Here is a 60,164-nt window from a genome sequence, read left to right on the forward strand (position 1 = left end):
AAAACTTCCTTCTTCAATCCATCTAAGGAAACCGTGTTCCTCTCAAACGCTTCATCTTCACCAAATCGAAACCTCATCACACCCTTTGATACTCCATAAAAACCTCCAAACCTTCATAAATCATGGCAAAAACTTCAAGAAACTCACCTTTTCCAACACCAAAAACAACCGACACTTCAAAAATGGAAATTTCTTCATCTCCAACTAAAACCCTTGAAACCGACATAATTCAAGAAAACCCCATAGAGGAACAGCAATTAGAATCTCCTAGAAGGAGCATGAGAAGAAGAAAATTGATTGGGGAAGAGATGAAGAAGAAACCCCGGAACAATCTCAGGGGGAAGAAGAAGAAACTGCACCTGTTCCTTCCAAAGGAACTGTTTCTTCGTCTTCCAAGAAAAGGGTCGAACGAAGTGAATCTAGGTATGTCTTGGGCTTTTGCGTCGATTTAGAATGGGCAATAAAATTGAATTTCTAGAATTAACCTCCATTCTAAAGGAACAAGGCATGGAATTCTTGTTTGAATTCGCCTTTAATAATGCTCTTGTTCCTCTAGCTATGGATGAGTTTTGTGCAAATTTTGTTAATACTAATGGAACTTGCACAACTGAAGTTAGAGGCGAAAATAAGGTTTAATCAAGCAACTTTAAGCAAAGTATGGGAAGTTCCTTGCAAAGGAACTGATTTGTATTTTAAAAGGAAAGGAACTGTTTCCTTTCCGAATTTTCCTCAAGACAAAATCTTAGAATATTTTGGAGGAACAGCTGGCCAAAACAAACTTAACCATAACTACTCTCTCCCCTTCACAAAGTATTGTTTAACTTGGTTTGGAGAGCACTCATTCCTCGAACTGAAAAGAGGAATGAAGTGGGTCTCTTGGATATGTGTTACATGTTTTGCTTGGACCAACACATACAAATAATTTCCCTTCCCTCTTCATTCAACACTTAACCCATTGATTGAAAACATTGTGTTATTGGTACGGGCCTTGATAACTTCCTTACTTCATCATTTGAAGTAAGACTTACTGGTTGGACCACCATAGGGTCAAACAAGGGAACATTTGAATGAGAAGACCCTAAATGGACTTGGATTGTCTGTCCAAGAAGGTGTTCTCATTCAAGGAAGAATGGTTCCAGTTCCTCAGGAAAAAGAAAATGCCCAAACTGGACTTAGAAGAAATGATGATGTAATCTTGGATAACCCTGTTCCTAAGCCGGAGGAACCAAACCTAAGAGGCGCAAACACATTGCCCTAAGCCTAAACCCTCTGTTCCTTTAGAGTGAGAAAGAGCACTCGTCGAAAAATTGCTCCTGTTCCTGTTCCTTCCAACGAGGACTCTCCTTTAGTCCTTTCGGATAATGAGGAACAGGTACCCTCTACTCTCAAGGAACCATACCTCCACCATCTCCCAAACTCTCTGTTCCTTTCACAAAAATACCCTCCATTTCACCTTCGTCCTTCTCTGTTCCTTCAAGTTTTGAGCAGTTGAAGGATGAAATAAAAGGCCAAATCCTTTTGCTTCCACCTCCACAACTCTTCCACCCACACCACCATTTCTTCCTCCCATTTATCACCCTTCACCTTCTGTTTCCATTCCTGGAACAGATGAGCCTTCCACTCAAACCTCCCCAGTTCCTTCACAACATCCCCATCTGCCTCTAGTTCCAAGGGTAAGGAACAGGAAAATCCGGATGACAAACTGGGTTAATGAAGTCTGCCTTCCTGCACAACATATGATAAAATTTTACAATCATCTTCATTGGACTTTGGATGCCAAAACTGATACTATGTAAGTCTTATGAAGAAATTGAGTGATACCGTGGTTGCGCAGCAAAGAAGATGGAACTATGGCTCGTACCTTGGAGGAGCTGAAGGAACAGGTTGAACGAAGTCATGGGGTGGTGATGGAAAAATTGGAGGATGTGGTTGAAGAAGAAGTTGTAGAGGAACACCATTCCCCTTCCCTTTCTTAGTTTCTTTATTGTTGTTTTGTTGTTCCTGTTTCTTTCATCAAGGAACACAACTTTTGTTTCTTCCTTTTTCTTTTCTTTCTTTGTTTTGTTATGGAACAAGTGCTATATAATCAATGACTTTTGCTATATTGTCTATGTTTCTAAATGCTTTGCATAATTTCTTCCTTGGAATGGCTAGTATTATGTGATTGATGTTTGAGCAAGTTTACTCTTTGATTTTCTAACTTAACCACTAATGGTGCTTGCCTATTGGTCTTAAGGTGTTAAATCAATTCATCAATTCATGCAGAGTCTATTCTTTTTGAGGATGACAAAGGGGGAAAAGGATTTAAGGAACAAACTGTACATAAACTTAAAAATAAAAAAATGAAAATGAAAAAATTAAAAATTGGATAAGGTAAATGAAAAATCAAAAATAGGTTAAGGTAAATGAAAAAATCAAAACTTCAGTTACTCATATATTGTGTTTTATTTTTCATTTTCTTCTTTATGTTTTTATTTTCATTCACTTATATTATTTGTTATTTTCCTTAGTTTGTACCTTTGTTGTCATCATCAAAAAGGGGGAAATTGTTGAACCCTAGTTTTGATAATGACAAAGAAACAAAGGAACAAACTAAGTAGTGAACTAATGAATTATTTAAGTGTATGGTGTCTAAGGTATCAATGCAAGGAACTGGGAGAATACGAAGTCAATGAAGAAGTCAAGAGAGGATTTCAAAGGCTAAGTAAAGAAGTTTCTATGTTGATACTGGAGCAAGCATTGGATCAAGAATAATAGAAGCTAGGCGTTTTATTTTCTAGTTCCAATGTAAAGGAACAAAGAAAGAATGGTAAGGAACTGTGGCAGAATATTTGAGAATGAAGCTTTGTTCCTCTGTAAGGAACAAACTCAGTGGCACTTAGCAAATATGTTAAAGGAACTGAACTAATATAAGGAACTAGACTTAGGCGTGTACTTAGTATAACGATTAAAAGATAATGGAGTAAGTCATGCCTAGATTATAGGAAATTAGTTATTTCTAATTTCAAATGATAAAATCAGTTTTAAAAAGAAAATCTGTTTTGGAAAAGATTTTATTTTTCGGAAAATAAGAAAATAAATATCCGGTTGTTAGAAAGATTTTATTTCAAAGATATTATTTTCTTAAAGATTAAAAATTCAGATTTAAAGATAAAAAGAGTTTATAAAAACTGATTTTCGGATAATGCTCAAGGAACTCCTATTATTTAGGAGTAATGGCTGCATTTTATCCACGTTCATTTATAGTTCATGGGATCATGGGACATGATGTAAAACGTGTTCCTTAGGGGAAGGAACATCATGGTGTAAATGGATTAAAACGTGTACTCTAACATTAATCCCACGTTCTTCATGATTAACACTATAAATATAGAAGTCTAGATAAGTTCCAAATTGTGTCTGACTAAGTAATTAAGTGAGTTTAACTTATTAAGTGTCAGTGCCTTCATTCTCTCATAATAGCCATTTGTTCTTTGCCTTCTTACTCTAATTCCACTAAGCTTATTTCGATCAATTGTATTTTGGTTTTTGGGGTAAGGGAACTTTGAGTGAAGTTCTGTAAGAGAAAGGCTTTGAGTGAAGCTTGTATGTGTGAGAAAACTTCGAGTGAAGTTGAGAGGAACTGCTGTTAAGGGAACAGTGGTTCAGGAACTTGAGTTTAGGAACTCAAGGTGTGGCTCGAGTTAGAATTAGGTTGTAACAGAGTTGTTTGGCCTAATTAGTGAAAGTGTTGAGTTTAAAATCCCTAGTGGTCGAGGTTGTTTCTTCTTGTTGGGCCCAAGAAGTTTTTCCTCGTAAAAATCCCTTGTGTTCCTTTAGCTTGTTTATTCGTTTAAGTTTTAATTTCCGCAAAAAGTTACGTTTATTTCTACACCTACAATTCACCCCCCCTCTTGTAGTGTTCCTAGGGAAATAACAGATGGTCACTTGTTTCCATAGATGAGTAAGATAAGGGGCATTGGTTGAGGGGGATGATATGTCTAGAGTGAAGGGTTTCCTTCAAAGGAAGGCTGCTATGTCATAGTTGCCAAAGAAAAATAAGAATTTTAGGAGGCAGGTTAAGAGTCCAAATCCACTTGAAAGGCCAAGGCGGGGTCGTAAGGAGATTATGGGCTAACCACGTAGCAGACTTAACCGAGAAATCTCCACTAGAAGTGGGGCCCCAGATAGGCATTTTTAACATGTCCGAGGCAGGTAGCGGGATCCCTTTGATTTGGTTAACAATGCTTTGGGGAAGCAACATCAACAACTTAGCTACATTCCAAGTAGCATTGGGCAAGATAAAGGCATTTACTTTGAGATTTGGATCACAAAGACTTTCGGGTAGGTTGACAGTTTGAGCCAGGGGTTCGTTTGTTACCCAATTATCTAGCCAAAAAGAATGTTAGCGTCATTACCCACTTTCCAACGAATACCTTTTCTTAGGATTTCTCTTTGAGTTATAATTTTCTGCCAGATGTAGGAATCTTTAACTTTTGGGGTGCAATGGAAAAAAGTTGTTTAGAGAGATACTTAGCTTTAATGAGTTTGACCCAGAAATTGTCAGATTCCGAGAGGATTTTCCAACCCAGCTTGGCAAGAAAAGCTTGGTTGAGGGGGTAGGCTCTACGTAGACCAAGTCCATCAAGGGCTTTGGGCATACAAATTTTAGACCATGCAATTAGAGGAGTCCCATTTTTATCTTTATGTTGCTTCTAGAAAAATTTTCTGTGGAAAGTGTTAATAGAATGACATACCGTTTTAGGGATGAGGGAGGAAGAGCATGAATAAGCCGGGAGGGCTTCAAGATTTGACTGTATAAGGGTATGCCTCCCAGCTTTGGACAAGAAGCCAGACTCCCATAACTTAATGCGATCTTGAGTTTTGTTGAGGATATTCTGGTAGTCGCTTTTTATCGGGTAATGAGTACTGAAATGGACTCCTAGATAGCGGCCTAAGCATGACTTTAGAGTCATGTTAAAGAAGCTAGCTAGGGCCGCTTTGCGACTATGTGGAATTATTTTTGAAAAAATAATGGACGATTTGTGGAAGTTAATTAGCTGCCCTGAAACATGGCAAAAAGAGTCGAGAATAGATTTTAAAAATTACGGCAAGCTGAAGCCGTAGCTTTGCAGAAAACAAGACTGTCATCTGCAAACATTAGGCATGAAATTTTTCGTGAACCAGGACATAGCTTGAAACCGATTCCTGACTTGGGAACATTGCTTTGGGTGTATAGTTTTTTGATGAGAACGTCCATGCACAAAATGAAAAGATAGGGAGATAGAGGGTCCCCTTGCCTAAGTCCCCTCGAAAGTCGAAACCAAGGTGAAATTGAACCATTAATTTTTATGAATAAGACACTTTGGTTACACATTCCATGACCCAGCCTATCCATTGAGCAGGGAAACCTAGGCTTTGGAGGGTTTGGTGAAGAAAATCCCACTCTATGCGATACGCTTTCTCTATATCTAGCTTGAGTGCGCACCACCCTGTTTTATTTTTGGACTTGTGAAAAGAATTGAGCACTTCTTGAATTATGAGAATATTATCATGAATTGACCTATCGGGCGTGAAAGTGTTTTGGAGTGGACTAATGTGTGTTTGTAAGAGAGGGCTTAAGCGTTGAACCAGGATTTCTGAAATAGCTTTGTAGACGGAATTCACTAGGCTAATGGGTCGAAGGTGGTTCGGAGATTCAATTAGATCTTGCTTTGGAATTAAGGTTATAATGGTGTGATTCAAAGATGGAGGAAGTTTTCCATGAGAAAAGAAACTTTTGATGACTAAAGATAAATCATGTCCCACAATGTGCCAATAAGTTTGAAAGAACTTTGTGCTGAAACCATCAGATCCCTGAGCTTTGTGTGGGTTCATAGAGAAAAAAGCGTCTTTAATTTCGTCATTCGTAACTGGTTGAAGAAGAGAGGAGGACTCGTCAGTACTTATAACGGGGGTAATGCAACTTAAATCCAGTGATCTTGAGTTGTTAAAAGAGGAAGTGAACCGGTCTTTGAAAGAACGTACTATTGTCGATGCAATGTCGGCTTGGTTAGTGATCCAAGCTTGAGTAGGAGATTTTAGCCTGTAAATGGTGGAGGTGGAGTGTCGTTGTTTCATTTTGTTGTAAAAGAATCGGTTTTTCCTGTCGCCTTGGGTTAGCCAAACTTTTCAATAATGGGAGGCCCAATATTGTTGGCCAAATAATAATAGTTTTTCCCGTTGTCGGATCAACCTGTTTATATGACTGACGAGAATTGGATTAGAAGGTTAGGACCAAAGACGTTGTTGTAGGTCGGAGAGCTTTTGTTCATTTAAAACCAGCTTGTTTTTATTGTTACTGAATTTAGAAGCAGCCCGGACTTTAAAACGAGATTTGATGAGAGCTAAGCGTTTTTGGATGCAAAAAAACCTGGACCCATGAATTTGCTAATTCCAGTTAGTAGCAACAAGGTTGAAAGATTCTGGATCCAAGGCCCAAGCCTTTTGGGACCTAAATGGTCGAGGCGACGAGGTGGTAATGTGAAGGAGATCTAGAATTAATGGGGCATGATCTGAAACCGAAAAAGGTCCATAAAAAAGTCTTGCATTTAGGAAGAGGGAGAGCAGTTGGGATGGCCGAGAGCTCGATCAAGACATTCATAGATGGTGTAACTATGCATAGTTTTTTGCCACGAAAAAGCTGGGTGAGCGCATGGAAAATCACGAGCTTGATAACGAGTTAGAAGGGTAGGAAGCCTACTAGAAGGTGTGATGATGGGGGGGGGGGCGACCCCCCAGTTTGTCTTTGAATCCAATAATTCATTAAAATCGCCTACTAGGATCCAGGGCAAACTTACATTGTCCAAAAAATGATGTAAATATGCCCAGAATTCTGGTTTATATCGCTCTTGGGTAGAAGCATATAAACCGGAGATCAATAAATTGGCGTTTGACGCTTTGTGAGTGATGTTCAGATGGACACATCTATTTGTTTTTTTTCGTACTGTGCAAAAAACTATTGTTATTATTCCAGAGGACCCATAACCCTCCACAATGGTTGGTTGGATCAATCACAATTTTGTTGTCAAAATGAAGCGCGCGTATGATTGAGGAGCTATTTCATGAATTCGTCAAAGTTTCCAAAACAAACATGATGTCTGGCTTGAATTTATTTTTGAGGTTAATTAGTTCAGCTAATGCTTTTCGCTTTTTACCCCCTTGAATATTCAAGCTAATAACTTTCATTGATAAACAAACTTAAAAAGGTTAACATGACCCAATGAGGCCCAATTAGCGAGATTAGTCATAAGCGGATGGTTGGACAACCGGGTCAAAACGGGATCCAGTGGATCCATTCCACATGAAAAATACAGTTGGGTGGAAAAGAGAAAGCGTGTAAAGTGCAGCGGAATTAGCAGAGAGTACAAAAAGATCAGGTACGCAGGCCCACCTTGTAAGGCAAATTGGTCGTCCCAAGAGGAAAGAGCCCAGGTAAAAACGTCCCTGTTTAGAATGCACAAAAATGAGCCAGCATTAGAAAGAAAAATAAAGAAAGTTTGGGATAAGGGGAAAGTGCAAGTGAGCTGTTTCAGTAAGTAAGCAAAAAGGGAACAAACTAAAAGGCAGCTTAACAAAGTACACAGTAGAGGGTAGAAAAGAGAACAAAAATTATCATTAATAGAAGACTCCTATAAAAGATAAGAATACAATTTTGGGGAGTGGGGTGACAAAAGAGACTTCCAACATCGGGGGAAAGCAAAGACATAGACAGTAATAGACAAAAGTTACCCCCAGGTCTGGACATTGAAAACTACAAAATGATGAAGAAGTCCAGAGCTTATAACATAGAAAGAACAAAATAAAGGAAATTTCATTAGATTGTAGACGTAGAAGAAGGAGATTGAGCTTCAAAGTCATCTCTCTTCCTGCATTTGAGACCATCTGGTGCAGTACTATCACCAGGCGCAACTACCAAGTTAGCAGCCAAAGACCCAACCTCAGTCATATCAGCATCGAGAAGCAGGTTCGGGTTGTGATGAACAACCCCAAGAGAAGCAAGGAATTCATCATCCAAATCATCCTCATCCAAGGGAGGTGTGGCCTCAGTTTCAGGAGGAGGGTGAGAGGGGAGAGGAGGGTGAAGTTGCACATTATCCTCAGCATTAATTTGGAATTCCCGAGGCAAAATGTTGGGGAGGGGCTGAGGAGCTAGGGAGACGGGGAAAATTTTGTTCATCACTAGCAACGGCAGGAGAGGAGGTAATGCGTGGATTAAAACACCTGGCAGGGAAGGGCCTCCGAAATCTAGGATTTTCCCGAGCAGGGGGCTTAGGCTTTCCTCTTCTTTGGGGTTTAACAAAAATCCAATTAGAGTCCGAGGAGAGAGAAGGATTAAGGTGACTTGCTTCCAACTTAGCAACGAGTAACTCAAGACACGTATTAGGTTTCTTTGGACATTGAGAGAGGAAGTGCCCTTTGTGACCACAAAGCGGGCAAACCTCATGAACCCCCTCGTAAGAGAGGAAATATTCAGAAGATTCGTTGACAGAGAAAATGGTAATGGATCTAGGAACAGGCTTGGAGATGTTAAGGTGAATACAAACCCTTGCAAACTGGGCTTTATCATCATTAGAGAGAATGAAGCGATCAAGTTTAATAATGTGCCCAATTTTGTTAGTTAACTGGGCAAGATAGGGCCAGGACCAATATTCAGTGGGAAGGAAAGGAATTTTAATCCATTTGTCCACATGAGTAATGGAGGTGAAGAAAGGTTTAAAATTAGGCAACCAAGGAATGAGAACAAAGTTTAGGCCCTGGCCAAACCAAGGACTTTTATTCCATACGTCATCTTTGTCGAGAGGGTTAGAAAAGCGGATAATGAACCATCCATTAGCAAGGAAACGAATAGAGAACTCACCATGGATAAACGCCCAATCACGGAGAAGTATCGTGATAATAACAGAGGAAGGGATTGGCTCCCCCCCAAATTTTACCAAACAGACAGGAGTTACGAAGTGAAGTGAGAACTTCCGCATCAAGTTCAGGAGCTTGGACGGTTACGGAAGGGGGAGTTGTATCTGGAATGTTTGAGAGAGGAGAACTTGAGTCCCCTGATTGAAAGGAAGAGGAAGATGGACTGTCACTGTGATTAGCCATATGTTGGATAGGATAGGGGTTGGAGGAATGGGTCGAACCAGTACAGTGATCCAAAGGGCAAGTTGAAATGGGATGGGTCCTATCAGAGTTAGAGGAAATGGGATCAGTAGGGCAAGAGGATTTAAGGACAGAGGCAGAGTCCTTTTGGGTAGGGATATCCGGCATTAAAAAAGGAGGGAAATAGAGAGTAAGGAAAATAAAGGCTAAAATGCAAGAGGGAGGAGTGAGCCACACAAATTCGCAAGGGGGGGTATTTATAGACCCCCGGAACCTTTCCTCAAGAAAAGGGCATAAAGAAAGGGGAAGAAGGGGGAAGATCAAAAGGCATAGAGACAACAAGAGGTATTACTGCGCATAGAACCAAAGAAAGAAGAGACTTAAACACATTAAGAGAGGAGGGGGGAAATATTATTAACCACCAATCCACCAATAAGAAATGCACAATTAACATATAAAATGTAATTACTTTTCAATTTAAAAAGGAAAGAAGGAACTTCCCTGGATTAGATTCATGGATTCCGGTGCACAGAGGGGAGATAATACACCAAAAGTAGCATTGAACTGAATAGTCCTGTTTAATATACCCAAACACGCCATCAAACGGGTAATTACATAAGTAATTAGGTTCGTTACCACGGATCTTCAACCAGGATTGGGCAAAATATGTGGTAAAAATTGTAAAACCATCATTGCTTTTTTGATAATCGTAACCTCAATAAGATATAATCTTCTCACATAAGGATTTAAAGCCCAGATCTGGAAGTAATTGTAGGAATCGAGGAAAACCATCATTTAAAGCTAGAAAGTTCGTAGGTCTAATTATGCAACAAAAATGAAAAAGCAAAAATCTTTTGAGGATGTGGATTTCACGAAATGGGGATTTTTGGAGTGGACAGAGTGGAAATAGCATAGAGGGATGAACTGGATTAGCGACGAAGGAAGGCAAAGCGGCGCCATTAGGTTTCCATTTTTTCTTCTTTTTTCGCTTAGGGTTTCTATTTTTCTCTCTAGAAGACGTTGAGCATCTTTTGGTTCATATTCAATCACTCAAAAGATTTAATATTGAAATTTTTGCTTTCACCAAGATTTGAACCTTGGTATCCTATGTGGGAGATAGGAAGGCACACCATTAGACTCAAGGGTCCTAGTGAAATTATATTCTCTAACACTTATCATAGACACGAACTGATTTACACGACTTAACCACTCATATTTCACGGTACTCAATTCACACAACAAAAGTACACGCTCACCAAAAAAATCACAACTCCACCGCCTAAGGTTATGTTCAGTTCACCTTATTTTTGCTTATTTCAAATCTAATCAGATCAGATCAGATCAGATCAGAAAAAATAAGTTCAGATCAGATCAGATTAAAAAAAATAAGTTCAGATCAGATCATGCTTATATTTAAAAATCATTATACTATTAAATATCTTTCATTACATATTAGTAAAAATTATAATAATTGAATATTGATAAAGTACTCATTGAAACGAATCAAACAAGACCCCACATGACTATATTTTTTCTTATATATTGAGAAAAATATAAAAGATAAGATCTTGTAATCAGATTAGATCATATCAGATTAGAAAAAATAAGTTTAGATCAGATCAGATAAGTTCAGATCAGAAAATTTCAGGTGAACTGAAGATAGCCTAAATAAAAAGATCTACAACATCATCACCTACTAATCCCCACGCCTAATAATTCTCTCACGCCATCTCAAATCACCTGATCATCACCCTCACCAATCTACAAGCCCCTACACACCAATCATAATCACACTTCTATTACTAATAATCTTACCTACACCTGCAAACCGCCTCATACACTTGGTACAAAGAATCTTGCTCGTGATACAAACAACAAATACTTTTTTTTCAAGACTAATCCAACTTCAATCCAAAATCGTACAAATAAACAATCCCGGACGGTAGTATAATTTCTAAGAGTCAACTAAATTAATCATTTTTAATATTTTATTTATTTATTTTTATTCTTTTCTTAAAGTTATTAAGTGTAGCACCCCGATAATTCTCTCTTTTCAGAAATACCTTTATAATATAAAACTTAGAGGATTACCAAAGCATTATCGTCCGTGTGATAACGTATTGGCTTATTCAGAATTTTACAGCGGAAAACATATAACTAAACTTTAAACTTTATTATAAATAAATAAATAAACAAGTACTTAATGATCAATAATCTAAGTATGTCTTATTCAAACCAACTAAATAATGTGTATTTCTAATAATGTAGGAAAATAAAATAAACTAGTTACACATTCTCTCCATTCCAGATTCCTAATGATGCACAACTGCGAACCTGTAATGTCAATACTTTACTGAATTTGCTCACCAAAATGGGTCATGACAGGATCAATAAGGCAAAGCCATGATCACACACACAAACAAAGCACGCAATTAGCAAAGCTGAGTACTACATTTTAAAACATAAGCATTCCTAACATGATACTAATAAATAACATGTAGGGATAAATAATAATATAGTCATATAATAATCTGCAGATAACTTTAACTGAACTAAACTCTAACATCTTTTTATTATTCAAATGGAATAGTTATTGGACTGAGTTGTACCACCAACAATGCCTTCATTAAGAAGATGAAATACGGGCGCGACTTCGTATTCCAGAATGACTTGCGATATCGATGAACTTTTGAAATAAAAGAGGGATGGTGATCAATCCATCTCCTAGAAAAACTCATGGGCTACCACCATGTAATCCAACTCCCAATGTCCAACTCTAGACGTGCACTAGTCTAAAGTCTACAATTATTCTCGTTACACTTTACGTTGATACCAATTATTACTTGTTATGACATACATACAAGCAACATAGAAATAATTATCAAATAGTCACAACTGAACTTCTTTTATTTTAGGTTTTAATAAGTGATCACAACTTACATCCCAAAATTATTTTCCTTTAATTCAATCCATCATATTTGTTGAACCTAGCCAACAATCCAACTTACCTTCACAAAGGCATAATCTATCAACTTACCAAATAAGGCCCACAGTCCTCATAAGATAGTGAAAATAACAATATAAGGGAACATATGAATAACATGATTCAATCCCTATAACAAATATCAATTCCTCATGCGAATTAATAAATAAAACTCCTTTCCACATGCTTGCATCAACTATTCCATACAAACATGAAATCTTTACTCATAATAAATCTCAAATTGCACACATGCATGAAACATGAAACAATCAATAATACCAGAAATCGCATATGAACTTAACAAGTTCCTATACATGATACTAAAATTCTTTCTCCTTAAATCAGGATACTAATCACATAGCACACAGGTATGTACGTACCTTGTGTAAACTAGTCAACATGCCACTTTTAACTCCTTAAAAGTCTCCTACAGAATAATCTACGCCTAGAAAACAATATAAACTAAAATCAATACCCTTACATAAAAATACAACTCTAAAAATCATAAAACCTTCTTTAAACATATATAAACATGTTTAAAATCATAATCTAAATCAATCTCATAGTATCTAATATGCTACTATGGTTTTCTAGTAATTAAAACCCTAAAAATCCATGCTTTAATAATTAAAACTTCAATCTAACCATAATAAACAAATTTGAATTTTTATTCTTATAATATATAATAAACATGAATCAAGATTACTTATTAAAACAGTAAATAAAAACCAATAATCATGATTAACATTAAAATAAAGCATAAAAACATAGTCTTTAATGGAATCTTGAGGAAGAAGAAAAGAAAATAACCAACAAGAAGAAGAACAAGAACACGCTAGAAAATAAGGACCCACGGCAGCAGGCCAGCAGCACAGACGCACCAATTCCGACGGTTATGGAGAGCTTTGTGAAGCTTCTTGTTGAAGAAGAAACGTTACTTGAAGAAGAAGAAAGGAAGAAAGAACTTGAAAGAGACAGAGAGAGAAAGCCATTGAAGAGAGAGAGAGAGAGCCGTGAGAATTGAAAGTGAGCAGAGAGAAAATAATTCTTCTGTGGGGTAAAATAATTGGGTATTAGGATATTTATAAAGGGCTTCCTTTTTGGGTTTAGGAAAAGGAGATAAGGCTTAATGAAAATTGATGATGAATAGGATAAAAAAATTAGAATTTTTATCATCAATATGACTCCTTTTCCTTATTGGGTTCCTCAAGTCCATTAGACTTCTTTTCCAATAGAAATTAGTATTTAAAACTTTTATCAAAGCATGATTAATTAAAAATATTTTCACCTTTCTTAAATCCTTAAAATAAATACATTTGAGTTTTAAAATAGTCAACCTTTTTAAATAATCAAATCATTTTAAAACTAGTTATGTTTAAATATAAATATATAAATACTAAAATATATTTATAAAATCCCTTAAAATTATGGGGGATTACAGTCTATCCCCCTTAAAAGAAGTTTCTTCCCGAAACTTAACACGAAAACTCACATACTTTCAAAAGTTTGAACTCATCTTTTTCAAAAGTTTAAACGAATCGTGCCACTTGTGCACACTTTTACTAGCTTAAAACACTTGTGTTACTTATGAACACATTTTCTTATGCGTAGAATCTACTTCTTTAGCACTAACACGTGCAAATTGCCCAATATAGGCATATATATGGATGAAAATCTCATAAAAATAGACAAAAAGCGCGAAATTTATCGCATTCTACCCCCTTAAAGAAAACGAGTTACGCCCTCGTAAATCACCTCAAGGAATAAGAATGGATACTTCTTTCTCATATCATCTTCGGCTTCCCACGTTGCCTCTTCAGACTCGTGGTTAGACCAAAGGACTTTCACGATGTGAACATCCTCATTGCGTGTACTACGTACTTTCCTGTCAAGAATCTTGACAGGTCTTTCCTCATATGTGAGGCTACTATCAATCTGAACTCGTGCATGCTCTAGGACATGACGCTCATCAGGGATGTAGCGCTTAAGTTGGGAAATATGGAACACATCATGCATCTTTTGAAATTCCATTGGCAATGCCAATCTATAGGCTACTTTTCCAATGCGCTTTAAAATCTCATATGGGCCTACATACTTAGCACTTAGCTTGCCCTTTTTCCCAAATCTCATGACGCCCTTAGTGGGTGATACTTTCAGAAACACCTTATCACCTATAGCAAACTCATCCTCACGTCGCTTCAAGTCAGCATACCTTTTCTGCCTATCTTGCGCAGCTTGAATTCGAGCCTGAATTAATCTGACATTTTTTACGGTCTCTTTAATGAATTATGTCCCCAAGACTATATTTCCACTAAAGTCATTCCAACAAATGGGACCTCTACATTTTCGTCTATATAACGCCTCAAAAGGTACCATCTTTATGCTCGCATGATCACTATTGTTACAAGAAAACTCAATCAAATCTAATTGGTCTTCCCAACTACCTTGAAATTCACATGCACTCAACATGTCCTCCATAGTTTGATTAGTCCTCTCAGTCTGACCATCAGTCGCAGGGTGAAAATTGATGATAAATAGGATAAACAAATTACAACTTTTATCATCAATATGACTCCTTTTCCTTATTGGGTTCCTCAAGTCCATTAGAATTCTTTTCCAATAGAAATTAGTATTTAAAACTTTTATCAAAGCATGCTTAATTAAAATATTTTCACCTTTCCTAAATCCTTAAAATAATTTCATTTGACTTTTAAAATAGTCAACCTTTTTAAATAGTCAAATCATTTTAAACTAGATTATGTTTAAATATAAATATATAAATACAAAAATATATTTATAAAATCCCTTAAAATTATGGGGGATTACATTAAGAGTTTATTCGCGATATAGATTGTTAACGTATTCCTGCAATTGTAAGTATGGTATATATCATCTAACTATGAGTGAATTTATTTTCTTTTTTTTTTCTTTTTATTAACATTTTTTTATGCCTGATTGCAATATTTATCACTTTGTATTTGTTGCTAAACAAAAACTAAAGAACTGTTCTAACTGATTCAGATAATTTGTACAACTTGCATTGCTAAGAATCTTGTAATATTGATTGCATAATAACTTGTCATTAAAAATTAGTCTTTTATGTGTTTCCTGAACCAACTTAGATTAATTATTTTAGGGTGCTTAAAACATTGTTTGATTATTCTTTTGCATAAAATCTGTAACGAATCGATATTTCGTAAAGGCCAACAATGGGATATATAGTTCCTGACTATATTATACCCTCACCGCGTACTCAATCGCTGGTTCACTTTGACCATCTATGGAGTCATGACGGGAAAATCTACATTGGATAAGTCCCTAAGATATCCCTTGCGTTTCAATATCCAATTAGGTTTATGATTCTTCCTTTAAAGAATTGTGGCGACTTCAAAACGAATTTTTGATAAAACCATAACAATGGGTGGTCAAATAAACGTGCTCACACCGCATGTAGGAATTAAAGGAATTGAAAAATCCAAGCCTATAGAAAGGAGATCATTATTGTTTTTGTTTAGTCATATATAAAGGAAATATAAGGATAGGAGTTAGCTCAAGTGGATAGAGCGCTCCCCCTGCTTAGCCCTTGAGGTCAGGGGTTCGATCCTTACCCCCAGCATGATGCTGGAGTATTTTCTTAGCATGCAATGCATGCCTTACCAGCCAATGTATTGGTGTTTCCTACAGGCTAGTAGCCTTGTATATATATATATATATATATATATATATATATATATATATATATATATATATATATATAATGTATTGGTGTTTCCTACAGGCTAGTAGCCTTGTATATATATATATATATATATATATATATATATATATATATATATATATATATATATATATATATATATATATATATATATATATATATATATATATATATAAAGGAAATATCTCTGTAAGAAATATCTATGTTCTTTAAGTTTTGGCTTCATGTTAAATGTTTAAGTAAAACACTGCCTTCACACTAACGTTTGTATATGATTGTAATACTGTCTTAGTTTTGATTAACTTAATCCTCTCAATTGCATGATATGAAATCCCGATAATGTTTGGGGACTATAGTTATTCCTCATTAGACACGGGAGATATATATGTAAATGTTTCTAATTTCTATATGTATGTGTGCTTGACTTTATAAAGGTGACAAAATGAATAGTTGGACCAATCACTTATAATCTAGCAATGAGTATGGGAAACTTGTAAGCTCTTACAAATGTTTTTTTTTTCAGGATTATCTAGAGGATCAAGATGATATATTATTGGAATAGTCTGTCACGATCACCAAATAACATTCATACAAATATGATGAAATAATTGACGATAAAAAATAAGAGACATAAGGTTTTACTATTGATAATTATATATATATATATATATATATATATATATATATATATATATATTAGAATTTATTTTGGAAATGTTTCAATTGACATTGCTTTAGTCCAAATTCTTATAGAAATAAATGGCTTATGACAGAATTTATATTAGTATTGCTCATTACTTTTTGTCCTCAAAAATATGCTTTTGTGAATGCGTACATTAACTATATAAGTACTTTTTTATATTATATTATTATTTATCAATTTCATTTTCTGCAACAGGTTCATTATATCTTATTATTGTTGTTATTTTGTTATTGTTATTTCTATAATAATAATAATAATAATAATAATAATAATTATTATTATTATTATTATTATTATTATTATTATTATATTATTATTATTATTATTATTATTATTATTATTATTATTATTATTATTATTATTATTATTATTATTATTATCATTATATTATCGATGATATTATGCTAGCTATAAAAAAGTGATATATAATATATAACTGAGTGTTACATAAGGTAGTTGACAATAATACTTAAGCTATAATAATAAACTGTTACTTAGTAGCAAAAGAGTTGATTTAAAAGTGTTACTAATGAAAGAAAAGTGCTACATTAGAAGATTATAAGTAACACTGCGTAAATGTTACAATGAGTGTCAAAAGTGTTACTTAAGCGCACTTAAAGTATCACTTGGAAAAGTGTTATGGGTTTACAAAAGTGTTACCTTAGAGCATAGGCGACACGAGAAGATGTATCACCCAGAAAAGTCTTACCCATTTCATATAATAACACTTTAAACCTTTTATGCAGCACGTGTTGGGTGTTACCTAAGCCAATTATGCACTAATGATCTATATCATAATCCTTAATCAGCTTTAACCACCTCTGTTGCCTCATGTTCATCTCTTTCTAGGTAAAAATATACTTTAAGCTCTTATAATCGGTGTAAACCTTGCAGGTCACTCCATACAAGTAGTGACACCATAACTTCAATGCAAAGACGACAACTGCCAACTCCAAATCATGTTGTAATAGCCCTGTTTTTAAGAACCTTTATTTAAAATCTAAAAGTGGATAAGACCATCATTCTTAATGGTTAAGAAAGCTTGTGGATAAGCCTTATCATTCTTAATGGTTAAGAAAGCTTGTGGATAAGTACTATCATTCTTAGTAGTTAAGAAAGGTTGTGGATAAGTATTATCATTCTTAGTGGTTAAGAAAGGTTGTGAATAAGCACTAACATTCTTAGTGGTTAAGAAAGCTTGTGGATAAGGCACTATCTTTTGTAATGGTAAAGAAAGGTCAAAGAGGATAAGAACCATCATTCTTATTGTTTAAGAAGGCTTTGGAAACCAATAGATAAGTTAGAAAGTCCTTGAGAGCCTTAAACATTAAGATTATGAAAATCGTTTGGAGATTGTTTTATCGGGTAACGATGAACTTCCAGTTAAAGAGCCTTTCGGCTCAAAACCTAACCAAACTTGATATATGACATGATTGGGATGTCTTAAGGTTAAAATGGTCATTTACCCAAGAATTACGTGGCTCAATAGGGTAAATTACTTACATAGTAAAAACTGGCCAGCTGAAATTACAGCTCAGACCTATGCTCAAAGAAAGCTGATTAGCAGCTACTTAAGTATCGATTTCTCAAAACCCTTTTGTATGCATGAAATCCAACAGCTAAGGCTAACACCTCAAGCAAGAATCACCCATAAAATCAAAGAAACCGACCTTGCCCAGAAGAGGTTTCCCTCCCCTGGGGGTACCGCCATAATAGACTATAAAAGCCTGTTCTGGATTTTTGTCTCTTTTCTCTTATTTCTTCCTCTTGGAAACCCATTTTTCTTTACATATAACTCTTCTATACATCCATACAAAGTAGTTCAAGCTTTGGTTCCAATCTTTAGACCTTAAACTCATATAGAAATCCTTGCCGAAAGATCACATAAGTTGTTGTAAGTTCAAGAGATTACACCTCTTGTATTTAAGCTTAGTTTTTCATATCTATAAGCTTGTTAAAACTAATATTTAGCATTTTATATATTCTAGGGAAGCTATAGGAGTAGTTAATCAATTGGATTAAGAAGTTTCATTGAGTTAAGCATCCTTAGTGAAGGTACACACTTAGTTTGGTTTTAACCTAGAGATTTCCATACTTATAGTTAGGTGATTGTTTCTTTCTAATGTAAAGCATGTTTATGAAATGAATTTACTTATGATGTGTATATTATTATGTGTATATTGAGAATATAACATGGATATAGCATGATAAGGTTCGTTAGAGATGTTTTATTTGACCTAAACAACACTTATACACTAAGTAATTACGATTATGCTTCTTAATGGAAGTGTTTGTACATGGACTTGTGGAGTATTGTGATGATTGAGGTGAGTTGTTATGTTATTGTTGTTGTGGAGTTGTTGTGGTGGTTGTGGGTTTGTTGTGGAGTTGCTATTGTTGTTGTTGCTCTGTTGTAGTAGTGTTGTTGTTATTGTTGTTCTGTCATTGTGGTTGTGGTGGAGTTGCTGTGAAGTTGTTGCCTTTTTGTTGTTGCGCCGTTGTTATGGTTGTTGTTGTAGTTGTGGTGGCTATTGTGGAGTAGTTATGATGGTTGTGGTAGATATTATGTTGTTGTGTTTTGTTGTGGTGATGTTGTGTGGGTTATAGTTAAAATAGTTTACTAGTTTGGAAGATGAATTAGTTTGGATATGATTAAAAAGGTTACGAATGATGTGTCCAGAGCTAGTATCATGTGGTTTATAGTTTAAGTATATATATCCAAAGTATTCAGAGAACAATATGGTTCATCTTGTTATTATGATTCAAGAAGTTGGAGTGATAAATTTGGGAATATGATTTACTTAGGTTTTTATGAACATAGTAGGTGGTGGTTTCTGTTGTTGGTTGTGCTGTGTATTGTGGTTGTTTCTGTTATTGTGCTTAATGTTGTGTTATTGGTGTTGGTGTTATTGTTGGTGGTGGAGGTGGTATTATTGTTGTTATGTTGTTGTTGTTGTATTGTTCGTATTGGATAGTCGTTGTTGATGATGCGAGGAAGTCATAATCTTAGAATTGGGAGTCTGTTATAATTATTGTAGTTGGAGTTATATGTATGAAGTCGAGTTTGAGTTATGGGATGACTTCGTTAATTTCTATTTGTGGGATTCAGTTTGATTAGCATATGGTTGCGTTAGAAGAAGATAATTAGAATAGTTAAGATTGGTTGTTAATTATTGTTATTGTTATTGTTATGAGGTGATTATTGGAGGATGACTAGGAATGGAGTATAATGCGGAATTATGAAGGAGATTGTATTGTTGGAATTGCTACTCGGTTGGTTAAGGACTTGAGTATAATCAGTTTATCGAGGTTTATTTATGTGTCGAGTTAGCTTTATATTCTCAATATATATTTGTTTGTAGCCAAATTATGTTCTTGATTTAGGTAAGGTTTTGAGTTATGTTTAGTTGGTTTAGTTATATAATTTAGAGTTATGATTATGAAATGGGATGTTGAAGGTTGATAATTTCTAAATCGGGAATTAGTTATGATTATGTTTTCTAGTTTAGATTAGTCTAAGTTTGGTTATTGATTATTGATGTTATTGTGAGGTGGTTGTTGGAGGATGGCTATGTAGACGTATATAATTCAAGATGATATTGGAAATCAAGTTATGATAATTTGAGGTTTCGTATAATTGTTATAGAGTTGAGGTAACCTTTATGTTCAGCAATATATATTTAAATGCTCCTGTGTGCGTCATATTGAATTTTAGATATCATATATCGTTTATAGTAATGGGCATGATTATAGATGCATCTCTATGAGTTAGTTGTGAATTGCTATTGAATTGTTATAAAAGTATCCTTTTGTTTAATATTGGAATTGTTCGAAAATACTATGTTTCTTAAAATATGATTTGGTATGATAATGAGGAAATGATATAGATATGAGTTAAGACCAGATAAGGTCGAATATGGTGTTATGTTATGAGTATTGAGGATTCAAGTATGAATCATTAAATATCTAATATTATAAATATGAAAGTGAGGCATGAACATGCACCCGAGTTAGGGCGGGTAGAGTCCCTAACTATTGCTTTCCAGGAAGGGCGAATTCCTGGCGTTATAGGACATGTCCGGTTAAGTCTTGCAAGCAGAATAGTACAAGGTGGGTGACGACCCTCAACGGTTTGGAGACAGTTGGTACTGCGTGGTACCCCTTTCCATTCGCGTTCATGCCAAACGATTTGATTTTGTGAAACGATAATAACTGAGTTGAATGTGATTATTTGTTATTATAACTATGTGTTAGTTTTCAAAATACACCTGAACTTGTATTTTCTATTACACAGTGTGTACTCAGCTTTGCTGATAGTGTTGTCATTTCTGTGGCCTGTCATTTGGTGGGTGGCAGAGTCAAACATTGTTGCAGGTTTGGTGTTGTGAACTCAGAATTTTGAAGTGAAGCAAGATAAAGATGTCGTCGTAGCTTATGGATTGAGTTTGTATTTTAGATAGTCAATTAAGGAATAGTTTCTTATATATTTCGTTGTATACAATATTTGGGAATATTAGTCGAGATATTGGTGTAATTGAAGTCTTATATGAAGGATTTTGTTTTGTTGGTCAATAACCCACAGTCCATGATCGTTTTCTAGGTTATGTTTCCGCTGCGAGTAAATGTTTAATTCGAGGCTTATTAAGCATTGATTTTGATTAGTGAATCTTAAGTGTGTTTACCTAGCAGCTCGGGAATCGGGCTGTTACAAATGCACTGGATAATTCTTTTCATGAGGTTTCAGCTATCTTGAGGCATAAGTTATCACCCGCTGATTTTGCATTAATACACATCCTAACCCTTTTGTTAAGACATATTTATATATAATTTTTAGGTGCATTTAGGTTGCATTTAAAGCATTTAGTTTCATATTTAATTAGGTTCATTATTGCATCATATTCTTAAGTTATGTTATTGCACTCCTATTCGGTATTTTTTCTTATTTTTGATGAATTTCAGGTAATGAGAACATATTTAGTGTAATCCCCCATAATTTTAAAGGATTTTATAAATATATTTTAGTATTTATATATTTATATTTAAACATAATTGAGTTTTAAATGATTTGATTATTTAAATAAGTTTGACTATTTTAAAAGTCAAAAGAAATTATTTTAAGGATTTAAGGAAGTTAAAAATATTTTATTTAAGCATGCTTTGATAAATGTTTGAAATACCAATTTGATTTGGAAAAGAGTCTAATTGGGCTTGAGGAACCCAAAATCCTAACAGATGAGGAAAAAGGAGTTATATTGATGTTAGGAGTTCTAATTCATTTATCCTATTCATCATCAAACTTTAATTACACTCAATCTCCTTTTCCTAAGCCCACAAGGAAGTCTCCTTATAAATATCTTAATACCCAATTATTTTACCCCACACAAAGATTTATTTTCTATCTCCTCACACTCAAGAATTTCGGCCCTCTCTATTCTCTCTCCTCACGGTTTTCTTTCCCTCCCTCCACTCGTTTCTTTCTCTCACCCGAATCTGATTGTCCAGATTTCTCATAGTTCCGTTTACAACCCTTCTCCATCTGTTTCCACTCCCGAAACTACTGACCCTTCAAACCAACCTACTCTAGTTCCTCCACCAAACCCTACTTCTGCCTCTGGTTCCAAGGGTAAGGAACAAGTTGCTCCGGATGACTGTAGCTGGCTAAATGATGTCTGTCTTCCTGCACAACACATGATCAAATTCTATAATCACCTACACTGGACATTGGATGCTAAAACTGACAAAATGCTGGGTCTTATGAAGCTGTAAGTGATGCGGTGATTGAGCAACAAAAGAAGATGGATACTATGGCCCTAGCTTTGGAGGAGTTGAAGGAACGAGTTGGACTCAATCATGGGGAGGTAATGAAGAAGCTGGAGGATGTGGTTGAAGAAGAAATTGTTGAGGAACACCATTCCCCTTCCCTTTCTTAGTTCTTAGTTCCTGTTTCCTTTTCGAGGAACAAGACTTTTGTTTAGTTCTTTTCTTTTTCTTTCTTTGTTTTTGTTTTGGAACAAGTGCTATATAAACAATGACTTTTGCTCTTATGTCTGTGTTTGTGAATAATTATGCATAATTTCTTCCTTAGAATGGCTAGTATTATATGATTGATGTTTGAGCAAGTTTATCCTTTGCAATTCTAATTTAACCAAAATTGGTGCTTGCTTATGGTCTTAAGGTGTTATAACCAATTCATCAATACACGCAGAGTCTATTCTTTTTGAGGATGACAAAGGGGGAAAGGATTTAAGGAACAAACTTTACACATAATAGAAGTAAAGGTCAATCTGAAAAAATCTGAAAAATCAAAAAATTAAAAATTAGATTAAGGTAAATGAAAAATCAAAATTCAAACATTAAGTAACTTACTTAATTGTGTTTTATTTTTCATTTTCTTCTTTATTGTTTTATCGTCTTCATTCACTTATATTATTTGTTATTGCCTTAGTTTGTACCTTAGTTTGTACCTCAATTTGTCTACACAAGGTACGTACATATCTATGTGTATGTGATTAGTATCATGATCTAAGGAGAAAAAGTTGTAGTATCATGTATAGGAACTTATTAAGTTCATATGTGATTGCTAGTATGATTGATTTTTACATGTTTTATGCCTGTGAGCAAGCATGTGATTTTGAGATTTATTATGAGTAAGATTGTCATGTTTGTCTGGAATATTTGATGCAAGCATGTAGAAGGGAATTTGTTGAACCCTAGTTTTGATGATGACAAAGAAACAAAGATGCAAACTAAGTAGTGAACTAATGAGTTATTTAAGTGTATGATTTTTAAGGTATCAATGAAAGGAACTAGGAGAATACGAAGTCAAGGAAGAATCAAGAGAGGATTTCAAAGGCTAAGTAAAGAAGTTTCTATAAGTTGATACTGGAGCAAGCATTGGATCAAGAAGAATAAAAGCAAGGCGTTTTATTTTCTAGTTCCATTGTAAAGGAACAAAGTAAGGATGGTAAGGAACATTGGCAGTTTTATTTGAGAATGAGAGTTTGTTCCTTATTAAAGGAACAAACTAAGTGGCACTAAACGAATCTGTTAAAGGAACTTGATTTATAAAAGGAACTAGACTTAGGCGTGTAGTAATATAACGGTACAATTATGTAATTGAGTAAGTCATGCCTAAATAATAGGAAATCAGTTTTACCTAAGTGAAAAATCAGTTTTAATAGAAAATCTTTTTAAAGAAAAGATTTGTTTTTCGAAAAAAGTAAGAAAAATTTATCCGGTTTTTATGAAGATTTATTTAAAAGATAATATTTTCTTAAAGATTAAAATTCATTTTAATAATAAAACTGTTTTGATATTTAAACTGATTTTCGGATAAAGCTCAAGAAACTCCTAATCTTTAGGAGTTGTGGCTAAAACATATCCACGTTCAAAATGAGATCATGGGATCATGGGACATGATGAGGAAGTGTTCCTTAGGGGAAGGAACATCATGGGTAATGGATTAACATGAACTCGATTTTAACTCCCACGTTCTGTGTGTTAGTCACTATAAATATTGAAGTCTAAATAAGTTCCAAAGTGTGTCTGACTAAGTAATTAAGTGAGTTTAACTAATTAAGTGTCAGTGCCTTCATTCTCTCATAATAGCCATTTGTTCTTTGCTTTCTTACTCTAATTCCACTAAGCTTATTTCGATCAATTGTATTTTGGTTTTTGGGGTAAGGGAACTTTGAGTGAAGTTCTGTAAGAGAGAAGCTTTGAGTAAAGCTTGTAAGAGTGAGAAAACTTCGAGTGAAGTTGAGAGGAACTACTGTTAAGGGAACAGTGGCTCAGGAACTTGAGTTTAGGAACTCAAGGTTGGCTCGAGATTAGAATTAGGTTGTAACAAAGTTGTTTGGCCTAATTAGTGAAAGAGTTGAGTTTAAAATCCCTAGTGGTCGAGGTTGTTTCTTCTTGTTGGGCCCAAGAAGTTTTTCCTCGTAAAAATCTCTTGTGTTCCTCTAGCTTGTTTATTCGTTTAAGTTTAAATTTCCGCAAAAAGTTACGTTTATTTCTACACCTACAATTCACCCCCCTCTTGTAGTGTTCCTAGGGAGATAACAAAATTTCATTTATTAATTCACATGAGAAATTAATATATGTTTAAGAGATTGAATCATGTTATTCATGTATTCCCTTCCAGGTATTATTTTCACTATCTTATGAGGACTGTGGGCCTTATTTGGTAAGTTGATAAGTTATGCCTTTTTAAAGGTAAGATTATTGTTGGCTAGGTTCAACAAAAGAAGAAGTTTGAGATTAAAAGAAAGTAGTCTTGGATTGTAAGTTGTGATCACTTATTTAATCCTAAGATAAAAGAAGTTCAGTTGTGAATGATTGATTTATATGTCTGTGATTGCTTGTATGTGTGTGTCATAACAAGTGATAACATGTAAATAACGTAAAGTGTAACAAGGATAGTTATAGACTTTAGACTGGTGCACGTCTAAAGTGGGACATTAGGAGTTGGGGTTCATGGTGAGCGTGTCATGGCTTTTCTGGGGATGGATTGATCACCATTCCTAGTTTAGTAAAGAGGTTCCTCGATATCGTAGGTCATTCTAGAATATGGGGTGACTTTCGTATTTTGTCTTCGTAGGTGAAGGCATTAGTAGATAAGACAGCTCGGGTCCAAGTAACTATTCCATTAAAGTAATAAAAAGATGATTAGAGTTTAGTTCAGTAAAAGTTGTCTGCAAATTATTATATTATTATTTATCCCTGCGTGTTATTTATTTAGTATCATGTTAGGAATGCTTATGTTTTAGTATGTTGTACTCAGCTTTGCTGATTACGTGCTTTGTTTGTGTGTGATCATGGCTTTGCCTTATTGATCCTGTGATGACCCATTTAGGTGAGCAGATTCAGTATAGCATTGACATTACATGTTCACAGATGTGCATCATTGGGAATCTGTAATGGAGAGAATGTGTAACTAGTATATGTTATTTTTCTGCATTAGTAGGAATATAAATTATTAAGTTGGTTTGAAGAAGACTCATTTAGATTGTTGATTTCTAAATACTGGTTTATTTATTTATCTATTTATTTATAATAAAAGGTTTAAAGTTTAGTGTTATGATTTCCACTGCAAAATTCTGAATAAGCCGATATGTTATCACACGGGCGATAATGCTTTGGTAATTCTCTAAGTTTTATATTATAAAGGTATTTCTGAAAAGAGAGAATTATCGGGGTGTTACATTTAGAGTATGATTAACTAAGCTTGAGTATTAGGAGCACTTTGAAGGAAGCTACAATGCATAAGGATCGTTTGGATATTTCATAGTATGAGTTTGAACTAAAACAAAGTGGAAAATCATTAGAAGAATTGTGGAAAAGGAGTCATGTCTACTCTTCTGGCCTCAACTATTGATGTGTTTATGATAATTGATAATTCCATCAGATTTCGGAACTAGACTTGAAGAGCTTTCCAACAATAGGTGGCACACTACATGAGGAGACTTTTAGTCAAGGAGTTATACCTTTTTGAAGTTGGAGTGTTTCTGTTGGAAAATGCTACCGTACATGCGGATCACTAATTCCGCCCATTTAATGATATTTCGACTTTCCTTATTTTTGTAACTTACTTTCCTAGTTATATTAGGTTACCTAGTATTCATGATATTAGATTTTCACTTTCTCCCTCCTCCCTTAACACGTTATTTTTTTAAGGTTTAGTTTAGTTTTTCCTCTTCTTTTTCTCTCTAGTTTTTTTTTTTTTAGTAAACTCTAGTTTTTATTCATCTTCATTAATAATGAGTTTAATTAGTTACTTTCATTGATTTATTTGATTGTTCTTTTCTTTGTAGATTTAGATTTTATTATTTATTTCATGATTGAGTAGTTTTTATTTCTAGAGTTTAGGAATCCATGTTTATATACTATGATCAATCTTGATAGATATTTATTGATGGTTTGATTACTCTTGATATTTCTAATTGATTAGTATTTACATTGTTAATCTTGCCATCTGATCAATTGTTTGATTAAATATTGCTAATAATAGTTTGAATTGACCAAGATCTTACTTTTAGAGGCTTGCCTACAATTAGCAAATCTGATTATATTAGCGACCGTACTGCATATGTTGATTTGAGAGCATTAAGACCCGATCGTAGGATTAACTTATGCTCTAGATATTTGATTAACTAAACTATTGATCATATTTTGATAGATTATATTTATGAACATGGTGAACCACAACCTTAGATCCTTTTAGTTTGATTTTCGTAGTTTAATTAGCTTAGAACTTTAATTATAATATTTTTGATCTTGTTTAGTTCTCCACACCTTAGATGCTAGATTAAAACAACCATCTTTGTGGATTCAACCCTGCTTATCCTACTACATTGTCAGAAGGTTTGCAGGAATTATTTTTGACAGGTGTACTATCAGCCTATCGCCCTTCGGGCATCACTATATACTTCAAACCCCTTAGTTCCTGCTAGTAACGCTAATACAGGCGCACTAGTTAATCTCCTTTTCAATTCCTGAAAGGCTTTTTCACATTTTTCAGTCCACTGAAACTTAGTGCTTTACAACTAGTAGTTCTTCGGCATCGTCTGCTTCATCTTCTTCTTTAGTGAAAAGATCGTTATCTACTCCAAGTAATAGTACTACTTTACATACTTCCATGAATAGTGGTAAACATTCGTCGTTTACACGGCTAATTATGGATAAAACTCGTGCTCCTTTTATAGATATCCCAAGGAATATAATGTTATATCATCCAAGTCGAAGGACTTCATTTTGTCACTTGGTTTTCGTTTTAAGCCTGGCCAATTATAAGTTGGTGATTGGTAGCGCGATCCGGGAGAAATCCTTTACAAACTGCTGGTAATATCCAACTAACCCAAGAAAACTGCGAACTTCGGTCATATTCACTAGAGCCGACCATTCCACCGCCACACCTTCCTTTGAAACTAAATGACCAAGAACTACCACCGAGTCTATCTAGAAATCATATTTACCGAATTTCGCATATAATTTTTCACGTCTTAGCACACTTAATACTGTCCTTAAATGCTCCGCATGTGCTTCACGATTTCCTGAGTAAAACAAAATATCATCAATAAATATTACGACAAAATGATCCAAGATTGACTTAAAATATATTTGCATCAGGTCGATAAATGCGGCAGGAGCATTCGTAAAGCCTAGTGGCATCACTACAAATTCATAATGATCATATCTGGTTTGAAATGCAGTTTTGGAAATGTCTTCAACCAATATTCTTATCTGATGATACCCAGAGCGCAAATCTATCTTACAAAACACCCCTACATCTTTTAGTTGATCAAACAAATCATCTATTCTAGGTAGCAGATACCTATTCCTCACCGTGATCTTATTGATTTCCCGGTAATCAATGCACAACCTCATGGCTCCATCCTTTTTCTAAACAAACAACACAGGTGCTCCCCAATGAGAAGCACTTGGTCGAATATAACCTTTCAGCAGCAGCTCCTTCAATTGCTTCTTCAATTCTTACATTTTCATTGGAGACATTCAATTTGGGGCCCGTGAAATGGTTGTGGCTTCCGACATTATATCAATATGGAAATCCACTATTCTTTTAGGCGGAATCCTTGGCAACTCCTCGGAAAATACATCTAGAAACTTCCTGACTATGGGAATGTTCTAGGCCTTTTCCATGACGTCTCTCCCTTCACTATCGAAAAATTCATTTTCCGCATTCTTCACTATATCATTGGCATCTATTCCCATTATCACATTTGAAAAATTCTTACCTCTAGAGATAGAAATTTGGTACAAGTACATTTCTTCCACTAGGTGGCTTTAATTTTATCTTTTCTGGATAACATTCAATTATCGCTTTATTATTACTACGCCAATCCATAGCTAAAATAACATCATAAGACTCTAAATTGAAAGGTATTACATTAGCAAAGAGTTCGGATTCAACAATCTGAATTGTGTAGTCCCGAAGTATCCACTTGCAACAAATTGAATCCCCATTTGGCAGGGAGATTGACATATTTATGGGTTCCACACAAGGTTTATTTTTCATTTTCCTAGCAAATCTATATCTGATATACTATAATGAGAATCTAGAATCAAATAGCACACTTGCTAGGCTTTGACACAGTAAAAAGTTTCCAGAGAACATTATTTTCCATTTTTGGGGTCTTAGGTGCAGCATCATCTTCTAACTTAATTACATACACTTTCCCGGAGGATTTTCCTTGATTGTCGGTGAAGCCTCCCTTATTCCCATGACTGGAGCTACTCTCACCAACATTGAACATCAACGACTTGTTGTCTCGATTACTCCCTATATCAGATCTTCTAGCTACTGTTCCTTTTGGGTAAGCTTTGATTTTATGACCAGTATCCCTGCATTTGAAACAGATTCATCTCCGACACAATTTATTCCCCCACATAATCTTCACTTCCACTCTAACTTGTTAATCTTATTACCTCCCCCTTGAGGCTTGAATGTTGTCCACGACCCCTTTTCCTTCTTGACCTTCTTGGTACTCTCCACCTTGGTCTTTCCCCATTCTTTCTTTTACGAAATTCTTTATCCTTCATTTCAATTCGCTCTTGTTCCAGCGCTCCATCGTACAACTCTTCGAAGTTGAATATGGTCCTACCTGCTTTTGATATTTCAGATGCAACCCTTCAAAGAACCGCATTGATTTGAGCCTTTCGTTTCCCATGAAATCTGTTGCAAATCGCAAAAGTTTCAGAAATTTTGCCACATATTCCAACACGGTCATTTTTCCTTGTCTCATAAACAAAAACTCATTCTCCTTCATTCTTCTCAAGGCCGGGGGAAAAAATTTATCCTTGAGCTTTTCCACAAACTTTGCCCAATAGAAGTCAGGCTGCTTTGAAATTTCTTTGGTGGTATTCCGGACAATTTACCACTTCCAACACCTTGGACATATGGGTTACCAAATCCTCACACTTAATAGGATTAGCCTCCCCATCATATGAACGGGGCTTATGGGAAGCTAATTTTTATAGAACTTTCCTTCTTCATCTCCTTTATTAGCCCCTTGGGTATCGAGTAATGCTAATAATTTCGCATTCATCTCTTTGAGGGTTTGAACCTGTTCATCTTGTAATGTATCTCATCCTCTGGTTCCTGTCCCAGCGGTGTTTGTATCATTTTCGTCACCGACCATTTTCTACACATGTCAATATTAACAGTTTGAACCGTCCAATCCATTCATTCCATCACAATTTCCTAATGGTAAAGCAATAATCAATAATATAAACATATGTAACGCTGCTCTTTTTAAAAAAAAAAAAAAAACACTCAACTTTATTTGATAATTCATACTTCATTGCCCGTACATTATGTTTCATAAAAAGAAAATCACACATTCCTAAGGTCTTGTTCATCTTCCATCCATCAAAGGTAAATACATTCACACATTACAAAGAAAACAATAATACATAACACAGAACAATTACTAATCCACATAATCTTCTTGATTCCTCATCTCCTGCTTAGCACCAACATCTGCTTAATATAGCCTATGAGGATCATAGTAGTATCCATTATCACTAATACTAGGGGTCGGGGTTTTAGGAATATAGTCAGGGTCACTTGTGCCCCGGGAAGATCCCCCACTGATGAACTACTCCCAGTACCCCTTGCAGTCTCATAACTGGTGCTCCTGGACCTATTGGACCAAGACCTGTGGGCCCTACGATTAGAAACACTAGGCTCAGATAGTGGTGAAGGGGTGAAACATATGGTACATTGCGATCCATTTTCCGCTGCTCCAATCTAGCATACATGTCTCTCCAATATTGGGCTCCTAGTCCCATAGGAATTTCCCCAAGGACCCATTTCTCTTTGGTGATTTCCACCTCCCTTTCCACTTCTTCTGGTGTTCCCCTCCACCTTATCAAATTTATTATATTTTCCATTGTATTACCATCATCCTGGTACGTCCTTGTAGCCACATATAATACCAACAATCTCCAGTAAGCTAACTTAAAGGTCACCCATGGTTCATAGGGTGGGGAAGTCTTGATCAAAGTGTATGCTTGTATTTCGAGCTGCGTGTACGGATTATGATCTCCTTCCCAATGGTTCTCGTTCCACTCTCTTATTCCCTGCTTAACCTCTACCATGTAGCTAATGGGCTCTTTCCAGCAATTCGCTTTCCAAGTATTGGGTCCATCTTCCATAGACTCAGATCGCCTACTCCCGTTTGAATCGCTTCCACTTTCAGCCATTTTTCTATAATCATGAAATCAATCATCATATACATAATATCTTTTATTCCACGTATTATATTGACACATAATCTTAATTCCTCTCTTTCCTTCTTTTCTTCCTAACCAACTCACAAGGGTCATATATAAATGTTTTTTTGTTAACCTATATTGTTGTTTACTTTATTTGAAAACCTAGCTCGGATACCATCTGTAACAGAGCACCCGCTTAGGTGCTTAATTCGCTCCTAAGCCATTCATTTAACTACTACTAATCCTGGGTTAAGCCCCTAAACGTGTGGATGTTACTTTAGCTACTTTACCCACAAGGGAAGGTAGTTAAAGTAACATCCGCACATTTAGGGGCTTAACTCATGATTAGTAGCAGTTAAATGAATGCCTTGGGAGCGAGTTAAGCACCTAAGCGAGTGGCCTGTTACATATTCTCCTGAGAACGTCCTCGAAGAGGAAGTGGATTGTTAGCAGCTGGGTCCGGATTAACTTGGAAAAACAGCATATTGTTCTTGATCTGTTCCTAGACGACTGCAGCCATTTTAGTCTAGAAGCCATTCAAGACAATCTCCACATGCATGAGCAGCAGTCACTAGACGTTCAAGATTTTCCTGGATGACAGGTACATGGCTCTGACCAGGAACATTGACGATGGACGGTGGTATATCCCTCCTCATTGGTCTCTCATCATCTATTGTATCTTCAACTCGAATCTGAAAACTTTGATTCCTTGCCGTATTATATAGTGATAATCAGTCATCGTTGTGTCTCCCCACATGCGGCGCCAAATGTTTGAGCTCCTTGGCTGACAAGTAACCTCTTATCCTTCATAAAGTTCTTCAGTGGAGACTTATCCAATGATGTCCAAATCTTGTAACCAGAACCTGAGCTCCGTTCCCAAACTTGCAGAAAAGAGACCAACCTAGGAGGTTTGGGTGGTGGGTTCCCCCTCCGAAGCTTAAGTCAGGTATCAGGAGTGAAAAAGGAAAAGTAGAGATAAAGCGAGAAAGTAAGAGAGTATTTTTACAAAGTAAGGACACATTGCTCAAAAAGTTACATTTCTCTTGATTTCAAGGGGATTATTTATAGTGTTTGGGGGTTTGAATGTTACCATTCAAGGTCACCCAAATTAAGGGCACCTGATTGGCCATTTAATCAAATCTCAACACGTGGCAGGCAATGATTGGGAGCTGAGCATCATCCAATCATGTGCAGTCAATTTTTTTGGAATTTGGGTCCTGAATATTCCTTAAGGCCAAAAGTGGCTTTTATTCCTTAATTAGTAAAAACCCAGAATTTGGACCACCCTTTTTTCTCTTTTTTGATGGACACGTGGATGCTCCTGATTTATCCACGTCTCTCCTGGTGAGCCTTTGATTATTTAGGCTACAACAGATACCGTGTTAAATTTCGTGTTTAAGGAGGAAGAAATGAAAGAAGTCTAGTGAAGCCATTGATGGAGCTCGTGTATAGCAGTATAGGGAGTAAAGGAAATAGGAGAGAGAGGAAGGAGAAAAGAGAGAAAAAGTTGCATTGTATTATTATGTGGTATTATAAAATGAAGTACAAGAAACTATTTATACTAAAACTAAAAACATCAAAGAAAACTAGCTTTCCTTGTATTAAGGAACTAATTAACAAACTCTGTAAACATCTATATATTCCAACATGATATAGTATGTTTATGAATGATATAGTGGAATTCTGCATGATATAGTGGGTTTTCGAATGATATATTGGATTATTCAGAAATGATATGTGCTTTAATGTTAACGTGAACCAGGTCCACGCAAGTCAGGTAGCTAGAAGACAATATGATCTATGAATATATTCCCTAAATGGAATTTATTTTTTTTTTGAAAATCATGAACAACTGTCTTCCCACTGCTGAAAACCTGTCCAAAAGACAAATTCAAAATAGACAAAAGATGTTGTATCTTACCGAAACAGAATCACAGGAGCATCTCCTTAGAAATTGTCTATTCTCCTCCAAAATGTGGATGACCACTTTAGGTATTCGCACCATGAATCCACAACATGTTAGATTAAGTGATTGGATAAAAACTTCCTCAACCTTTTTTCAAAAAAGAAAAGGTCGACAAATTAAAGAAGATAACCATCTCATTTGGAAACTCCAAGTAACGAGAGAGAACATGAAATCTAGGTGGTATCACGCCCTGACCATACCAATAATATAAAGGGTACACCAAATGTCTTCCCTAAATCACATAAGTATTACAACGAGTACATTGAGCTGATAATAATGATTAAAAGTGTAATGATTCTTATTATATCTTTTTGAAATGTAATGATGAAAAGTGTTACCAATACTAGTAATCCGCATAAAAAAGTTACATAACCCAATACCATCATACTTACATGCATATTAACCACTGGGATTGGTTGGTTCGACTCTTAAATAAGAAACGAAATGGGATGAGATGAAATAGAGGATGGAACAATTAATGTTAACCGTTCAGGACAAATTCTTGTCAATTGCTCAACCTGTTAATAGGAATAGGGGGTCAATTATTATTGGCGACCTGTATTAGAGTGGCAGAGGTGGATGGTGAGAACTGAGAAGGGTATCAAATTGGGGAATAGAAACCATCAAACAAAAAATTGTACCAAACATCTGGCGAAGGAGTGAGTATTCAGTTCCCTTTTTGGAGACTCAAAAACTAAACCAAACACGCTGTAAAGGTTAGTTTTTGTGCATCACTAAACACATACTATAACCTCAATTGTCGAGCAAAAATTTGGAATTCATTACTGACACAAACTCTTGGAGAATAAAAATCTTAACAATACTTGCCTCTGTTCTGTAAAGTATATAAGATGTGGATGAATACATGTTATTTTAGAGATAATCAGCAGATCATCTTCACTACAACAGAATAATACATACATATGTTTACATAAAATCCAGAAGAACAATTTTAAAGAAATTGATAGGGAAAAAAAAAAAAAAACACCCTTCTATGTGCTTGAGTGATCTGGTAAATAGTTCAAGTCCATTTCAACCTCTTGAATTGTCCACTGCATATTTTCTAGTTTCTGCACAAAGGCTTTGGTCTCGGAATTCAAAAATCCAAAGAGAATGCACAAGACGTTTCACAGAAATGGATACTAACCTTAACAATGTCATGGTACTGTCTTGCTATTGAGTCAAAGTGTGGATCAACTCCTTGGTACTCCCGAAGCCGTGTCACCTGTTTAAAATAACCAAGAAGACTCAATGTGCAGACTATAGTGGCGAGACCGAGAAGTAGATGGAGAGATATGTTATAGGGGGATTTAGACAGGTAGCCAAAAAGACTTGAAGGACTTTGCCGAAAGGCTAAAAACCCATTTTCAACAAACTTTCCCTAGAACTTCCCCATCCAAGCACATGCAGAGGGTTCCCAACACCATCAATTTCACACGCAGCTCCGCAATTAAAGAGCACAATCAAATAAATGAATCAACATGAAATGTAAATATGAAGATGTCGGAACATATGACAAGAAAAGTGTCCGCAAACATACTGCTTTGTTATATGCTGTTGAAGACTCCTCTGTTGCCTCAACTAGGTACCTCCTGAGCAGAGAGAACAAATTATATATTTTCTTGGAAAGAGAATCCAGTTAGATATTTGTCAATAATATATCACCTGATCTTGTGGAGCGCTGGTATTGTTTCTTGAGTGTAAGTCGCAACAAGGAGAATATGCTCCAATACCCTAGCATGAAACAACACATGAGGTGTTACGTCATTAACATCATACACATCCTTCCTATGCTAATTGACCAACATTACAACAGATTAGTGTTGATGATTAAATGGATGACACCCTTCCATAAGCTACAAACCTATATGATTAAAACCCACAAATCTCCTGAATTAGAGGGCCAGAGGCACCTTGAATGTCAAGATGATATTCAACAATATCATTCATAACAAGATTTTGACATATGACATAATGATCAATAAATGATATCTTTGAGCTTCTAGACATGATTAAAACCCACAAATCTCCACAGATGCATCTGCAAGGTAGCAACTCATGGCTTTATTAAATATCATAAAGACCAAACAAGCATTCCACAGCTTTTTATCCATTTCACTCAAAGAATTAAGAGCCTTGATTGTCAAAGGTTTTTGCTTCTTAAACTTAATTCATTACCGTTATGTTTTCTGAGACAATCAGAGAAAAGTTGTTCACGAAGCTAGGAAATACATTTTGGTCTTCTATGTGAGACTTTTATGACTTAAGTCAGTTGCAGCTGTACTAAATTCATGCAGAAACAATTGGCCAGCAGTGATACCTCAGCTTAGCACCCATGGCCTCATGTCTCTTAATTTGCCAAGTTTTCTGCAGTTCATCCTAAAGAACAATCAACAACATTAGCAGCCTTGTTGTCCAGATATAATTCAAAGGCTTAGGCACATGATAAGTACCCATTAAAACTAGCAGGATGGAAACTTACATAATTATGTTGATTTTGCAACTTCAAATCTTTGACTAGTTTAATAAGCACGCCAAGTATTTGCTCTAAGACCTAGAGGCGGGAAAAAAATTAAGCTCATATCTAACTGCGCAGAAAAGATTAAAGAAAAGGCATAGAGACGTATGGTTCACAAATTAAGAAAAATATATTACTGCTTACACACATTATAATATTCTGCAAATTTCCTATCAGCAGAGTAGAGATCCTCTTTTAAAGCTTCTTCCTCCCTTTCTATCTCTTCAATCATAATTTTAACCCTGGTAAACAGTATATGCAGTTACAAAAGAGATATTGCAGTTTCTTATGCCATCAGACGTAAAAAAATCTGCACAATGCTTAAACCTGTCTAAAGAAAATGCTTAATTACAGAGGCTACAGACCTTTGCGGAAGTCGTGAACTTAGGTTCTGATGTCCAGCTGAATTGTCTGTGCAAAAATGACAGATAAAAGGCGCACATCATAAATCATTCAGCTTATGCAAACATTAATTTCCTGGAAAAGTATGCTGTAATGAGCTCACTACACATACTGGCAATCATGCCTAGTTTAATTGTTTCTTTGTGTGTGTGCTAAGATATATAACATGAGAAAGTAAATAGCTTCGATAAGTAAATCTTTTGAAACAAGCTAAATTTAATATAATTACAAGTTCGATAAGTAAATAGCTTCCAAGGACACATGCAATGATATCCTGTGATATATGCAGATTCAAACTATAATCGTAAAAGTATAACAAAGGAGTTACTCAACCTTCGAGCCAACTCAAATTTTTCATGAGAGTAACTCATTTGTCAATTAATTAAAAAGACCTGAACATTCAACACATTACACAGCTTCACCAAACATGACTTGACTTAATTATATTACTCTTGTTAAAGCAAGTCACATTCAGATTATAACATCATCCCAAGCCTAACCTGATGTAGTGAATAAATCACAATTGCGGATCCATTCATTTCAAATGTCCGAGATTTCATGTTAGGTATCTGTTGCCTTTCTCCCCACTCTGTCTTCTCTAACCAGATGGAGGAAAGAAAAGTAGAGCAAATAAAGACTGTAATGCCTAGTGCATTAAGAAGGATTAAGGAAAGAACACTCATTGCTAATGGCATACAGCAGTCATTTCAGATGTAATATATTTCATGTTAGGTATCTGTTGCCTTTCTCCCCTTTCAGTTGCTCTAACCAGATGGAGGAAATAAAAAAAGAAGTAAAGACTGTAATGGCTACTGGCTAGTGCATTAAGAAGGAAAGAGCTTTCATGCTGATGGCATACAGCAGTCAATTTGCAGACCTTAGCCAAATCATGATGCAGTAGACAAGCTCCAGGTTACGAACAAGGAGATGTAGATGTAGGTCACCTTCGTGATGTCAGCCAATGTTAGTCCAAAAATAAAACCATGCATACTCTCCAATACTCCACAGCCTTCTAAAGGATCACATGGGTCACTGAGAAAAAGAAAATCTCAAGAGTGAGACACTCACCACCATCATCCATTACAAAAGCATAGGCCAATTTGTCACATTTTACTTTCAGACGAGCCTCAATCTCACGGAAGAGTGACATCTGATACTCTGCCATATCCTACAATTGCAACAAGACTTATGATAACAATAACCCTCAAGTATATAAACAGTTCAACAGTTCCACTAAATAATTTATCTCCCACATACCACGGACAATGGAACCTGATGAAGTTGAGTCTGCCATAAATAATTTGAAGTGATTCCCAAGTAACGGTTTGAAGCTCCACCAATGCCTGGATCACTCATATCAGTAGTACTAGAAATTGCAACATTTGTCGCTGTACTGGGGGTACTAATACCATAGTTTGTTGAATTAGTACTCGAGCTCACTGTCACATTTGTACTCGTACTATCAAGAGAGCTTCTGGACATAATGCTCCATTTCTCAATCTCCTCTTCGTGAATCTCACCATCTTTGGATATAAGAGGAAGTCTCAACTTTTGAGCAGCCTCAGCAACAACAAGCCGATGCTCCAGAGTCTCATAAACCTATAATTAACTAAGCATCTCAAGATCCATACATTATTGTCGCAAAGAAAAAGAATAAGATCTAAAACGACAAAAATCGTTCTCATAATCGCTGAATAACAGATATGAAACAGGAAAAACTTCAATGCATGATGATTTCTCATAGAAACTTTATCGGAGATAAATGGATAAAGAAAGAATACATTTCTCACATTAGCATTCTCATATTCTCTCTCAATTTCTTTTCAATTTACTCGCTTGTTTTGGAGGAGAACCAAGGACAAAGTCCAAAAGTGAGACGGAGAAACTAAAAAGGTGGAGATTGAAGTTATAAAGTGGTTTATTATATTAAAAAGTGGACCACATGGGTGAAGAAAGATGGGATGTTACCAAAAATATAAAAGACAATAGTGTGTAGATCAAAAAGGAGAGTGTGTAGATTAAAAAGAAACGGAGGGAGTAGGTCACTAAGCCAATAAAAGTTTGGACTCTAACATTTCGGAATGCAATATTACATGAGATCACATAGTTAATGCCCTGAATATCCATAGTATCAAGTAACCTACAAAATGCAAGAATTATAAAATTTTAAGACCTGAGGAGAGTTCCTAAGACCGAGTTGCGGGTATAGACCCGGTACATCACGAATCCCTCCAAGATTAGCAACTGACAAAGCTTGCTGATATTCTTCTACCATGGCAATTGCTTCACAATAAATAGCCTATAAAAATATAAAAAAGACCAACAACATGAATATCAAATTCAAGCACATTCATGAGAACTAAACCCAAATTCCTTGCTGCTTCTGTACATTCATCAAACAAATTGGTCGAAATGAGGGTAGGGCGTAAAGATATAAAAATACCCTATAAAACTAAAACCCAAAACAAGAATATCAAATTCAAGAACATTCATGAGAATTAACCCAATTTCCTTGCTGTTCCTATACATTCATCAAATAAATTAGTCGAAATGAGGTAAAGCATAAAGAGATATAAATACCCTATAAAAATAAAAGATCACGACATGAATATCAAATTCAAGCACATTCATGACAAATAAACCTAACTTCCTTGCTATTTCTATATATTAATCAAACAAATTAGTCAAAAATGGAGTTGGGGAATGCAAAATAACTATAAAAAAACCTTCAAAATATATATTAAATTCAAGCACATTCATGAGAAGTACCATGGCTTCCAAATACCGCAATCTTTCCCTACACATCTCCTCTCTGGCCTGCAAATAATAATAAAAATAAAAATAAAAACTAGCAGATTTTAGCCAAAATTAACACAAGTTTTACTTCAAATTAAAAATTTAAAATATTATTGTGGTTAAAACTTACGAGTTGAAGATCGGAATAAGCAGATTTAGATACAAGTGAGCCATCAGAAGCCAAGCAATGTCGCTCTAATTGCTCGACAAGCTGAGTTACGTCGGCAGGTAGATTTTGTTGCTGCAATCCTTTCACCATATTATTTTCTCAGCAACTATTTTTAACGGAGTTTATGGTGTTCTAAGGAACTTCCCCTTTTAAATTTCACTCTCAATTTCAAATACAGCAATCAAGCTGTCACCATTTCTTGTTGATTTTTTGTTACACTCATAAAATTACCAAATCCTAGTCAATTTTTGGAGGGCGGAGACAAAGAGAAAGAAAACAAAAGATGTACAAGTATTAAAAATTCAGAAAAATGGATGAAAATACCTCAATTTTGATCCGTCCGTTTTTAATACCTCCAACTATGAATTATTATAATCTCAATTATTGACCGGTCTGCCACAAATGCACCAAGATGACTTGTAACTTGTTACCAAAGTTTTTTTTTATATATTTTTTTTCTCTTTTATTTTTATTTCCTTTTCCTCCTCCATTCCCACCCCTCCCCTGATTCCTCCTGTCAGCCCAGCCCCCTCCCCACACCCACCACCCTAGCAGCCCCTTACTCCCGCAACCCTGCTCCCCCCACCACCGTCTCGAATTCCCCCCCCCCAACCCTTTGAAACCCCTCCTCTAACCCTCCACACCTTGAAACTGACCTCCCACGGCAATACGATGTCGTATTACCTCCATCAAAATTCACCGAAGAGACATCAGAAGAAGTCGGTGGTTCCTCCAGCGAGATTTCCGCCGAAATTCGGTGAGAAAATCGGCTAACGCTTCGTGAACGCCACTGAGAGATCTGTGTGTTGCTGCTGGTGAATTGGCGTCTCCTCCGATTGAGGTTCTTCTCAACCCGACTTGAATGCCGCCATCGCCATTGAAGGGGGAGGAGAGAGAAAATATGAGTTTGTAGTTTAAAAGTTGTAAATGATGATGAACATATTTGAGGAGAGAGAAAACTGAAGATGGAAAAATGGTGATTGATGAGGAAGGAGCTCATTGCGACTCAAATTGAATCGAGGTAGGGTGTGGTTGGGAATTCAACAGGGTGGTGGTTGGGGGGTTGCTAGGGGTAGGGGAGGGGGATTGGGTGTGGGAAAGGTAGTAGTGGGGGTGAGGGAAAGTGGTAGTGGGTGGTGGGGGTTGGGTGGTTTCAGGGGTGGTGTGAAGGGGTGGAGGGGTGGGGAAGGGTGTTTCTTGGTGGGAAGGGGTAGGGAGGAGGGAGAAAGAGGAAGGGGACTGGTGGTTGATGAGGGGAGGAAGGGGAGGGGTGCTAGTGGGTGGGAGTAGAAAATGGTATGGATGGGGGTGATAAAAAAACAAAAAAAATAAGTAAAACCAATAATAGCGTGACACGTGACATTTAACTTGCTAAACCGGTTATTTTAGGTCACGGTGCATTTTTGGCAGACCTCCCTAATAGTTGGGGGTATTTAAAAATAACTTATATTTAGGGATATTAAAAGCGAACGGGCTAAAGTTGGGGGGTATTTTGATCCATATTTCCTAAAAATAATTGTATTAACCTAGATTAATTAACCGTGACATATATATAAAAGAATACCAACTCATATGAGAATAGATGAGAACCGTTTGATGCTTTAATTTAGATCCAAGGTTGGAGTTTTTCTCCACAAAAAAATATAAAATAAAATAAGCTCCTTTAATCTCTCATCAGTCATCAAATTTTGCCGACATTTTCCTCAGATTTCCTTTCTCCCTCTTCACCTCCTCATTTTCTCTCCTCATTCTCTCTCCTCTTAGCATCAATGGTGGAATTAACACATCTAACATCCGGTGACCACCACTATCGCGGCAATTTTCTCTCCTCTATGCGATCCAATTGTCTCACTCCTTTTGATTTCACCGGCAACTTTATTAGGCTTCGATTTTGCCGGAAACATCGTCGAAATAAATTGGAAGCAATCTCGTCAAACATCACCGAAAATCGGAGGCAATCTCACATAAGTATTTGATTTTAATGGAGTTTTCTTCAAAGATTTAGTTCAATTTTGTTGTTTGATTTTAATGGAGTTTTCTTCAAAGTTTTTTCGATTTTGGTATTGATCGAAATATATTAGAATTGATTATCGTTTGGTATGGAATTCTTGTGGGATTGATTGAAATTTAGTATTCCACATTGTTATCATTTCGATTATATTCACATTATCACCATACATGATCAACGTATGAAAAATGTATATCATATTCTAAATCAATGTATATCATGTTCTAAAATATAGAGCAACATGTTCTAAAACGATATACATCATGTTCTAAAACGGATACATCATGCTCTAACATGATGTACATCATGTTCTAATACGATGTACATCATGTTCTAAAAAAATGTACATCATGTTCTAAACGATGTATATCATGTTCAAACCTACATCTATTCTCACATATGATATATGTTCTCACTTGAAATATTTCAGAACATAATTAAAATAATTTGGAACATGTTTGAAATAATTCAGAACATGTTTGAAAATTTTTAAAACACGCACTTGAAATATTTTAGAACATAATTAAAATAATTTGACACATGTTTGAAAAAATTTAGAACACACTTGAAATAGTTCAGAACATCATTGAAATAATACAGAACATGTTTGAAAAAATTTAGAACACACTTGAAATATTTTTAAACATAATTAAAATAATTTGGAACATGTTTGAATAACTTAGAACATGTTTGAAAAAATTCAGAACACGCTTTACATATTTTAGAACATAAGCTTGATATTTCGGAACATGTATATATGCATATCTATTGATTTTATTCTCATGTTCTAAAAATAATATGTTTGTGTTCTAAATTTTAAAGTGTTCTCATATAAGTATGTGTTCTCATATAAGAGGGTATTCTCACTAGATCTCAACCCTATATATGTATGTATATATATGAATATATGTATATATATGTATATATGTATATATGTATATATGTATATATATGTATATAATATATATATATATATATTAATATATATATATATATATATACATATTATAATCTCCCGTAATTTATGAATTTTATAAATATATTTCAGTATATATATATTTATATTTAAAATAATTTATTTCTTTAAAAGGTTGACTGTTTGAAAGTCAAAGGAAATATTTTAAGGATTTAAAGAAGTTAAAATATTTTATTTTGGCATGCTTTGAAGACATTTGAATTACTTTTTGGATTTGAAAAAGGAGTCTTAATGGGCTTGAGGAATCCAAACATTATTTAGATTAGGAAAAGGACTTCTAGTGGTGTTAGGAGATCCAAACATCAATTTTACTCATCATTAAACTCTATTTAAGCCCAATTATGTTTTCTTAAGCCCACAAGCAAAAACATATATAAATTCATTAAACCCATAATTTTTCCCCCACATAATTTTCTCTCTCCTCACTCCACACCAAAACCGGCACCTTCTCCCTCTTTCTCTCTCATAGTTTTCTTCTTTCTTCCTTCCCAATCAACACTTTCTTCTTCAACAAGTAATCTCCCCTCCTCAATCAAACCATTGTCGACTGCCGCCACCTGCTACCATCTCACCACCACTGGCGATCTTTGTTCTTCTCTTCCTTTGTTTTAGTTTGATTACCTTTCTTCCTCCTCAAGTTTTATTTAAAGATTGTGTTTTGTTTTTAGTTTAATTATGTTTAAAAGCTTTAGTTTGATGATTTGATTATGAATCTAAGATTATATAATTTATGTATTGAAGAAATAAAAATTCAAATTTATTTATTATGTTTAGATTGAATTTTTAATTATGAAAGCATGGATTTTTAGGGTGTTAGATTTTGGAGAATTGTAGTAGGGAGAATTGTAGTAGTATGTTATAAACTATGTAATCGATTGCTCTTATAATTTTAAGTATGTTTAAGCATGTTTAAAGGGAGTTTTAATAGATTATATGTTGCTGAAATTTTAAAAAGGATATTATTGATGGAGTTTAAAGATTTTAATAACTAGTATAGTAGTACTATGCTAGGAAGTGTTAGTAATTGAAGTTTTAATTATGGAAACAACTTTTAAATATTTTAAAAGGAGGTTTAAAGTATTTTAAAGTTGCTGAAAATTATTTGAGTATTGGTTATGAATTTATAATGGTTGTTTTAGACGGAAAATTCTCTCTAGGCGACTTTTAAGACTGTTAAAGTGACCTATCAGTTTGTTTACACAAGTTACGTACATACCTATGTGTTGATTGATGCAGTATCATGATTTTAAGAAGGAAAGATATGTAGTATCATCTATAGGAACTATGTTGAGTTCATATATGATTGTTATTTTGTTGGATTTTGCATGTTTTATGCCGTTGTACGAACATGTTAATTATGAGATTAATATATTATGAGATTTATATCATGTTTGTATGGAAGATTGATGCAAGCATGTGGTTGAAAAGTTTATTTTATTAATTTATATGGGGGAATTAATATATTTATTGATATGGATCATGATTGAATCATGTTATTCCCTTTTATTATTATTTCACTACTCAATGAGGACCGATGACCTTATTTGGTAAGTTGATATGTTTATACCATTGAAAGGTAAGTTGGTTGTTGGCTAGGTTCAACAAATAAGGAAGTTTGAATTAAAGAAGGAATTAATCTTGGCTTGTAAGTTATGTGATCACTTATCTAATCCTAAGATAAAAATAGAAGTTGTGATTGTTTGATCATGTATTATATGTGTTGCTTGTGGGTCATAACAAGTAATAAATGACAAATCATGTAAAGTGAAACTTGGATAGTAATAAGCTTTAGAATGGTGCACGTCTGAAGTATTGGACAAACATGAGTTGGGATACATGGTGAGCGTGCCGTGGCTTTTTATGGGATCGGATTGAACACCGTTCCTTTTTTTTGGCAATTCAAAGTTTTTATTGACTACCAAAAAACTGGAGTACAACCTAAGGAGTGTAGCTACAATCAGACTACACTCAACCACAAACTACAAAGCTTTTAAGAAAGTAACAAGTGTCTTTCCAGCTCCCTACATCTACAAGAAACTCTAAAAACAACCTCCTTTGCAAGCAGACTAGGAGGCAACAAAGAGTTCCTAAACACTTTACTATTTCTTTGTAACCACACAACATAAACACTCTCAATAAAGAGCATGACATATACTTTAACAATACTCTTTGTACTTCTGTCTTTTTTAGATACACATTCAAGCTCCAAATTTGAATTAGTAAGAGGCTGCCTCTGTAGGTGACTTAACACCTGCTTCCACACTTCACAACTGTAACCACAAGTGATGAAAAGATGTTGCCTGGTTTCAACCTGCTGGTTACAAATTTTACACATAGGACTGATATTAGCATTCCACACACTCAATCTGCTGGATGTAGCTAATCTGTCAAGTAATGCAAGCCACAGTATGAATTTACTTTTTGGAGTAGCTTTGTTGTTACATAGAAGCCTTCTCCACCCAACCTTGACAAAATTGCCTCTAAGTTGCTTGTAGGTCTCCTTAATGCTGAAATTCTGCTGATTACTAATAGCACTCCATCCCCCTATCCCCTCTAACAAGCTCCTGGAAGCAATGATCTTCCTTAACATCCAAGAGATGTTAGTACTCAAAGTAACCTCCATCACATTACTTCTCTTAATGTAAAATGCATTAATCCATCTTACCCACAACTTATCTTGTTTAAAGGCTATAGCCCAAAGCAACTTAAGAATAGCAGCTTTGTTCCAAACTCTCATATCCACCACATTCCACCCCCAGTGATAACACGTTTATATACTCATTTTTATGTGATATATTTGTGTGTTTTCACCATATTTTTCCCATATATTTAATCTCTTAGAGCTATTATTCTTTACTTTTCGCTATTGTCTTCTCGGGTGTATTGTTTTGTTTTTGTAGGATTATGGCGTTTATTGGAGTTGATTGGGATTTGCACGAAAGCTTTGATGATTGCGGAGCATTCAGATGGATTGATAGCTTTATCCGGCGATGATTTTGAAGATATATTGTGATATGGTGTTGGTAACCATTAATTACCATGCCTAAGGAGCTACAAAATGGACTTTTGATAGCAAGAGAACAAAAAAACAGCATAAACCGCCACCCTTTGGCGGTTCTTTCAAGCTTACCGCAAGGCATGGCGGTCTCCAATTTCAATATTACGTAATCTTTTAGAGTGTTTTAGGAGTTCAAATCCTAGTCAAACTCCTTGTATTTGGATAGATATAAATAGGTTTTGGATAGAATTTGAAAAAGGGGAGATTCTTTTAGAGAGAAATCACGTGAGTTTGTTTTCGGCCTCTTGGACGCTTCTTCACGTTTATCACGCTATTCTCCATTGTTCTCCTCAAGTTCTTGTTTTCGACATTCAAGTTTGCAATTTCATCAATTAATTCAAGTATTATTTTCTCTTCTCTATTCTATTATTATTATTGTTAATCATGCTTTCTTTTAATTTTTATTTTGTTTATTCAATCATCATGTGTGAGTAGTTTTCTATTCTAGGGTTAGGTTGAACCCTAACATGAATTGATGCTTGTTTAATTCCCAATTCCCAAACTTTGATTAATTTATGATTCATTTATTTTAGGGTTGGTTTTAATTATCAATTTATGACTAGAAATAGTATTTTTTGAATGTGATTATTTTTGCAACGAAAGTTGAATCTTAATCGAATCTAGAACCCTAATTTAAGATAAAGGAAATCATCACGAAAGTAGTTGACGGAATTTATTAGGATGTTAGGATGCTATGTCTAAAGTCCTTAATTTGCATGACTCCATGAAAATAGGCATGATTGTTTAGGGAAGCTATTGATTGATCGAAAGAGATCCTTAGTACTATTAGGGCGCGTCATCCTATGAGTTATCTATTAGTTAATTAAGGGAAAAGGGATTATTTGTGGCATTAATTCGTGTTAGTGGGGATACTTAAACCTAGATGTCTTTAGTCTTTGATTCACTCTTGATAATTTCATTTGCTTTAGTTACTTAGATTAGTTCATCATCACTTATTTGGATTACTTGCTTAGTATTAATTAGAGTCAATTTAACTACTTTGAATCGATTAGTCTCTTGGGATTCGACCCTTACTTGCCCGACTACATTATTTGGAGGAATAGTTAGGTTATTTTTGTTAGGTACGCGACAGCCTTTCAAATTTTGGCGCCGTTCGGGGACTAACGGTATTTAATTAGTTACTTTTGATTTTATTTTTGCTAAGTTGTTCTTTTAGTTTGCTGCTTCGGCTATCATTTCTTGTTTATTTGATCTTTTGTTTTTTTTTAGTTCTTTCTTTGTTGCATGCAAACTCGACGTAGAGGTCCACAGAATTTGATTCCTCTAGATCTTGAAATCGAAGCCACTGCACGCAAGCAAGGAAGTACAAAGAGATGACTTAAGAATAAGAATCAAGCAATGGGTGAAGAAGCAACTAAAACTCTTTGGGAGTATGGTGTACCTGATACTACAACTGGTGCATTATCGAGCATTGTTCGACCAGCCGTCAATGCTGCAAATTTTGAACTTAAGCCTCAATTCATCCAGTTCATCTCCAACGATTCATTTGCAGGGTTACCCAATGAATGCCCTGTGAGTCACATTGCTAGTTTCTTGGAGAAATGCGACACAGTGAAAATCAACAATGTGAGTGAGGATGCTATTCGACTATGCCTTTTTCCTTTCTCTCTTCGAGATAGGGCAAAGGAGTGGTTGAGAGATGAAGGTGTCGGAACTTTTGATACATGGGGGAAACTTGCCAAAGCATTCTTGGTGAAGTTTTTGGGGCAAGAAAAGACTGCGAAGCTGAGGAACGAGTTAGCAACCTTTGAGCAACATGACGACGAATCATTGTATGAAGCATGGAGAAGGTTTCTACGTTTGCAAAGACAATGTCCTCATCACGGGATTCCTGAATGGATGTTGATACAGACTTTCTACAATGGTTTGACACATGAGTTTCGTATCTACATTGATGCTGCTTTAGGCGGTTCCCTTATGACTAAGAATCCAACGGAAGCAAAGGAGTTGATTGAGAAGATGGCGGCCAATGACAACTACCATCCAAATGGTCGCAATCGTGCTAAGAACGGCGGTAAATATGATGTTGATGCGCTAACCACTTTGACTAATACTGTGCAGGCACTATCTCACAAGTTTAATCGACTCCAAGCTCGTTCATCTATGATGGTCTCATGTCAGTTGTGTGGAGTCCAAGGACATGCTGCTACTGAATGTCAAATCAACAATGATGGGATGACCATTGAGCAAGCCAATGCTCTTTATAATTCCAATCCAAAGCGGTCATATGATCCTTATTCTAACACATACAATGAGGGATGGAAGCACAATCCTGCATTCTCATACAAGAACACTCAAGCACAACTCAATACACCTCCTCCACCTCGCAACAACTTATAATGCACCACCAGTTTCAAGCTAGAGCACCATTCAATCCTCATGTCAATCAAGTGTTAATCAGCAACCTCCCCAATTCAACAGAAAAGCAACTTGGAGATTATGATGGAGAACCTTTTAGCCCAACAAACAACTTCATGGCTCAACAGGGTAAGCAAAATGAGAAGACTGATCACACAATTCAACAAATTCAAGCCAGAACAAGCTCTTAGAAAGTCAAATAAGCCAACTTGCACATCAAGTGGGCCAATCTTCAAAAGCTCCAGGCATTTTCCTGGTAATACTGGACAACCATCTAAGGGTCATATCAATGCTGTGATTTTAAGAAATGGAAAAGAGCTACAAGATCATCCTTTGAAGGAGCCATCAAAAAGAACTGTGGAAGAGATGGTTCAACCTGAGAAAGCGGTGGGGAACGAGATTATTGAAGAAGAGAAGAAGGAACCCACTCCTACCCCTATTCGCCATACACGCCACCAGTTCCATTTCCACAAAGGTTAGCCCATGCAAAATTAGAGAAGAAATATGGGAAATTCCTTGATATACTGAAGAAGCTGCATATAACATACCATTCTTGGATGCTATCTCTGAGATGCCCTCTTATGCAAAATTTCTGAAAGACATGCTCTCAAACAAGCGGAAGATCGAGGAGAATGCAACTGTTTCACTTACAGCAGAATGTAGTGCTATATTGCAGAATAAGCTTCCTAAGAAGCTAGGAGATCCGGGTAGCTACTCTATTCCTGTGAAGCTAGGAGATATTGAAATAAAAAAGGCACTTTGTGATCTTGGGGCAAGTGTTAGTCTAATGCCTTTGTCTATTTGCAAGAAGCTTCAAATGGGTGAACCAAAACCTACACGCATCTCTTTACAATTAGCTGATAGAACTGTAAAGTATCCACTTGGTATCCTTGAAGATGTTCCTCTCCGTGTTGGGAAGTTTTTCATTCCATGTGACTTTGTAGTAATGGAGATGGAGGAGGATGCGCAGGTTCCTATCATTCTTGGGAGACCTTTCCTGGCCACTGCTGGAGCCATCATTGACATGAAGAATGGAACGATTACCTTTGAAGTGGGTGATGAGAAGATGGAGTACAATCTCACAAACTCCATGGGGGCTCCTTCGTTTGGGGAGACTATCTATAGGGTGGATGCTCTAGATGAGGGATTGAGGTAAAAGCTTCTAGTCTACAACTTGATGATTCACTGCAAACTGTTCTCATGGGAGTTGCCGATGAAGAGGATTGGGAAACTAAGGCGTACAAGAGGCTCTTAGAGGAATCCATTCATTACCTAATGATGAGTCTATCAAAGAGGTGTTGACACACGAGGAATCTAAGGAGAGTACTACGCCTCCTGAGGTAGAATTAAAACCCCTTCCCCCTTCTTTAAAATATGCATACTTGGGTCCCAATGAGACTTATCCAGTTATTGTCAATGCTATGCTCGAGGACATGCAAATTGAGCAACTGCTCACCATTTTAGAAAATATAAAAATGTTATAGGGTACAGCATTGATGATATCAAGGGGATTAACCCTTCATTTTGTATGCATAAGATCATTCTTGAGGACGATCATGCTTCATCTATTGAATCTCAAAGACGGCTTAATCCAAACATGATGGAGGTAGTTCGAAAAGAGGTTCTAAAATTGCTTGATGCTGGTATAATCTACCCTATATCTGATAGTAAGTGGGTTAGCCCAGTACAAGTTGTTCCAAAGAAAGGAGGTATGACCGTTGTTAAGAATGATAAGGGAGAAGAGATTTCTACTAGAACTGTGACAGGGTGGCGCATGTGTATAGACTATAGGAAATTGAATAAGGCCACTCGAAAAGATCACTTTCCTCTCCCTTTCATTGATCTGATGTTGGACAGGTTGGCGAAACATTCATTTTTCTGTTACATGGATGGATATTCAGGTTTTTTCAAATTCCAATCCATCCAAGTGATCAAGAAAAGACCACTTTCACTTGTCCCTATGGCACCTTTGCATATCGAAGGATGCCATTTGGATTATGTAAGCTCCTGCCACCTTTCAAAGGTGTATGATGGCAATTTTCTCAGCTTTGATTGAGAATAGTATGGAGGTTTTTATGGATGACTTCTCTGTCTATGGAATATCTTTTGATGTTTGTCTTGAAAATTGACAAAGGTGCTTCGTAGATGCCAAGAAGTCAATCTTATTCTCAACTGGGAAAAGTGCCATTTTATGGTACAACAAGGAGTTGTTTTGGGTCATGTTGTGTCTCATAGGGGCGTTGAAGTCGACAGAGCTAAGATAGATGTCATTGAGCGATTGCCACCCCCTACTTCTGTGAAAGCGGTGAGGAGTTTTCTTGGTCATGCGGGGTTTTATCGCCGTTTATCAAGGATTTCTCTAAAATCGCTCGACCTCTACTGAGCTCCTAGGCAAAGATGTTCCCTTTGTTTTCACTGATGCTTGTCTTGAAGCTTTCAACGGTTAAAACAATCTCTCATATCTGCACCTATCATACAACCACCAGACTGGAATCTACCATTTGAGATTATGTGCGACGCCAGTGATTATGCTATTGGGCGTATTGGGCCAACGAAAAGATGGCAAACTCCATGCCATCTACTACACAAGCAAGACTCTGGACTCGGCCCAGATGAACTATGCTACTACTGAGAAGGAGTTATTGGCGTGTGTATATTCTATGGAGAAGTTTCGATCCTATCTGGTTGGGTCGAAGGTGATAGTTCATACGGATCACGCAGCATTGAAATATTTGATGAGTAAAAAGGATGCCAAGCCTCGTTTGATTCGCTGGATTCTCTTGCTGCAAGAATTTGACTTGGAGATAAAGGACAAGAAGGGAGCAGAAAACGTTGTTGCGGATCACCTTTCTCGACTTGTCCTTGATGATGAAGTGATAAAGGCCTCCCCATTGATGATTCGTTTCCGACGACCACTTGTTTGCTCTTTCTCAAGGAGTTCCTTGGTATGCTGATTCGGCCAACTATTCGGCTAGTGGTACTGTCCCTCATGGTTATTCCTCACAACAGAAGAAGAAATTCTTTTATGAGGTGAAAAAGTACTTTTGGGATGACCCTTTTCTTTACAAGGGATGCGCGGATGGCATCATTAGAAGGTGCATTCCAGAAGCTGAGGTAGGCCTTATAATTTCTCATTGTCACGATTCTCCATGTGGAGGACATGCTAAAACTGCTAAGACTGCTGCAAAGATTCTTCAGTGTGGGTTCTATTGGCCAACTCTATTCAAGGATGTTCATACCTATGTCCAGTCTTGTGACGTTGTCAAAGGACTGGGAATATCTCTAGGAGGAACGAAATGCCTCTAAACAACATTCTTGAGGTCGAATTGTTTGATGTATGGGGGTCGATTTCATGGGTCCTTTCCCTTCATCTTATGGGAATCAGTATATTCTAGTTGCTGTTGACTATGTCTCCAAGTGGGTTGAGGCTATTGCTACTCCTACTAATGATGCTCGTGTGGTTCAAAAGTTCTTTAAGAAGACGATTTTCCCTAGATTTGGAGTACCACGAGTATTGATTAGCGATGGAGGTAAGCATTGTCGAAAAGAGGTTTGAAGCTATGTTGAAGAAATATGGAGTACATCATCGAGTGGGGCTCTCATATCACCCACAAACTAGTGGCCAAGTGGAGATTTCTAATCGCGAGATCAAAACTATCTTAGAGAAGACGGTTGCGAGATCCAGGAAGGATTGGTCTATAAAACTTGATGATGCACTTTGGGCGTACAGAACTGCATTCAAAACACCCATCGGCACAACTCCGTATAGGCTCGTATATGGAAAAGCATGTCATCTCCCCGTTGAATTAGAGCATCGTGCATTTTGGGTGATTAAGAATCTCAATTTTGATTTGCGAGCGGCAGGCGAGCAGAGATTATTACAGCTAAATGAGTTAGAAGAGCTGCGCCTCGAAGCCTATGAAAGCTCACGATTGTACAAAGAACGCACGAAAAGGTGGCATGACAAGCATATAATGCGGCGAGAATTTCATGAAGGAGTTTTTTACTGTTCAATTCTCGATTGAAGCTATTTCCTGGCAAACTTCGCTCAAGATGGTCTGGTCCTTTTAAAATCCTTCAGGTTTTTCCATATGGCTCAGTTGAGATTTGGAGTGAAGCAACTGGCTCTTTTAAGATAAATGGACAATCTTAAGCACTATCGAGAAGGTGAACCTATTGAAGGGAAGGCGGTTTACACACTTTCCGACCCTCATTCAGAGTGATGTGAAAAGGTGGTCAAGCTAGATGACCTTAAACTAGCGCTTCTTGGGAGGCAACCCAAGTCTTCTCTTTCATTTTTTTCCTATTCCTTATTCGATTTTTTTTATTTTCATTTTTTAGAGGTTCCTTAGTTTCTATTCTTAGTTAGTTTAATATTATAGTTGTATTATATGATTAGTTAGTCTAAGTATTAGGTATAGGATTTAGAAACCTAGCATCTTACTTTTCTTTTTAGAGTTTAATTCTCCTAATTTTTTTTTGGTGTGTTTTGTACAGGTGGAAAAAGAAAAAATACAACAAAAAAAAAAATTGAAACGCAAGCTACAAGGACAGTCAAAACTGCCACCCCTTCGCAGTTCGTCTCCACCTTCTGCCAACCCCTTGCAATCCCGCCTGTCACCAATGCAGACCCATCGAAAAATAACACCCCCACTGCCAGGCCATCGCAGTTCAGCTCCCACTACTGCCAACCCTTAGCAATTCCTCCTGTATTCCACGAAGCCCATCGAAAAAAGAAACAAAAAAAAAACCAAACTGCACACCCATCGCAGTTCAGTTCTACATACCGCCAGCCTACCGCAATTCCTCCTGAATTCCACCAATTCCAGCGAAACCAAACCCAAACGAAAAAAAAAAAGGAAACCTATCTCTGCAGTTCGACGACCCTAGCCTACCGCAGCACTCACCAACAGCAACGAAAAACAAAACCTAACCACAGAAGAAAAAAAAAACGGCGACCCACAACGAAACCACAGAACAAGAACAACGAAGCGAGAGGACCTGCTGTTCGAATCTGAAACTTCAAAGGCTTCACCCATTCATCTCTTTCGGTTTTCGTCACTGCCCACCATTGAATCCGGTTTGAAATTCCTCTATTCTTGGTCGAAATTTGGCTAATGGGTTCGGATTTTAATGGCTGAAATTGTGGTAACTCCTGATTAAATTCGCTGCTTCTCACTCTCCTATTGCCTTGGTTTCTTGAAATTTGATGAATTGCTGCGAATTTCATCAATTTTGAATCACACTTGACTATTTTCCTGACTAAATTGCTGCGAATTTGCTGGTTTGGGCTTCTCGTACTTGGATTCGTTGCCCTCAATTCGACTTATTGACTGGACTTTGACACTAACGAATTTGGGGTTTTATTTGATTGCTGAACTATTTGGAGGACATATTGCGTGCTTTCGTACTTTTCAAGAAGTATTTGTGACTGAATTGTTCGAGTATTTTGGTTTTGATTGACAAATTTGTGTGGTGGAGTATTTTATTCGTTGTGTGTGAGACTTGGTTGTGCCTTCGTTCTATTCTAATGCCACGCACTCTAAATGTTCGACAAAAGAACGTGCCTACAAACTCTTCTAAGGCCAAATCCGTTCCTATCAAAAAGGGTTTTTCCGCTAAGAGTAAGTCCTCTATTTCAAATGGTCGAAAAGCACTTCCATCCGCTACTAGGACAAAGAGAAAAGACGTGGACATTAACTACTATGACATTGATTTTAATGGTGATGCACAATTCAAGGCGACATATGAAAAGTTGTTCAAAAGAGGGGTTCTCGCTACTAAATATTGTGACATTAATGCCTTGACAACTTTACATATAGAAGATGATGTTCATTGGCTCTTCAACAATATTGGTTTGGGAAATTTTCTTATGACAAAAACTCCGGCATGCACACGAGCCACACTTGAATTCCTTAGCTCCTTGAAAGTTCACATATTTCCTCATCCGTCTAGTGGTACATCTTCAATCACTTTTCGGTTATTCAATAATGACCATACTTGGACTTTGGAGATGCTTAATGATGCACTTGGTTTACGAGGCGGTGGGGCCCGAGTTACTCCTCAACAATGGTCTGCAACGCCACTTTGGCAAATTATTAGTGGGGAGTCTAACTATGACTCGAGTTCGAGCTCTATCAAGTCCACTCGCCACCCTGCTTTGCGCTATATTCTCAAGGTGCTTTCCAACACTATTTATGGCCGTCAAGAAGGGAGTAAGGTTCGATAAGATGAGCTCTTCATGCTTCATCACATGCTTTATGCTACACCTATTGACACTGGAGCCTTTCTTATCCACCAACTACAACGTGTAGCCAACAATGTCAATGTTGGAGGTAAAATTGTGCAAAGGAGGGTTTATCACTCGAATCGCTGTTTATTTGGGCTATGCTGAACAACTTAAGCACGATGGCTTTGTTGATGGGACTGATGCTATTGAAGTCCCTTTTAGTTGGTTTAAGAAGAAGGACGACACTACTCTTTGGTGTGTCCAGAATGATGAGGATGAACTTCCTCATCCCGAGCAAATGACCTTGACGAATCCAGTCAATTGGTCCTTTGATTGTTCTTCGAGGAGGATTTCTGTACCACTGCCTATTGCTCCACCCCTTGAACAATCTCTTCCATCTAGCACATCTGAAGGTGCTAGCTTCTCTGCTACACCTATTGAGCGAGCACTTGACAAACTTGAGCAACTTCAAACATCGGTAAATGGAATCATCAACGAGCAGAAGGACATCAAGCAACAATTGTCATCTATGTCTGCGATCTTGGAGAGCTTTAGCACTTGGATGCAATCTGGAGGGTTCCCCAATCCTCCATCTCTTCCTCCTTAGTGAGATCTTGTGAGTACCTCTCCGCTTTTCTTTTGTGCTTTACTATTGCACTGTGGACATTGCACCATTTAAGTGTGGGGGAGGGATTCATTGTATATAGTCGTTTGTTCATTTTTCTCTCTTTTTGGTAGTTTTTTTTCTTTTTTTAGGTTAGTTTGATATTTCCAAGTTGAATGGCAATCCAAGTGAGAACTTTGAAACACATTGCTTTGAATGTTTTGTTATGAATCAACTTGCACTGAATTGATGATCTATTGCATGAAAGATAGCATAAATCCCTCTGCGATTTGGTTTGTGGTTAGAATGGTCTCCTTTGATATTGACTCGACCGACAATAATAGCTTGAGTACCTTAGTGAGGAATTTAAGCCATATTCGACTGTTGCACATGATTTCAGTCGTGTTCTTTTCATGTGTGTTAGTTATCCTTCATGTAACTTGAATCTTGGATTTGCTCTATGACTATTTGAGACTTTGCGATGCAATATAGGAGAATGATTGATGTTCTATCTAGATGATTAGAGCTTCAACATCTTAGGGCCACAATAAATTTTTTTCCTTTTTACATTTACCCTTAGGATGAACCAATTTGAGCCTCATAATTGCCTTTTTGATAGCCTTACATCATATGCCTTAGAGCCTTTTTTTAGGTTTTGTCTTGAAGGTGGATCAATTGGTATGCCCTATGAGTAATTCGAAACTTGAAAAGAAAAAAAAAGAGACATCGATTCTTGAAAACAAAAGGAATTTGAAGAAAAAAAACGAGACACCGATTCTTGAAAACAAAAGGAATTTGAAGAAAAAAAGAAAGGAGATGAATTTGAGAAAAAGAAACAAAATGGGGAAGAATGAAGGAATATATCTATATATATAATCCCCAAGTATGTGCATTATCTCCTCAATGTAAGTTCCAATGTTCATACAAGTTCCTTGGTTTTTGTTTGAAAGAAAGTATTTGTGAGATAAGAAAAGGGGCAAGCTTATATGGAGTTTGGTGGATATAAGGTTGGATTGAACCCGACATTTGGAATCTGTAGTGGGATTAAGTTTTCTTTTATTTTTGAGCACCACATTCCCAAATAACGTCATCCAACCCATTTAACCAAGCCTACCCTTTTATAGAACTCATGACTCCCGTGTTGCATCCTAATAGTATAAGTGGAGAAAGTCAATTTGCAAATCTAAAGAAGACAGTTACGTGAAGTTGATGTGCTTTATTGCATTTAGGATGAGTGATTCTTATACTAACCTCTTAAACACATGAGTGGCTTCTTTGTTTTGTTTTACACAACTAGAGTGAGAAGTTGTTATTGTACAACTGAGTCATGTTTGGGGGAGATGTGTGGTAAGACTGGTTGATCACTGAGGGTGCTAAGTCTTGTTTGCATGGAAAATTGATTTGTGCTTGTTGATTTGTAACGCATAAGTGGTTTCGAAAGAAAATGAATTTTGTTTCTCATGACTATCTTGTTTTGCTATTCGGTCTGGGAATTCATCATTTGGCTTTGTAGGTATGCCTTCTGAAAACCTTCACGAGACCTTACTCGTCCACTAGGGTAGCCTAGGGGTTTAAAGGGCTTGTTGCACGTGCTAAGTGCAATCGTGATTCCTACGACAGTGAGTATAGGTTTTACTGCTTCCTTAGAATAGTTTTTCCTTTTCTTTTAGTTTCTTTCCTCGAGGACGAGCAAAGGTTAAGTGTGGGGGAATTTGATAACACGTTTATATACTCATTTTTATGTAATATATTTGTGTGTTTTCACCATATTTTTCCCATATATTTAATCTCTTAGAGCTATTATTCTTTACTTTTCGCTATTGCTCTCTCGTGTGTATTTGTTTTGTTTTTGTAGGATTATGGCGTTTATTGGAGTTGATTGGAATTTGCACGAAAGCTTTGATGATTGCGGAGCATTCACATGGATTGATAGCTTTATCTGGCGATGATTTTGAAGATATATTGCGATATGGTGTTGGTAACCATTAATTACCATGCCTAAGGAGCTACAAAATGGACTTTTGATAGCAAGAGAACAAAAAAACAGCATAAACCGCCACCCTTTGGCGGTCCTTTCAAGCTTACCGCAAGGCCATGGCGGTCTCCAATTTCAATATTACGTAATCTTAGTTTTAGAGTGTTTTAGGAGTCCAAATCCTAGTCAAACTCCTTGTATTTGGATAGATATAAATAGGTTTTGGATAGAATTTGAAAAAGGGGAGATTCTTTTAGAGAGAAATCACGTGAGTTTGTTTTTGGCCTCTTGGACGCTTCTTCACGTTTATCACGCTATTCTCCATTGTTCTCCTCAAGATCTTGTTTTCGACATTCAAGTTTGCAATTTCATCAATTAATTCAAGTATTATTTTCTCTTCTCTATTCTATTATTATTATTGTTAATCATGCTTTCTTTTAATATTTATTTTGTTTATTCAATCATCATGTGTGAGTAGTTCCATATTCTAGGGTTAGGTTGAACCCTACATGAATTGATGCTTGTTTAATTCCCAATTCCCAAACTTTGATTAATTTATGATTCATTTATTTTAGGGTTGGTTTTAATTATCAATTTATGACTAGAAATAGTATATTTTGAATGTGATTATTTTTGCAACGAAAGTTGAATCTTAATCGAATCTAGAACCCTAATTTAAGATAAAGGAAATCATCACGAAAGTAGTTGATGGAATTTATTAGGATGTTAGGATGCTATGTCTAAAGTCCTTAATTTGCATGACTCCATGAAAATAGGCATGATTGCATTGTTAGGGAAGCTATTGATTGATCGAAAGAAATCCTTAGTACTATTAGGGCGCGTCATCCTATGAGTTATCTATTAGTTAATTAAGGGAAAAGGGATATTTGTGGCATTAATTCGTGTTAGTGGGGATACTTAAACCTAGATGTCTTTAGTCTTTGATTCACTCTTGATAATTTCATTTGCTTTAGTTACTTTGATTAGTTCATCATCACTTATTTGGATTACTTGCTTAGTATTAATTAGTGTCAATTTAACTACTTTGAATCGATTAGTCTCTTGGGATTCGACCCTTACTTGCCCGACTACATTAGTTAGGAGGAATAGTTAGGTTATTTTTGTTAGGTACGCGACACGCCTTTCACCCAGCAGACTTAGGAAGCTGAATAGAAGTCCAAGCTTCTGGATGTTTCTTAGTCTAATCAATTGCACCAGTCCACAGAAATCTTCTACATATGGATTCCACTGCCTTGATAAGTTTCTTAGGAAGCGGGAATATTTGAGCCCAAAAATTTTGCATACTTCCCAGAATAGACTGGATCAGTTGCAATCTTCCTGCATAAGAAAGGAAGTGTGCCATCCAACCTTGAGCTCTGGCAGTGATTTTGTCTATCAGAGGCTTACATTGAGTGAAACTTAGCTTCTTTGCAGCCAGGGGGACTCCAAGGTATCTAAAGGGAAGAGACCCAATAGGCATATTGATTTGTGTTGCAAGATGAGCAGTTGTTTCCTGATTGATCCCAGCAAAATAAATACAACTTTTTTCATTATTAGCTTCCAGTCCTGAAGCTCTTGAAAATCTTTGAAAAGCCTTATAAATTTCCACCACTGACCCCTGATCAGCCCTTGCAAACATGAGTAAATCATCTGCAAACATTAAATGTGTAAGCTGAATTCTCTTACACTTGGGATGGTGAGTGAAACTTGTATTCATATCCCCCAGACACCTACTGAGGTACTCCATACTTATAGCAAATAAGAAAGAGGACAGGGGGTCCCCTTTCTTAGACCTTTCTTGGCAGGGAATGGTTTTGTGGGACAATCATTCAACAAGATAGAGTAAGACACAGTTTTCACACAAATCATCACCCACTGAATAAATTGAATTGGAAAACCCAACTCTTTCAGCATACTCTCCAGAAACACCCACTCCATAGAATCATAAGCGTTCCTAATGTCAACTTTAATGACACATCTAGGAGACATATGACTCCTATTGTAACCCCTGATTAGTTCAGTTACTAACAATATATTCTCCTCAATCTGTCTCCCAGGCATGAATCCAGATTGTGAACTACACACCACTTCATTTATGACTTCCTGCAGCCTTTTAGTTAAAATCTTAGAGATGATTTTGTAAATAAGAGTACAACAGGCAATAGGCCTATACTCTTTGGCTTGAGTTGGGTTATCAACCTTAGGTATTAAGGTGATAGCAGTGATATTAACAGGCTTGTACATCAAATTATATTCAAAGAACTCTAGAACACCAGAGTACACCTCAGGTTTAATCACTGACCAAGTTTTCTTGAAAAAAACAGCATTAAAACCATCTAGGCTTGGAGCTTTAGCATCATCAATGGAAGCCAAAGCTACATCTATTTCATGAGTGGTGATAGGCCGAATAAGCATATTACAGGCCTGATGTGAGAGCCTGGGGTCCTCTCTAACCATGGCTAGATCAATAGCCTCAATGGAGTCAGCGTTAGTGCCCGGTAACGTCATGTAAAAAGATTTAATCTCTTCTCCAATCATCACAAAATCAGTCAAAATTTCACCTTGTGAGTTGTGTAACATAGCAATTTTATTTTTAGCATTTCTCATTTTGATAGCAGTAAAATAGAACTTAGAATTAGCATCACCTTGTGATAGCCAACTAATTCTAGATTTTTGCTTGAGAATACTCATATCAATGAGGGACCACTTCTTCAACATCTCTAAGATTTCTTTCTCATTCTCTTGAAGCCTAGTATCATGATTCAAATCAGGGTTGGCCTGCAAAGTTTCTAACTGTCTCCTATATTCATCAACTTTGCAATGAGCCTGGGAGTAGCTATTGGCATGGAACACTTTAATAGCCTCCTTTGTCTTGTACAGATTAACCCACAACTTCTTCATCTTCCAACGCAGTGGGGAGAGCCCCAAGCATTCTTCACCATCTCTAGCAACCCCCTCTGGTCAGCCAAATGATTAAGAAACCTAAAAGGCCTACTACCACCTTCATGATGTGCCTCAGTAAGTGAGAAGAGCAAGAGAGAGTGATCTGAGACTCTTGCATTAAGATACTTCACAACAACATCTGAATATTTGCTCACCCATTCAACATTAACAATAGCCTTATCAGTCCTGCTTGATATTCTATCAGCTCCATGACCCTTATTACTCCATGAATAGAAATTCCCACTAGTTGGAGCTTCAGATAGACAGTTGTCCACCAGGAAGTTAATAAAGTCCACAGTTTCAGCATGAGTAATATCACTTCCAAGATCATCCCATCAAAATGCAAGGAGATTGGATACTATTCACAAAACTTCCAAGATCATCCCATAAGCTTTTCCTATCCTCAATCGTATGAAGCCCATAGATAGCAGCAGAGTAGAACAAACACTCACCCTGAGTGTTCTGAACCTCAATAATAACAAACTGTTCAGAAGAGAGCATAAGCCTCACCCTGGCTTCACCCTTCACCCATCCAAGCCAAATTCTACCTTTATTCGTAGAGCTATAGTTGCAAATCCAATTCCATATGTCCCCCAATTTCTTCTGAATCTTACCTTGATTATGAGGTCTAACTCTAGTTTCAAGGAGAGCACACACAATCACTTTATTGATATGAAGGAAGTTTTTAATCTCCTTCAACTTGAAGGGGTCATTCATACCCTTTACATTCCAGCTGATGAAAATCATTAAGATAAATAGGGATTTGGTCCCCTAGCACCCCCAGGCAAACCTGAGCCAAACTGAAGCTGCACACCACTCTGAATACCTTTCCTTTTATCTTTTGTTTTCCTTGTGACAACTTTCCAAGCCCCTCCTTCCTCAGTATCAGCCCCCACATTTGCAGGTGTGGCAACTGGAGTGATAATAACCTCAGTATCTCCTTCTTCTGCAATCTGCTCTAGAAGTTCCTCTGGAGGTCTAGAAATGGTAGGCTCAACAATACTGGTAGGAAACTCTACATTGGCAATTGAACTCACTTTCTTTGGAACCCATTTCTGAGTAACCCTAGGTTTTGCTCTGACTTCTGGTAAAGCACCACAATTATGTCCAACCTTACTACACTTCTTACAGAAAGGAGGCAACCATTCATAAACCACCTTCTGGTTAAAGCAACTGCCATTAGGGTACTCCACTATGACATTTTCTGGCAACTTCTATGTTACATTAATCTCCACAAGAACTCTAGTAAAAGAGATTCTCAATCCTTTGCTAGTGCATTCATCAGCAAATAAGGGAACTCCTAGCACACTCCCTATCCTGCTTAGGGAATCTTCACCCCAACAACTGAGTGGCAGGTTTGGAAATTTTACGCACACAGGAACAACTTT

At 36.3% G+C, this 60,164-nt stretch overlaps 3 protein-coding genes and 1 non-coding gene across 4 annotated transcripts; 2 read left to right on the forward strand and 2 right to left on the reverse strand.

The window, feature by feature from the left end:
• Positions 1 to 33,476: 33,476 nt before the first annotated feature.
• On the reverse strand, positions 33,477 to 38,871 carry LOC104887254 (hypothetical protein). Its single transcript, XM_010671856.4, has 13 exons — positions 38,566 to 38,871; positions 38,409 to 38,456; positions 37,813 to 37,938; positions 36,897 to 37,238; positions 36,708 to 36,807; positions 35,603 to 35,648; positions 35,386 to 35,479; positions 35,202 to 35,273; positions 35,040 to 35,098; positions 34,385 to 34,453; positions 34,260 to 34,311; positions 33,867 to 33,944; positions 33,477 to 33,789 (listed from the first exon to the last, which is right to left on the reverse strand). The coding sequence occupies exons 1-13, from the start codon at positions 38,692 to 38,694 to the stop codon at positions 33,712 to 33,714; spliced, it is 1,293 nt and encodes a 430-aa protein (XP_010670158.1). The 5' UTR covers positions 38,695 to 38,871; the 3' UTR covers positions 33,477 to 33,711.
• A 7,134-nt stretch (positions 38,872 to 46,005) lies between these two features.
• On the forward strand, positions 46,006 to 47,007 carry LOC104887359 (uncharacterized). The gene has a single exon (XM_010671974.3). It carries the CDS (start codon positions 46,006 to 46,008, stop codon positions 47,005 to 47,007), a length of 1,002 nt encoding a protein of 333 aa, XP_010670276.3.
• On the reverse strand, positions 46,390 to 46,496 carry LOC125495295 (small nucleolar RNA R71). Its single transcript, XR_007271935.1, has one exon. It is a non-coding gene; the product is annotated as a small nucleolar RNA R71 (small nucleolar RNA).
• A 3,542-nt stretch (positions 47,008 to 50,549) lies between the features above and the next one.
• LOC130590455 (uncharacterized) lies at positions 50,550 to 51,050 on the forward strand. Its single transcript, XM_057392894.1, has one exon. The coding sequence runs from the start codon at positions 50,550 to 50,552 to the stop codon at positions 51,048 to 51,050; it is 501 nt and encodes a 166-aa protein (XP_057248877.1).
• The last annotated feature ends 9,114 nt before the right edge of the window (positions 51,051 to 60,164 follow it).

This window comes from Beta vulgaris, chromosome 2, assembly GCF_026745355.1.
Source record: "Beta vulgaris subsp. vulgaris cultivar EL10 chromosome 2, EL10.2, whole genome shotgun sequence".
NCBI classification, from domain to species: domain Eukaryota; kingdom Viridiplantae; phylum Streptophyta; class Magnoliopsida; order Caryophyllales; family Amaranthaceae; genus Beta; species Beta vulgaris.

Bases quoted from the DNA above. Each gene is read 5' to 3' on its own strand.
- LOC130590455 (XM_057392894.1), top strand. From the start codon at position 50,550: ATGGAGGTAAGCATTGTCGAAAAGAGGTTTGAAGCTATGTTGAAGAAA.
- LOC104887359 (XM_010671974.3), top strand. From the start codon at position 46,006: ATGGGTGAAGAAGCAACTAAAACTCTTTGGGAGTATGGTGTACCTGAT.
- LOC104887254 (XM_010671856.4), bottom strand. From the start codon at position 38,694: ATGGTGAAAGGATTGCAGCAACAAAATCTACCTGCCGACGTAACTCAG. The intron at 37,239-37,812 runs GTCTTAAAATTT...AGTTAATTATAG, and splicing joins GTCTTAGGAACTCTCCTCAG to GTTTATGAGACTCTGGAGCA. The intron at 36,808-36,896 runs GTATGTGGGAGA...TTGCAATTGTAG, and splicing joins ATCAGGTTCCATTGTCCGTG to GATATGGCAGAGTATCAGAT.